The sequence below is a fragment of the Grampus griseus genome (genome assembly GCF_964374135.1).
Source record: "Grampus griseus genome assembly, chromosome: 18".
Taxonomy (NCBI): Eukaryota; Metazoa; Chordata; class Mammalia; order Artiodactyla; family Delphinidae; genus Grampus; species Grampus griseus.
Genome location: NC_139012.1, coordinates 4,305,306 through 4,377,394, shown reverse-complemented (window position 1 = coordinate 4,377,394; position 72,089 = coordinate 4,305,306). Strand labels below are relative to the sequence as shown.

General features: G+C 38.5%; 2 protein-coding genes across 2 annotated transcripts; one reads left to right on the top strand and one right to left on the bottom strand.

The window, feature by feature from the left end:
• Window positions 1-27,296: 27,296 nt before the first annotated feature.
• On the bottom strand, window positions 27,297-34,964 carry LIG4 (DNA ligase 4). The gene is made up of 2 exons (XM_082675971.1): window positions 34,827-34,964; window positions 27,297-31,123 (listed from the first exon to the last, which is right to left on the bottom strand). The coding sequence occupies exon 2, from the start codon at window positions 31,093-31,095 to the stop codon at window positions 28,360-28,362; it is 2,736 nt and encodes a 911-aa protein (XP_082532097.1). The 5' UTR covers window positions 31,096-31,123; window positions 34,827-34,964; the 3' UTR covers window positions 27,297-28,359.
• A 2,500-nt stretch (window positions 34,965-37,464) lies between these two features.
• ABHD13 (abhydrolase domain containing 13) lies at window positions 37,465-55,749 on the top strand. The gene is made up of 2 exons (XM_082675810.1): window positions 37,465-37,638; window positions 50,764-55,749. Exon 2 carries the CDS (start codon window positions 50,784-50,786, stop codon window positions 51,795-51,797), a length of 1,014 nt encoding a protein of 337 aa, XP_082531936.1. The 5' UTR covers window positions 37,465-37,638; window positions 50,764-50,783; the 3' UTR covers window positions 51,798-55,749.
• The last annotated feature ends 16,340 nt before the right edge of the window (window positions 55,750-72,089 follow it).

The following is a 72,089-nucleotide window of genomic DNA, read 5'->3' as shown; positions in this document are numbered from 1 at the left end:
GAAAAAAAGAAAGAAAGAAAGCAAGAAAAGAAGGGAGGGAGGGAGGAAAAGAATGATCCCATTGTCCATAATCAAACAAAACTGATAGGGCAGGGGCCGCTCTACCCCCCCACCACAGTGCCCCCTGCTGTTCCTTTCTGGGGACGGCAGCTCTGCCCATCCACCTCTGCCCGGCACCCTGGTCAGTCCAGCTCTACTGCACCCTCCTTCCTCACACACTCAGCTAGGGCTTCCCCTTTTTCCGAATCTATAATGAAATTCCTGACCCTCCTAACTTAATACTTCTAGATATGATCCTGAAGCAGGGAAAAGTGAATAAGCAGAGAGAAGGACTTAAGAAATGTCAACAAAAGAGAAGCAATAAACAAGACATTTAAGGAGTGTAAAGGAATCCAGAATTGCTTGGTGAGCAGAAAATCATTGTGGGTTCTCTACATACTTGTTAAAGGGGTAGGTGTGTGCTCACACCAAGAGTATGCATACAACACATGTATACTACATGTATACACAATAGTTTCTGCTGGGTAAATGCCCCACTAAAATGAGAAGTGTATGAACCTTTTGGAATAAGAGAATGATTTATAAATTCCCTTTGACCTCAGAAATTTAATAATCTGTCCAAAGATATCAATACTCCATTATATCAGAGGTTTTAAAGCTTCTTTAAGATGAACTCAGAAAGAACTAAGCAGTATTCAAATTGTCATTCTGACAATTTTTGCAGAATAAAGTATATTATGGGAAAAGTACACCAGTTATCAAAAGGAAATCCTGAGCTAATAGCATTTTTTTCAGAAGAACTGATTGCTGCCCAAAAAAGAACTAAGGTTCTTTTGTTTTCTTTTAGAATAATCTTACCTCATATATATTTTCCTAAATGTCTTTTTTTTTTCTTTTTTTTTTTTTTTTTTTTTTGGTACGCGGGCCTCTCACTGTCGTGGCCTCTCCCGTTGCGGAGCACAGGCTCCGGATGCGCAGGCTCAGCGGCCATGGCTCACGGGCCCAGCCGCTCCGCGGCATGTGGGATCTTCCCGGACCGGGGCACGAACCCGTGTCCCCTGCATCAGCAGGCGGACTCTCAACCACTGCGCCACCAGGGAAGCCCCCTAAATGTCTTTTTATTCCGAAGACATTAATATAATTTTATCTCAGAAAGCTTCCTTTAATACCTGGAGTTAGTTAAGAAATTAAAAATAATTATCACAGATTCCATCTTGAAAAGTGTGGAGAAGTTGCTGGTCAGAATTGTACTTGATTTTTCCAATGGTATGGGAAGAAATGAGTGCAAATAAGATAATTCAGTTATGAAAATAAGGCCTGGCCTATTTAACCAAAACCTAAAATAAAATAAATTGGATTGGGCTCACATGAGTGAGTACAGTGAAAATCATGCTGCAGACCTAGAGGACTTGTGGCCACAGGTGAAGGAGGGATACAGGAAGGAAGACCGTGAGATCTTAGAACAATTTTCCCCCCAAAAAAGGCTTCTTGGATCCTCACGTAAACATCATGCCAAAAGAGATCCCAGACAAATTCCAGTAAGACTCCACTAATCAAAACACTAAGTTATTAAGTAATCCATAGAATACTTTGAGGAAAATATAAGTAGGTCTTTAACAAACCTATTGGAGGAGGATCCCATTAACTTCCGCGTAACTCAAAAAGAAATCCCCCCAAATAGATCTATTTGGTGAAACTGGTTGAATCTAAGCTTGGATGTTTCCAATGGAACACACCAAGCCAACCACAAAGGTGGTTTACAGTGAGACTTGTTGGCTTCCTAGCACAGTTACCCATCCTTCTGGGACCACACCCCTGGGCCCATGTGCATGGGGCAGGACTGAGCCAAGCTCCGCTGTGGCGGTCAGGGGAGACTCCGATCGCCTTACACCAGGCAATGACGCCCCATTCCCTGGTCACAGCAGTTGGCTCAGGGAAAATCCAGAAGCCAAAGGAGAACAATGGGATGTGAGGAGACACTTGCTAAGGTCTTCTGGGAAGGGGCCAGTTCCTCTTCTCTCCACAGAAGCTATTAGGAGTGATCCTGTCTCCTCTTATGAAGTACATAATGTAAGGACTGAGGTCTGGAACTGTTGAGGCCCTTTTGCTGTTACATGAGGCGCGACTGCAGGGGAGAGTGGTGGGAGACGGCGCATCCCTTACAGGCTGAGGATAAAACCAGCACTGAGTGAGGCAGAGGGAAGAATCAGGATGAATCACGGCCCTGGGTATGTAGCTTGAGTTATTACATAAAGACTCTTTTCCTGATGCCAGATTTTTAGTTGCAAACCCAGTAAATTAACTTTGTCGTTTAAAACATTTTGAGTTGGGTTTTCTACAACGTGCCGCACAAAATATTCTAAATGATGCATATTTAAGTAGACATTTTCTCAAGGCATTTTTTGGAGTTTCAAGGAGGGTTTTTGAGTCATCCACAGAGAGCCTTAAACGTATGAAAAACAACAGGAATACAACAGGAAATAATTTCTCACTTTATAAAAAATTCATGATGGGTCTCTAATGAATGTAATCCACCCTAGTGCACTTAAGATAGAAACTGACTTATAAATATTTTATGTTCTTATTTTTTTTAGGTACAATATTATAATTTTTAATGTGCTTTAAAAAAAATTTTTAATAGATCTTTATTGGAGTATAATTGCTTCACAATACTGTGTTAGTTTCTGTTGCACAACAAAGTGAATCAGCCATATGCACACACATGTCCCCACATCCCCTCCCTCTTGAGCCTCCCTCCCAAAGTAAAAGCCTTCGTCTCTTAGGATTTTACAGTTTCTAAAGCTGTTTGGTGTGTATTATCTCACTGAATCTAGGAAACCCAAAGAAGCTTATGTTGGCCAAGATCCCAGGAGGGTACTTTTAGGAAGAGCTGATGTCCATCTCAACCCTTCTGACACTGATACTGACCCACTTCTCTGTTCTCCATCATCATGCAAGTACCATCCATCCATAATTACCACACCCTATCGTTCACCGGTCACCCATCTCTCACAAAGCAAACACACAGCATATTCTGTTTGATGGTCACTGGTTCAGTAGCCCTGTTGTCAAGTGGGAAGCTTCTGTGCTTATTGGGAGACACACTGCCCATGTGTACTAAGTGTACAACTAAGCTACAACATTTGGAAAAATCACTTAAACACTTTGAGCCTCTGCTTTATCACATGAAAGTGGAATAAGTGTCCACATCATAGACTTTTGAGTACTAAGCAAGATAATTCCTTCTATGTTCTTTTATTCTTCCTATGACCTGTCTTACCCTCTTCAATTCTCTGTTCATAAAAATTTGCATATTTCCCTGCTTTTAAAATTGATCATTTTATTCCCAAGCTTAAAATCTTTCAATGATTACTTGTTTCTAAAAAATGAAGCCTAAACTCCACATCAGGGCTTCCAGGATTACCCCTGACCTGGCTCTGGACCACCTTTTCACTTTCTGTCACTTGGTCACTCCAGGGTCTATGTGCTCCAGAGTCTAGATCCTGCCCTGGATGGCATGAATCCTGAATGTTCCCTTCCGTGTCAACAAACTTTAATCAGGCTTCTTCCTACTCTAGACCCTGACCTCCCTTTTCTTAGAGCATTTACTTTAGAAAACTTGTAAATTTTTTCTCTGCATCTTTGTGATGAATGCAAATCTTTTTTAGAGACTGTTGCAAGTTTTACAGCCCAGGACTGTTTTTGTCAAGGGCTTGGAGACATCTCTTTGAAGTATAAACGTCCAGGGAGATAGCACCCCATTTTCCAGTTTCTATCGGAGGTGTGGAATTAATTGGTGGGATTTGCTCCAAGTTGGAAAACTAACTCCTGTCACAAGGGTACAAGAAGGTTTGCTTTTTCTTTTGGTGAAGCTGATGAATCCTGACTTTGAAAATCCCCCTGCCCTGTTTCAGTGGGATTAAGGTCAGACTGAGTTCCGGCCTCTCTCTCCTATTACAATAGCCTGGAATGAAGTCGTGTTTGCCTGTCTACATTTGTCTGGTGCAATTTTTGCTTTGCCTATCCGCAGATGGAGCGTGTGGTATGTTCACGCCTACCTTAGCCCGTGTTCTCTCAACTTGGAACCACTTTCTCTCTCCTACCCACAGCTCTTCAGGCATTCCTGTGTCAAAGGATTTACCACACAGTTCACTGTGCTCGCTTCAGCACACTCCCCACTGGGCGAGGAGCCTCTTGGGGACAGAAAGTGTTTCATTCAAATTTTTGTTCTTACATGTTAACCCAGTGTTAAATGCTCAGCAGACCCTCTGCAAATGCTTGGTGCCTACCAAGAAGAATAAACAACTTCTCATCCCAGCAAACTGGCTTTCAGCCTCTTATTTTATGGAGGCTGAAAAAGTAAATTCAAGTGAAAAAGGAAGTTGGAATTCAAAAGGAAATCCCACAGATAAACCAGGAACAAAATACTTGTATTGCTGGTCAGCAAAGATGTTGAGAAAACTAAACCTGTATGGTCTTTTTGTGCAGGAAATTAACTACCCTGGTCACAGGAAGTGGTGGTAAAAACAAAGACAGTTACTTCTCACGCTTCAAAAGTGTAGTTCCTTCCAAATAAAATGGAAATATCTCTTTAATGTTTCCATATAGGTTAAGACTTCAACACTTTTCCTAAGTATATTTTAGACATTAATAAAGCAGGTGTTGAAACAAGATTTTGGGTTGTGTGTAGGCAAAATCCTATCTTAGTTTGGTGACCACACCTAGCCTGGGGAACATAGATGCTCAAAGAAAAAAAGAAGTGGAGTATACACACATTAAGCCAAAGTTATCAGCACTTCATTTACCTGTGCCCTAAAATATCTCAAAACTGAATAAATATGGATGAACATTAATTTTCTAGACAAACCACCTGTAATTTTTAGCAAAAGTGTTTTCAGATCAGCCACAACAGAATTTTTCTCCTCTAATTGAACATAAGTACATAGAATATTAACAGCAAAGAAAGTCATATTTTCCCAAGGAAAGGGCAATTCTACTCGTACAGACTTCATCCCAGTTTGAGAATGATGAGATCTGCAGAGGAAATAATTGCGTTCCTGTGGGGTGCTCTGACATCTCAGATTGCTCAGCACCTCGATATTAAATTACTCAGAGGTCCCACTGGTCACTGTTTGTTAATGCACATGGAGCCAGCAAGGGAACTGGCAACTGAAAAGTATTTTCCGAGGAAAAGCAAAGATACTCAATTAGAGTTTTAATAAGAAACCCAGGAAATCTCAACAAGAATATAGTTAAATTAACTTCAATTTTATTATGTTTAATCTTTTCCCAAGGTAGACAGGAAAGAAGCTTAGATGTAAAATAAATTAATTTTTACTGTTTTAGAGACTTCATGTAGATATTAGCCATGACCTTTAGGAGTCACATTGGTTTTATCTATTTTGGGATGACAGTAGCTAAAAGTTAAAAGCTAAAACTAATAGTGGGAAGGATAACTGAACTATATCCAATCACTTAAAATTTTTGATGTGAGGCAGGGACTACTGAGTCTAAGATCACATAACTAGCCTCTTTCATGTTACCTAATTGAGTAGAGAGTAGTCAGTTTACTTCTCAGTAAACTGTCCCCCACATGGAACACTTTGGGATAAATATTTTGAAATTTTTTCATGGTTATGTGTTCATATGTGTTTTAAAATAGTGTGAACTTTGGCAAGGACCATGTGCATCCCATTTATTGTGCTATGCATTTGCTAAATTGAATGGTTGATGTTTTGATCTTATATTATTGGACTTTTCTATAGAATTTGACACTTCAATGTTCTCCTAAAAAATGCTGTCTTCCAAATCCAAATATATATATATATATATATTTAAATGTGTACTCAATGAACCCAAATATCTGTTTCTCAATCAGCTCAACTTCCTCTACTACTGAACTACTGAATTTTCTTCCCTTGCTCTTTTTTCCTTGCCAGGTTGAGTTTGTGGTTCTACATTCCAAGTCTGGGACATTGTCCAACCTCCATCTCTTTTCTCTCCCATATCTAAGTTTTCTTGCAGATTTTTCATTGTACATCTCACAACTATTCTCATCCCTCCATCCCCGTTGTCAAGTGCTGCCTTGGGTCAGACTCTCATTATATGTTTTTCACAAGTCCCTCCCTGACATTATTACTTATCACCCATCCATCTACAATACTACTACCTGATTAAGCCTAAAATGTTGTTCTGATTGTGTTGCTATTCCATGTAAAACTCTTCAATAGCTTTCCATAACTTACACAATAAAATCTAACTTCCTTGCAAGATTTTTTTTCCATTTTCCTTTTCATTATGGTTTATTACAGGATATTGAATATAGTTCCCTGTACTATACAGTAGGACCTTGTTGTGAGACCTTTAAAGATAGAGTATTGCCCAATTTTTAATATGCATTTACTTTCTCTCTTCTCCACCTGCAATTTATGCAGCAGTAATGCTGAGCTACTTATTTTGCAAATTCACTGTTACAGACTTAATATTAGTATACATTTAAAATCAGTATGTTGAAGCCCTTATCCCCAACATGATGGTATTTGGCGTGGGGCCTTTGGAAGGTAATTAGGTTTATGTGAGGCCAGGAGCGCGGAGTCCCCATGATGCGATTAGTGCCCTTATAAGAAAAGGAAGAAGCACCAGAGCTTTCTCTCTCTCTGTGCACATGCACCAAGGAACCTCCATGTGAACACACAGGGAGAAGGCAGTTGATCAAGCCAGGAAGAAGGTCCTCACTCCGGTCTTGTCAGTTTTATGGACATTATCCACTCTTACAGGTATGTAGTGAGATCACATCATTTTTCATCAAGTGTGATTTTAGCTGTGGATTTGGGGTAACTGTTCTTTGTCATATTGAGGAAGCCCCATCCATTCCTAATTTGCTGAGAGTTTTTATCATGAATCAGTTTGGGTACTTTTCAAATATTTTTTTCCTGCCTGTTCACAGAAAAATGGATAGGATCATAGGATTTTTCTTCCTTAGTCTGCTGATGTGGTGGATTATATTAATTAAACTATAAATTACATTGATTAAACTGTATCTTTTCACTAATGACATTATCACATAGTCCAAGATTCTAGTATGAAACAACTAGAATTAATAAGCACTTGAGGAGGTAGCTATATACAATATAACAACAAAAAATCAATTGATTCTATATATTTCATTGATGAGAACCTAGAAAAGGACACAGCAGAAAAAATTGACAATATGGAAAAAATTATAAAAAGTCTTAGGAATAAATTTAATAAGAAAATTATTAGACCTATATGATAAATATTCTAAACTATTTTTGAAAAGCAAAGAATGTTATTTGTTTTAGCTCTTCTGTATATCTTGCTTTCTCAAAGAACTTTAGAATCAGCTTGTCCATTTCTGCAAAAAAGGCAGCTGGAATTTTGATAAGGATTAGATTGAATCTGTTAAGAAGCAGAGAAAAGGAGAAACAAACAATAGAAACAGAACTACAGGTGAGCCAGACACTGGACTTATTAGATAGAGTCCTTGCAATAACTTATTAAATAGAGTGCTTGTCAGGTTCAAGAAGAGAATGACAACACAGAGAATTTCACCAGAGAATTATAGATTTAATGTTGGATATTTAGTATAAATAATTGTAGAGCATCTGTGTGAACACTTAGCTTTCGACAAGCAGTTGGAATAGAGAAAGATCCTCCTAATCCAACCCGGAATTAAGTTTTGCAACATGTGCATCTGTGTCTCCCAACTGAATATGATTTCATTTTCTCTCCAGTTTACGGCTGCAAGGGTATACCTCCTGGTTTTGAGGCAGGTTTGGGGCTGCAGAGTTCAGAAGTCATGGGTGATTTCTGGTTTGCATTTTCCTGAGGATGCAGTCCTTCTGGTATTCCAGCATCCAAGCTAAGAGCATGTAATGTTTGATAGGGTGCCTTGTCCTTGCAGGCCTGAGACTCAGAGTCTTGTCTCTAGCTCGTGAAACCTACGAACCCCTGCTTACTCCTCAGCCCCTGAGGAACCGGCCTCCCCAGTCCTAGCTGGTTTGGTAGCCTGAATTTCTCCTGGTGCTGTGAGATAGCCAAGCTCTGCGCAGTCGCTGCTCTCTGCTTAGATTTCTCCTTGGTTTCTCAGTTCCTGTCCAACTTACATATCAGCAAACACCTCAGGGGAAATGCAGCAAGGAATGTCAGGCTCGACTCTCTTCCCTCTCTGAGCTTGGACCCTCAATTTTGGCTGCCTTGGCTCCTTTCTGATGTCTCTGAACAGATTTTCTTTTGGGGGGTGGGTGTGGGGAGGTAGGTGAGAAGTATTGTTTTGGGTGTTGCTTTTCTAATTTTGGAGGATACAGAAGGCTTACTTTGCTGGAATCTAGTCCCTCATTAGCTGGAAACACAAGGATCTGCTAGAATATTTTAAAGCAATTCCCAGTTACAGTATCATTTTGTCTGTAACTGCTTCAATATGTACTATTAGCAGATATGATATGTTTAAAGAGTTTAACACAAGTCTGTTATAAAAATAACAATAAATAATATAATCTAAATATCAAGTCTAGGTTCAAATGTTCAAAAAAAATTATCTCCTGAATCTGGAAGCAAATGAGGCCCAATCTTTGTATTTTGTTGATGTCTCTTTTTAGTCTATAACAATCCCCTGCTTTATCTCATGTTCATTTATAATAAAAAAGTAATCATTTTCATATAAAATTTCCCATATTCTGAATTTTGTTGATTGCATTCCTGTCATTGAACTTATCCTCCAATCCCTGTATAACTTGTAAATTGAAAGTTAGATATAGAGGTTTGATTATGATCAGGTTTTTAACAAAAATACTTCAGAGTACTTAGATAAGGTTTCACAAGCCTGCTCTTAATGATGTCTTCCATTGATCAGTATGCCCAGGTGTTACCAGCACAAAACATTTTTAGGTGAAAAAAGACATTGCCAAAGACTTACAGTATACGCCAGTTTTGTAACTCCCCTGTAATCACGGTGGCTCTCTTTAGGTGATATTATCAGTGGCTTCATTTTGCTTAGTGTGTTTTACTTTTAGTTATAATTGCACTTTTATTCAGTTTTAAGGGACATGTAAATTCACTTCAGAATATTCAAGCACTGTTAGAGAAACAGTACCTGCCTTAGAAGAACTCACATGAGTAGAAAGAAAAAAAATAAGACACTATTTAACAGGGTAGAGTAAAAGAAACACCCACCGGAAGTCTCACCCTGACATAAGAAGAGTAAAGCGATGGCTCTCCAAGGGGTGGGACTACCCTCGGTGAGCATTGTGGATGGAATGTCATGTACCCCCTGCATGCATATGCTGAGATCCCAGCCCCGAGCGCCATGGTACTAAGAGGTGGTCTTTAGTTAATATCTGGATTCTCCTGAGTCCTACTCAGCTTCTGACAGCCTTCCTCCAAGAGGACGATGTACCCACTCAGCCTCCTCTTCTAGCCTGGACACAGGCTGTGCTACACGTGGACAGATCCCTCACACCTGGGGGTGCTTTGATTTCCTTTCCAGCCTGGGAGTGAAAGAGTGTACCTCCTACAGAGCTTTCCTGAACATATTCATTTTGTCAACTGTGACTTAGACAACCTGGTTATTGTCTTTGTAGCCATATTTTATAGCTGTTTATTCTCTCTCCCAAATTAGAAAAAAGAATCTCTGCTTGATTTCAGCTCCCTGTTGGCCCAGGGCTGCTAAGACATCTGGGTAAGAGGTGCTTGGGTCCAGCCAAGATAAGACAGGCGCCATACTAGCTGGACTTGGCCCCACTCCACCCTCTACGACCAGCCACTGATTCCTACTGGATGCAAAGGACGGTGTGAGGTAGGTGTGAGGTATTAGCAGCTAAGTTTGGGAGGACCTTGAAGGTAAACAAAAGGTGGCTCCACCTCTGAAAGGAATTTACCACCCGGTTGGAGAAATCACGGTGACACCAGAGTTGACAATGCCAGGAGAAGGCTTCTCATCCCAGTGCTTTTGAAACACGAGCCACTATTTACCCCAGCCTCTCTGACAAGCCCCTGCCCTTATTTCTCCAACCTATCCATTCTGCCTCTCCTTTGGTCAATATTGACATTAGTCCAATAACCATTATTGACAGGGGCCTGGGAGATGGGGCTCCTCCAGGTTTGGGGAAACAAGATAAACCCACAGAAGTATAAAAGTGAGGGATGTATTCAGAGAATAGCCAGTACCCCACGGTGAGTAGGGTTTCAGGGAGAGAGACGTTAGTAGATAGGACAGTAATTAACTAAATAAAAACATTAAATCAAAGGTCATCTGTAAATCTCCTTACTCTTCCTAATCATCACACAAAGGAAAAATTATGGGTAAGTACAGATATTCTGTAAGCTCTGTCCTATTCCCCCACCGAGGGGTTATGTGCTCTGGCCACAGCACAGGTGGAGGTGATGGAGACCTCATCCTGGAATTAGATGGGCAGGGTGAAGCACAGGACACAGTAAAGACTGATTCCCTGGCTAATGCTCCATCCCGATCCAGAGCCTTCTCCACGGCCCCGTGTGCCCCTGTGACATTTTCTGTGCCCACACGAATTTCTCTTCTCTCTCCTGCCCTTACGTGTTACCTCTCTTTGCCCTACATCAGAGTGCTCTGATTCTTACCATTAAACTGCAGACCTCCTTGAAACCTCATTTTCTCTTCTAGTTTTATTCATTCATTTCTTTATTTCTTACTGAAACACTCTTTAATGACCTAGTAATTTCTCCACCTTTTAACAATTACCTTTAATACTCAGGTATCTTTTCTGAAAACTCATCGTATTTTTCCTAGTCCTTTGAATTCTCATCAGTTATTGCATTTCCCACAATTAGCAGCATGACAGTGGTTCAAAGACTGGCCATTAGAGCCAGATGGCCTGGTTTAAAATTCTACCACCTCCACTTAGCAGCTGTGGAAACTTGGGCCAAGTCCCTGCCTCGGTTTTGTGGCCTGTAAAATGGACACAGTAATAATACCAACGGAAAGGTTGGTGTGAGTAATACATAAATGCCGCGTATAAAGTGCTTAGAACGGTGGGAAGCGTAGATTTAGCTCTCGATATAGTTTAGCTATTTTTATTATGATTGTCTTCAGCATGGTATGTTATCTCCATACTGAAAAGTTACTTTCATTGTTAGCATGTACACGCATGTTACTTTCACGTTAAAGGTCGCGGGGCGGGCTCAGTCACGGTAAAAGGTGAAAGAACAGCGTGCTGGCGCTTAGATTGTTTGAGGCGATTCGGCCCTTTTGCGATATTCTATGCTGCCACCTGCTGGAACTCTCGGGAATTGTTCCCCTCAAGAGGAGGTGAACCTTGCCATGCTGTTTGAAATAATTTCACATTTACACAAAATAAAGGAAAATATATTACTCGAAGCATTCAGTCATCCAATATTCATCTGAGCAATCGGTCTCGCTGGGTGGCTCTGTGAATAACTAAATGTGATCTTAAAACGCTCAGAAAGGCATGTAGTCTGTGAAAAGAAGACACCAATGTGATTATGAGCATCTTCATAGTTATGATAACGACGGTAAATGCTCTCTTAGCTATAAGATCCACACTTCAGGGGACATTTTAATGAAAAGTGGAATGTGAGATAAATGTGACATTTAAAAGACTGTATTTTTTAAATTAAGTGAATTTAAATTATTGATATCATAAAACTGTTTTCCTCTTGTTGTTTAGAAATACTTTAGTATAAAGTGAGGAAAATGATTAAACAAACAGGAGATACTGAAATAAAACATCAATAATCTCTATTCAGAATGTTAAGGAGAATATAAAATATATTAAAAAAATTTTTCCATTAGTTCCAGTAGTTATCAGATTTTTGTTTCACAGAGTCCAGGGTTCTGTAATATTTTTGTTATGTGCTATGGCTAAGCTATGAGCCAAAGTGAGAGACAAATCCATATGCAAGCGCAGAAAATAATATCGGAGAATTTCATAAATAAAGCTTAGAAAGTATAAGATCTCATGATTTTAAATTTCTTAACACCAAACAGAATCTTAGAACATGTGACATCTCTCATAAGCGCATGAAGACAACGTGGTCCCTGTCCCTTGAAGCTCACAAATGCTAAGTAGTGGAGTGTTGGGACACATCTCTAAGACTTAGTAATATTAGCAAATTATCCTATATCCCCTAATAATCACTAAATCATTAAATACTGGATTCTGTCTAGAAGGAGCACAGGTGAGGGCCAAGAACACCAGGTGAGACGATGTGACAGCTCCTCTCCTAGCTTTTCTGCTGAAGAGGTGTGTGCATCTGGGCACACCTATGCCCCGCTCAGTACCCTAACCTATAGCCTGTGGGGTTTGTACCGCATGGTGGTTAATATGCTGGGTGTCAAGAATACAAGTGAAAGTCAGATGAAAGCTATGAAGCTCTTCCTGGAAAAATTCTCACGTCCATCCCTCACATACACACACACACACACACACACACACACACACCACACACACACACACACACACTCTTGCCAGATCCCTGAATAGATCTCTTTCTTAGATTGCTTAAGGGTAAAGAATCCATGACCGTATCATATGTAAGGAACTTTCCAGGACTAAAATCCAAATAGGAAGTGTAGGTATCGTGACGGCTAATGTTGTGTATCAAGTTGACTGGACCACAGGACACCCAGACATTTGGTTGCACGTGATTGGGGTGCGTCTGTGAGGGTGTCTCTGGATGATATTAACATTTGAGTCCGTAGACTAGGAGAAGCAGATGGCCCCTCCCTGAGGCGGGCGGTCCTCACTCAATCCATTGAAGCCCTGAATAGAACAAAGAGGATGAGTGAGAGGCAACTTCACCCGGACTGTCTTCCAGCTGCCACATGGCTCTCCACCTGCTTTAGGGCTCGACTAGGACTGGAATGTACACCATCAGCTCTCCTCGGTCTCCAGCTTCAGAAGTGACTTCAGGACTTAGGACTTCTCAGTCTCCGCGGTGGTCTATATAATCTTTATAATAAATCATATACACATATGTGTGTATTCTGGAGAATCCTGACCCATGCAGGTATGTAAGAGGAGAACCCACACTCCTGGAACTGGGAAACTGGAAGACGGAGACAACTTAAATGTTGTGTGTGTTTCCCTCTGAAGCCTCAGAACGTCTACCTGGGGCATAGCAGGAGCACCTGCACCCAGGCATAAATGTGGCAACACACACGTTTGTCGGGAAGTACGTCTGTCCCACTCACAATTCCAACTTTGTCTGAGTCATTAAGTATTAGTTGGTACTTCTTATCCTTCACAGCCTCATTGTAAAATACGTGACCCCATTTATTCCCAACTTCCTGTTAGTGGTCTGCTGTGAATCCCCAATGCACCCCTGTACGTATGGCCCTTTTGGGTGAATTTCTAGACCAAAGGTCTACAGAGGGAGAGCCTGACTCCCACATCCTATCATGTAAGAGCACTCTGCCTTCCTTGTGTTTGATGCCTCAAGTTCATAGCCATGTTTATTTGCAGGTGACCTGGATCGTCATGAGGACACATGGACTGAGAGTGAGGGGAACCCCAGGACGGGCAGGGCTGCTTCTTCTCAGCAGGCACTTATCCTGAGCGTCAGGAGGCGTAGCTGACAAATGAGTGCAAGGTGTGCTCAAACTTATTATTATTATTTTAGTTATTTCTGATATACATTTTAAAGTAATAACTAGAATTATGCCTTATAACATTATACCAGAACATATAAGATTTTTAGAAATTTCATGCAATGTCTGAACCATTTATATTAACATATTTCCATACAAATAACCCCAAGAAAGTTTAGTATTAGTTGTTTTTGTTTGTTTGTTTGTTTATACTGCAGGTTCTTATTACTCATCAATTTTATACACATCAGTGTATACATGTCAATCCCAATCGCCCAATTCAGCACACCATCATCCCCACCCCACCGCGGTTTTCCCCCCTTGGTGTCCATACATTTGTTCTCTACATCTGTGTCTCAACTTCTGCCCTGCAAACCAGTTCATCTGTACCATTTTTCTAGGTTCCACATACATGCGTTAATATACGATATTTGTTTTTCTCTTTCTGACTTACTTCACTCTGTATGACAGTCTCTAGATCCAACCACGTCTCAACAAATGACTCAATTTCATTCGTTTTTATGGCTGAGTAATATTCCATCATATATATGTACCACATCTTCTTTATCCATTCGTCTGTCAATGGCCACTTAGGTTGTTTCCATGTCCTGGCTATTGTAAATAGTGCTGCAATGAACATTGGGGTTCATGTGTCTTTTTGAATTATGGTTTTCTCTGGGTATATGCCCAGTAGTGGGACTGCTGGGTCATATGGTAATTCTATTTTTAGTTTTTTAAGGAACCTCCATACTGTTCTCCATAGTGGCTGTATCAGTTTACATTCCCTCATTGTCTTTTCTTTTTAAATAAATTTTGAAAAATTTATTTATTTATTTATTTTTGGCTGTGTTGGGTCTTCATTTCTGTGCGAGGGCTTTCTCTAGTTGCATTGAGCGGGGGCCACTCTTCATCGCAGTGCGTGGGCCTCTCACTATTGCGGCCTCTCTTGTTGTGGAGCACAGGCTCCAGACGCACAGGCTCAGTAGTTGTGGCTCACGGGCCTGATTGCTCCGCGGCATGTGGGATCCTCTCAGACCAGGGCTCGAACCCGTGTCCCCTGCTTCGGCAGGCGGACTCTCAACCACTGCGCCACCAGGGAAGCCCTCCCTCGTTGTCTTGATCACTGTTTAATCCTCAGCATACACACCATGCCTGGTACACAGTTGGTGCCTGATAAAAATTTGTTAAAGGATATAAATTACTCATCTTTAATTAACTCTTGTGAAGAAAAATCTCTTCTTTAAAAATCCTATCTGTGGTTCACACTGAAACCACCTCTTCTGTGTATTTTCTACAAACCATAATATGGCTTAATCAATAGATTCATACTTCAATTTTAACAATTTAATAAGTCATATAGATTTCAGTTATTTTTCCTCCCTGAGTTTCTTCTCAAACACATCACAGCCTTTCTGACACTAGGACCCCATATTTGAACCATTTCTTTGTACTTCTTTGTGAAAATTCTTCCCTGACCTCCAAGACAGGATTAGATGTCTCTCATGTGTTCCTTTGCACCCTTGTCTCTCCATATACCCCTTTGATGTCAAGGCCTCATTTTGTCTTTCTGTTGAACGAAACCATGAACTCTTTGAGACAAGGACAATGTCTTATTTTTGTAACAGTAGTGCCTATCATATAATAGGCCCATAATTTATATCTGCTGAATTATTTAAAGACAAACATATAAATCAATGAATGTCAAAACAGCAAGACCAACAGAATGCATTCTTGACCAGTAGGTGGCAACAGTAGAAAAATGTCAAAAGAATGACCCCTGGGAGGTGACCAGGAAGCCTTTGGTGTGGGGTCTGAGCTGGGCTACCAGTTTTGCCAGAGGAAGTCACCTTATATATTAAATTTATTAATATAACTTTAGTCGCTCTTGTCCAGATGCCTTCCAAATTTGCTGCACCTTTCTCCAGCTCCAGAAATCTGAACTGGTTTAATTATTCCATTTGTATAATATTTTTGTTGGACTTCTTTTCCCAGTAGCCTAACTTGTAAAATATTCATTTTCAAAGAACTGATAAAAGTGTTTATATATTTTTCTTATCTAATTAAGCTATAATTTGAATACATATATGATACATGTCCCGATTTGAAAGTATACTTTCCTATTCCTGAATATGTGTGGATTTGGAGAAATTCTGCCTTTAATAACAACCTGATACTGGAGGAAGATGAAGTTACCCAAAACAAGAAACCATTATTACTGAGCATGGAAGCAGAAATGAATGTGAACAATTTTCCCTTTAGGTTTAACCACGGTCCAAACATTCTAGAAGAAGGGGCACTCTGCAATAAAATTAAGAAAGAATGTTCCTCTCACATTTATTTACATAAATTCCCATCCTTCTAATAAAACTATTTAGACTAGTGCTTCTTTTACAGTGCAAATAAGTCACTCGGAGATTTTGTTAAAATGATGCAGGGAAGGGTAAGCTGGGATGAAGAGAGTGGCATGGACACATATACACTCCCAAATGTAAAATAGATAGCTAGTGGGAAGCAGCCGCATAGCACAGGGAGATCAGTTCAGTGCTCTGTGACCCTCTAGAGGGGTGGGATAGGGAGGGTGGGAGGGAGACACAAGAGGGAGGAGATATGGGGATATATGTATACATATGGCTGATTCACTTTGTTATACAGCAGAAACTAACACACCATTGTAAAGCAATTATACTCCAAGAAAGATGTTTAGAAAAAAACCCACAACAGCCTGGCCAGCCATATGACCAAGAAAAAAAATGATGCAGGGAGTCTGGGGTAGGGCCAGAGGTCCTGCATTTCTAAAAAGCTCCCAGGTCAGGCTGAAGGTCCTGGACCATGGACCACAATCTCAGCAGCCAGAACCTAGAGCACAAGTATTTCCAGCACTTCCGGGACAAGAATAACCTGTGCCTGTATGTTAAGGTATCTGATGGCCTCAGGCTGAATCTTAAGGGTATGAATATTTCTTAGTTATATTTGACTTAATACACTTAGCTATTATGTTGATTATTTTTTGCAAAGACAGTCATTCCCTGAAATTAATGTTAAATCTCTTCTGAAATTAATCCAACCTGCAATATTCTACTAATGCATAACAAACTCTCCCCAAACTCAGAGGCTTTAAACGACAGTAATCTCATTGTACCTCACAATTTTGTGCACCAGGAATTCAGGCAGGCATTGCCTGAACATTCAGTTAGTCTGGTCTCCAAGGTCCCAGCTGTCTTTATTTCCAAGTCTGGTGCCTTTAGAGCCATGGCTAGAAGGCTGAGCTCCTCTGCGCCCCTCTGCCGTCCCCCAGTTTCAGGACATCTCTCGATGGTCTGTTCAGCAGGGCGACTGGACATCTTACACGATGGTTCAGGCTTCAGGATCAAGGCGGAAAGTGCCAGTCCTCTTAAAAGCAAGTCGTGGCCTGTCAGGGCATCACTTCTACCGCGCTCTGTTAGTCAAGCATGACAGGCCAGTCCAGGCTCCAGGGAAGGAGCAATAGGCTTTCCTCTGGACAGGACGAGTGTCAAGGAACGTGCACCCATCTGGACTCTCCCACAGCTGCCTAATCTCAGAGAACAGATGGACACCATGGAACCAGTGCACATCTGTGTGTTTGTGTTAAGTGGTAGGAAGAACTGGAATATTTATACTGTTTTTTTCCTCCTTATAATTGGTCATATATTCAAATTGAATTTCTTTGCATCTCTCTTCATTTCACTTGACTGTCATAAGATGGAACACATTTACGTTTGCAAATACATTTGTTAGTGTTGAGGTATGTATCTCTCTCTTGGTCTCAATTTTCTTCTTGTTAAACTGGGTAAGAACTTATGTGACTGCTAAGCCTCCTTCGAACTCCATGATTCCAAGATATTTAATCTCTTTTGTCATCTCGTGTAATATACTTATAGTAGTTTTTAAAAATATTTAATATATTTAATGTCTCAAAATTATACCAATCCAAACAAAAAAGTATGTACTTATATAATTATATATAATAATATCAATAATATATTATAAATATTATATACAATTACCTATATATATAAATTATATGTATATGAAATATATATATAATTACCTATTTATATCCTAACTCTCTGCCTCATCTTTATTTCTGGCAAGTTCTTCAAGAGCTTCTGCATAATTTAAGTATTGCTTACTTAAAGATTTACCACTTTAATTATAGCATCCTCCCTCTTTGAAAATCCTTTAGATGTTTAGGGAAATCTTACAGCTCATTCAAGCCCATATAATTTATCTATATAACATAATTTTAAAGCTTAACTAAAACCTTCCTCAGTTCAAATTATGATTGACTGTTTTAAATCTTTCGACCTTTTTCTATTTCGTATTAAACATACTCTCGCAGCTATAATTTCCAAAAAAATGTTAGAGCATAAAAAAAAAATTGCACCCATTTACTACAACCTCTAGCTCCCTCTAAAACTGAGTGATAGTGAATCTTTGGATTGACATTCAAACCTAGAAAAAGGAAGAAAAAGAAGTTTACATTATCATAAAAGTATCACAGAATTTTCTAGATGTTTCTTTAAAACTGCTGGTATGTAGTGACTTTTCTAGAGAATGAAAAAACATGTTTGTAACTCACGCCAAAAAAAGAAAAGAGCTGGGATTAAGGAGAACCAAACATCTGCAGATGCGTTAGGTTCAGGCAAAGAGCGAGATGCCTGATGAGAATACAATACAAAATAAGAGATGAAAGGTCAAGACGGAGAAGCCAAGGTGCAGAGGGAAAGGAGGCAGTACAGGGTCTGAAGATTCAAGGCTGATGCCAGCCAGGGGCCCGCAGGCGCCCTTCAGGAAATGCAAATGCTCAGGAAAAGCAGGGACTTGCAGTTGATGTGCCCAGACTATTGTCCATCCCATTTTAGATGTAAAGTGGAAACACTTTAAAGATAGTTCTTAAATATACATGGTTTTATCTCCACATTTAGAAAGTAGCTGTTATGGGCTGAATTGTGTCCCCCCCCCATGCCAATTCATACGTTGAAGCTACCTTAGAATGTGACTATCGCTACTTAAAGAAGGGCCTTTAAGGAGGTGATTAAGTCAAACCGAGGCCCTAAGGGTGGGTCTAATCCAATCATACTGATTCTCATCTGGAGAGGATACACAGATAGGAAGACCCAGGAAAGACCAGATAGGCACCCAGGAAAGACCACCTGAGGACCTTGATTATCTGTCTGGCTGAGGTAGTGTCTCCCAGGCGTCTCCACCATAACATTACGCTTTTCCTTCTGTGTACACAGTAAGGAAACATTTCAACCACCCTGAACCTGTTTCTTACTGTTGTAAAATATGGACAAAACCCCCTCCCACTGTTTTGGAAGCAATTCTGTGGAATGATGTTTTCATTCTGCTGATGGACCCGAGCAGCATCTACTCTACACTTACCTTGAGCAGGACAGGGGAGCTGCCTGTGCGCACAGATTTCACACACACACACACACACCCCTGCCCCCCAACCCACGCCGGGTCCAAAGCCAACAAGTGTCATCTGAAGCTCTCTCTTCCAGCCCATTCCCCATGAGCTGCAGCCCCCAATTTCAGATTCCATCCCCTTTAACACCTCTCCTCGTTTTCTTAGTCAAAGAAATGTTGAGTCGTAACAGTCATCACTTAATACAGTCTTCAACGGTACAAAAGTCTACCATACTCTCCTCAGTAAATCTTGTGGCCACTTCTATTCAAAAGTCTGGAAAATAATAAATAGCACTTTTTTTTTTTATCATCCCTTGTCTTCCTCTTCCACTGGTATCAGTTCCATCAGTTACTCATCAGCAACCTTATGGAGTATTTACTTAGCACCTTTTGGACACTCTTACTGTTTTTCATTCTAACACTACTAAGATAAAAATACAAATTTAAGAGTATAATAGCACATAATATCTAAGTAACTAATGATAGGAGTTTACTATATAAATTATAACTGAAAATTCCCCCCAAAATAGGGGTAAAAGATTAAATTTCCCTGAAAGAACTATTAAGACTACTACAGCTCTAGATAAAACAGAGTGCTTAAGTAACTTTTTTTTTTTTTTTTTTTTTAGGCTAGAAATACAGTAAGAGTTCAGAGAAAAGGAAAGATTAGAGAAGGCTGTTGTGAATGAAAATCTCACCTGCTATATCAGTAAATAAAGTATGTTGCAGCCCTCGGGTCACTGCAGCGGCCCCTATGGTGAGCCCTGAGGGGATTCGGGATGAGAAAACACGGGATACTAACCCCAGAGAGCTAAGGTGCATATGAAAGGAATGATTTCAATGAGCCCAGACTCTTGCATTTTCTCATACACAGGAAAGCACTGAATTCCTTTACTTGAGATGTCTGGTTTTCTTTAATTAACAGCAATCTTTTGATGTTCCGACTACCTGGTCCGTGTTGCAAAACCCCCTATATATCCTGGTTCCTTCCTTACCTCTTTGGAGCCGTCCCTCAGAACTATCTAGGAGGATGCCTCCCGGGCTTAAGTCCTCAGAAAGTCTGCTGAATAAAACATAATTTGCAACTTTTAGGCTGTGTTTTGCTTCTTCAGCCGACAGTGTATGGAGCAGGTCAGAGTAGGAGTGAGCCACATAAAACACGATGGGTGTTTCCAGGCAGAGAGGGGGGTCAAGAGTGCTCTAACTCTGTGAACATAAGGAAGGGTGTATATAATAATGATACATAGATCTTTCCTGGTTTTTTACAGAAATGATTTATTATAGACTGACGGGCCACTGGGAAGCCTGTTGATTAGAACAAAGATTTCATGTTGAGAAATTGAAGCTTAATTTGAGCATTAAAGAGGAGGCTATGGTGAAGAGGTGATGGAGATTATTGATAAATAGAGAATGAAGGTTCCAGTGAAGATTCTTTCTTCCATAGAATGACAGGAAATGGCATTCTATGGTTTCTCAGTCCCGGGACATTATTTTTTCTAGTTGCCCTCTCCCTTCTAATTTTTATTTGTTGTCCTTAATAGGCACAATCTTCAAGCTAGATTTTTGATTAACACAGAAATGCTAAACTGTACTTGTCATTGAGCTCATAGTAGAAGTTCCTGAGAGAGGACTGAGGAAACCAAGAATCCTATGACTCTGGTACAATGCATTTGATACATGTTTCTAGCTTCATAATTGATACTTCCTATTATTTACACAAAGGACACCTGGTGAATTTTTACTTCTTATCTTACTTTATTCTGATATACTGTGCTACAAAATCAGTTCTTTGTTTAAAGAACGCAGAAAAATGTGTATGTAAGGTTCATTCTCATAATATTCTAGTAATTCTATTCTATTCAATTCTATTGTATTCAATTCTATTCTATTCTATAGTCTGGGCCCAGTCACTCTTTCCACATTAGCAGAAGGACTGGAGTGAGGGTCTGTGATACTACAGGCCCTATTTGGTATCAGCAACACCACCAATGAATTAGAACCAGATTATACCTAACAACTTACAATTAGAATAAAATATAACTCCTGCTTTCCCATTAGTAAAAAACTTGTGAAAGAATAAAGGAATCATTAGAAAGGAATCTGAAAAATTAAATCAGCCAAAATTTTTTTAAAAAAGGACATATCTTATGAATTCCACCAGGAGAGAAAAATAAGATTTCTGATTTCAGTGTTCAGTGTCTCATTTTTTTAAAGTTCATAACAATTTCATTTCCCTGGAACTTTTCCCTCAGTGCAAAAGTACTAAAAAATTTAGGAAAACACAAAGAAAGGGAAGTACTCACAATTTTTGCATTTACATATAATTGATGTTCATATTTTGATATATTATCCACAGGTTATATTTTTTTCTATGCAATTAAGTATTTTTAATTGCATACTGTTTATATCATTTTGTACACATTGCATGCTATGAAATCTTCCTCGATAATTTAATGTCTATCATATCATTATATGAAGTACTTCATTTTACTTACCCATTTAGATCGTTCCCCAATTTTCCTATTACCGATAGTATTGTGATAAGCATCCTTGCACATACGTCTCTCCATATATATGGAATTTCATATTGAAGAGTGATGTAACCAAGAATTAGATCATGAAAAATGTAACCTCCATTCTCACTATGTTCAAATAAATGAGTATGGTTAAAATTATGCATATCATGCCTACCTCTCCCATCAGGTATTGGATGGTAACTGATAATTAGCAACTGCTCCTACAGTGATCTCATTTACACTAATAACAAAATCAAATAAGGTTGAAACTTATTGTCCTGTTCAGTGAATCATGAGTCTGTCAGCTGCTCCCACCAAGGCTGGCGTTTGAGCCTGGCTGTTAACAGACTGTCTGAAAAAGTATTTTGCTGATTATCTTGTAATGAACTTATTCTTTGGAGACAATAGTATAAGAAATACATAACCAGATTTCTCTACTGAAAAAAGTGTAAGCTGATTTTACATGAGGATTTCCTACACAAAAGGAGAGACTCCTTCAATTAATAAGCTTACATTGAAGGAAAACCAGGAAACTCTGGGGAACAGCCATTTTGAGGTACCTTTTGGAGGAGAAAACTGTATCTTCTCCAGACATTTCCTCTGGTGATGTTGGCCAGAGAAAACAACACTGCTGAGTGGAGACTAAATCCATTTGGCGCCTACTGTGCCCTTTAGTTTTCCATCTCATCATCTGAAATTACAAAGTATCCATTTTGAACAAGTCAGATCTTATCTTTTTATCTGTATTTACAATACAAGGACCAATATCTAAGGGTGTTCATTGTCGGTGCAAAAAAACAAGGAAAGAAAACAGTGGGTCTCTGTTGTAATTAGACAAGTCTCTTAGAATTAGCACTTATTCTTGAAAAACAAACACAAAGTATAGTTTGAATTTAGCTTGGCTATCGTGCCAAACATAAATGCCAGGTAAAATTAACCTTTATAAAAATGTGTCAAGAAAATAGTCAAGGCTTCTTCATCTAGGCTGTTTCAATGAAATAACATCCTTAACTCCAGTAATGTTTCTCCATGATTAAACTGGTATCATTTCTGTGCATTTTTTCAATAAATGAACAAATCAAAACTACAATGAGGTATCACCTCACACCAGTCAGAATAGCCATCATCAAAAAATCTACAAACAATAAATGCTAGAGAGGGTGTATAGAAAAGGGAACCTTCTTGCACTGTTGGTGGGAATGTAAATTGATACAGCCACTATGGAGAACACTATGGAGGTTCCTTAAAAAACTAAAATTGGAACTACCATATGACCCAGCAATCCCACTACTGGGCATATACCCTGAGAAAACGATAATTCAAAAAGAGTCATGTACCACAATGTTCGTTGCAGCACTATGTACAATAGCCAGTACATGGAAGCAACCTAAGTGTCCATTGACAGATGAATGGATAAAGAAGATGTGGCACATACATACAATGGAATATTGCTCAGCCATAAAAAGAAATGAAATTGAGTTATTTGTAGTGAGGTGGATGGACCTAGAGTCTGTCATACAGAGTGAAGGAAGTCAGAAAGAGAAAAACAAATATCGTATGCTAACACATATATATGGAATCTAAAATAAATAAGTAAATAAATAAATGGTTCTGAAGAACCTAGGGGCAGGACAGGAATAAAGACGCAGACATAGAGAATGGACTTGAGGATGTGGGGAGGGGGAAGGGTAAGCTGGGACGAAGTGAGAGAGTGGCATGGACTTATACACACTCCCAAATGTAAAATAGATAGCTAGTGGGAAGCAGCCACATAGCACAGAGAGATCAGCTCGGTGCTTTGTGACCACCTAGAGAGGTGGGATAGGGAGGGTGGGAGGGAGACGCAAGAGGGAGGAGATATGGGGATATATGTATATGTATAGCTGATTCACTTTGTTATAAAGCGGAAACTAACACACCATTGTAAAGCAATTATACTCCAAGAAAGATGTTAAAAAAAAAAAGAATGGTAAAAGAATCTCCACCATGTCCTGCAGATTTCTTGTTTTATTCTGCTTAATGTATCTGAAAGATACTTCCCTACTGGTAAATACAGTAGGAAAGTATCTTTGCTTTTTTAAAAATAGTTTTATGTTATCATGGGCTGATATACCATCATTTATTTAACCAAACGTCTGTTACATTTAATTTAATCCCTCTCCTTCATTATAGTGTAATTTTGCAGTAACTATGCTATGCTTATAAATGTATGGTTTTGTATGTGTGTAACAACTTCTGAAAGATAAATCCCTGAAAATTCATTAAGTTGGCTAGAGTATAAATACATTTAAAATTTTGATAGATGTTGCCATTTCCCCCTACAGAAAATCAGTATATACACAATATAAATATTTGCATCAAAAAAGCATGAGGATAACTTTTTTTTCTCACATTCTTATGAGCACAACTTATTATCAAAGTTTTGGTTTGCAAATTTGATAGCAAAAAAAATACAACTTTAGATTGTCTTTGTAATGGATGGGGAGGATATCTTTTTATGAGTTCAAAAGCCTTGTGTTTTCTTTGACGTATCTTTGTATCTTTTTATATTTTTGAACAGTTTTACATGTAGTTTTATTTTTTATCTATTATCTAGTTGATAGCCTTTCTTATGGGAGCTCTTCATATAATAAAGAAAAAAGTCATTTTCCTGCTATTTTGGTACAAATATTTTTCCTGTGTCACCACCTTTGACTTATGGCAATCACTGTAGAGTATCTTTATCAATCATATAAATTAAATTTAGCAATCTTTTCTTCTCTGGCTTCTATTTTCATTTTTGTTTTCAATACTTAAAATACCCTTCTCCTAGATATGTATTATTTGTGTGGTTTTGTTTTCTTACTTTTAAATATCTGCTTTATCTGAGATGCATTTAAGCAATAAGAGAGGGTTTGTTTTCTAGATGATTACACAGTTGTCTCCAAACTACTTATTAAATAATCCATGTTTTCCCTCATTGACATGAAACGTCACCTTTATTAAACACTGAAGTTCACATGTGCGTCCATCAGAATTTGGCAAAGCCAAATCTCACAGCTCAGAATTATTTACCCCGGTATGTCACTACAGATACTTCATCCAGATTGAAGCTGAGTTAAAGATACATTGTTATTTAAATCTAGAGGTTAGATTCTACCTCCTAACAGGAAAATGGTCACATTAGGTAAAATCAAGAGCCATATTGAAATTTAAAGACATTTATTCTGTCAAAGGATAAACTTGTATTTATGGGACATGATTTACACTTCATACCTAGAGCAAAAAGCATACTGTATTATACTCAGTTTCTTGGTTTCTTCAGATTTTTGCAGTTCATTTTATTGTCTTCATTTTATCAGACTCAGCCCGAGTTACACAGTGACTCCCAGGCCAGAGAAAACCAGTTTATAAACATAAATAGTAGAATTTTTCTATAAATTAATTGTTTCTTTATAATAATTAAAATTGCATTATGGATTCTTGCTACTCCCCTCCCCCACCCCGCATACAGTGCTGTGAAATTGGAAGAAACTTACTCCTGTTTAGCAGACATATCCCAAAGCAAAACCTATAGTTTTCTTAGTCTTAATGAGCCAAGTTATATACAGTCACATCCCAGCCATTGAAAACTGGCTTAGGTCCTGATGCCCATCTTTCTCATTATAAATGTTCCAGCTTGTCAAAAATCACGCAGTGCCTCTTAGGCCTTTGAGGCTTGGCTGTGGTCATGAGCAAGGATCACAGCACGGTCTTCCAGAATGGTCATTAATAACACATAGCGTTTACATACGACTTTACATCTTCAAAGGACTTTGCAAACACTAATTAACCCACTTACGCTTTTAAAGGAAGAAGCGGGAATCAGCTTTCGTTTTATGAATGAAAAACTGGCTCGCAACAAAGCTGTGATTATGCACGGTCTTCTGGAGTTACTCATAAGTAATATAAGGTCTTCTTTCGTTACATTTCAGGTGACTCTGTCAGCCTCACCATTATTGACATTTTGGTCTGGATTGTAACTTGTCGGAGCTTTTCTGTTCGCAGTAGGATATCTAAGGGCATACCTGGCCTCTGCCCACTCGATGCCAGTCACACCTCCCCCCCGCCCCCCCCCCACCCCGTCTTGACAATCAAAAAGTCTCCAGATGTTGCCAAACCCCAGAAGGGCAAAAATCTTCCCCAGCTGTGAACCACTTCGTAGGAGAAAGGGCCAGAAAAAGTTTGGTAATGCCCATTACAGGGTTTTCCCTTACAAACACAGTTCTTTTCTCCAATTCACATTCTATTATTACCATGTATCACAGAACCTCTGCACGTATTATTTTTCCTTCTCACATTACGTACAAAAATAACTGATAAGATAGTGTTCTACACAGTCATAATATGTATGCACATGTGTGTGTGTGCACACACACACACACACAGGGTCCTTACAACCACCGGATAAACCAGTTACCACTATTACCCTATTTTATGCAAGAGGAAACTCAGATACATTTTCCTAAATGGGAAAAAATTTGAAAAAGAATAGTTACATCCATGTGTTTAACTGAATCACTTTGCTGTACACCTGAAACTAACACAACATTGTTAACCCACAGTATTCCAACAGAAAATAAAAATTTAAAAAAAAAAGATCATGTTTGTTTGAGAAGTCAGGAATTCTACTATAAAACATCTTTAGATGAAATCATGTGATGTAAGATGACTTCAAAATAATTCAGAGGTCTATAAATATGAAAAAAGATTAATCATTGATAATTGTTGAGAATGGGTGATGTGCATGCAGGTTCATTATGCTATCCTCCTGGTTGCATTTAAAATTATTTCTATGATTAAAAAAATAAGTTACGGTTGGACACATTATGTTTGAGAGGCCCATGCGACTTCACGTGGAGATGTTATGTAAATGGTTAGATATGTGAACTAGAGTTAAGCAAAGAAATCGGGGCTAAAAAATGTGGGTATTATTAGCATATTTAAAACCACTGGGCAGGATGAGAACGCCTATGAATTGAAAGGAGAGAGAACAGGTCTAGTACTAAGAAACTGGACTCTCCAAGAAAAACCAGAAAGGCATCATTGCCAGAATTTTACAATGTGTCTCAAGTCACTGGAAAATACGTAACTATGAATCAGTAATTCCATTTCTACAAATGTAAACAACTGATTACAAAGCTCAGTAAAGAAGTGAGGGTGACTTAGTGACATAACCTAAAAGCCAGACAATAAGGGCCAGCTGGATACATTACAAACCAATCAATGGAATACTGTGCAGCAATTAAAAATGATGTAGATATAGTTTAGTGACCTGTAAATATTCTCACAATTTATTAGGTGAGAAAAGCTAGTCACAGAAAGCATTATAGCTTATTTTATATTTATTTGTTACACTGCAAATATGCATTTTGTGCTTTCCTTACCATCGGTAACCTAAAATAGATGTTATCTTTGGTGGTAAAATTATGCACTTTTCTTCTCACTACACATACCTGTATTTTGTAATTTTTCTCAATAGACATTATATAAAAATATACAAGTTTAAAAATTTTAATGAAGCTCATTCAGTAATATGAAATTCAAAGGACCTGAAATAGGAACTGACTTGAATCAAAAATTATATTAATATCATAATGTCTATTTGACTGAAATAACTATTATGAATTGTTTGAAAATAAAGATAATAAATTATTTTAATAGTACATTAAATATTTTATTTAAATTAAGAAATATAACAAAATAACATACATTTGTTCCATGGGTTCGATAAAATTTTTAACTACTTACAAATAATCTACACACAGTTTCTCAGGTACCAAATTCCAAGTAGTTAACTGATGTCATAAAAACATATTTTTCAAAATGTACAGGCTGCGTTCCAAAATTTGGTATATTTTGGTATTTATATATTTGGTATATAAATCCAGACATAATATATATATATAAATACATACACATACTATACAAACTTTACATAACCTAAGGGTAAATAGAAGTCACTTTAAAAAGTCAAAGCAATGTACTTCTCTGTAAAGAAAGTTATAACACACATGCCATTCTGACACATTCAATGGGTTATACTTAAGAAAATCACTCTTTGTGGATACTATTTATACTGAAGTACAAATTCACATAAAAGTATTTTCTTTAAAACATGCTCTATTTTAGAAAAAACATTAAGTGTGGGCCAAGTACTTTTAAAATTGCAAGAGATTTTAAAACTCAAACTGATCCAACTTTAAGTTTTTAGACCATTAAATCTCATTCAACTTCCCCTGATTTAGCTAATGACATCATTAACAAGGTATGTATTCATGAGCTTGACTTAACCTTAAAAAATAAATTTGTTCACATTTCACATTTAAAAGAGGAATTTTAGCCTTCAACTTAAAAAGACATATATTTACAAGTCCAATTGTAACAATTCTGATTTTTTTCTTGCAATGCTTTTATTAGACAAAAAATATTATTAAAATTTTTATTTGACTTCAGAAAATCCTGTTAGGTCACTGTTTTTAATGACTCTAAAAGCTTCTAAATCTATTTTATTAATATCTGAGTCAAAATTCTAGATTTCTATAAGGAGACTGTTAACATTAAACATTTTGTTTCATCTTGGTTATAAAAATAATCAAACACTACACTGTTAGAAAATTTTCTTTCTTGACATTGGGCCATTGGGTGTCTTTTCTATATCAAAAGTTACGATTACTGTGTTTCTATATCTAATAATACTGTTTAAGCACAGGTTTTAAGAGATTAAAATAAAATGTGGTTTAATGAGTCAGCCAGATCAGAGGCCTTCCCTCACTAGGAAAGCTAGCTTCAAAGCAAATATTGATTTTCCTCCTGTAATTCCCTCTTGTCTATTGATTCAGTTACCCAACGTTCTTGTAGGATTTTAAACTTTCTCTTAAGAGTTCTTCGAAAAGCTTTAAAGTCTGCAACCCGACTCTGATCCTCCCCAATGATGACATGAGACACTCCCTCAGCTAAGCATGAAACTACTTTTGCTCCATGAAATTGAAGCTCCAGGGCTGTGACAGCTAATCTTGCCCCCTCGATTTTAGTGCTTAAGTCATTAATAACAGTATACAAGTCCAAAAAAACGGTGTGGTGTCGAAACATGCTAAGAGGAGTGTTGTCCCAGGAATACCGGTGTTCCAAATCGGCAATCACAGGATCCATTTCCCCAGGAGTCTGTTCACCAGCATTTTTAATTCCCGAGAACACTTCCTTCAGTTGGTTCCAATCTGTATCGACAAAGTAACTATCCCCGTAGCGGTCGTATTCCCGAGCAAAGTGCTGTTTTGTTGACGGGCACATGTGAATCATGAAGCGAGGCTGCCACGGCACACAGCTTTTGGTCTCTAAACACTCTAACAGCCACTCGGGCTTGACAACATCGTGTTTATCAGAAGAGATGATGTTTTTCACTCGAATGTTCTCACACCCTGCGATCACACAGTATGTGTCTGGGCCTGGATTTTGGACTACGTAACCACCAAATTCTGCGATTCTGTTCTCCAGATCGGGCTTTGGATGGCTGTTGGTTCCACTCATGACACAAAACTCCACATCTTCAAATATATTAGAGACTTTGTTTACGTTAGAAAGGTTGGGTGCTTTGAGGTGCTCAATAATCCCAATAACTTTCTTCGTCTTTGGGGCAGCCTTCCGCTTTTTTTCTTGTGGTTCATCATCGTCACCCACATAAAGGTGTTTAGACGCAAGCTTTCCGGAGGCTTTCCCTCGGAGTTGTTCTAAGTCCTCCAGAGACGTACATTCGTGCCATTCTTTGTTTTCTCTTATGTTCTCAATTCGTGGGAAACGCAACGTGCAGCCAGTTTTATACATGCCACTGGGGACAATCTCTGTGGCCTTAACCTGAACGATGACCGAGTTCCAAGGCTCGATGTAGACCTCTGGCTTCTCTGTTCCACACAAAATGCAACTGGGTGGGGCTTTCTTATGAAAAGGCTTCCAGTGTTGGGCCAACTTCAAACCCAGGTCATACAGTTCTTTCATGGTGTAACCTGAGCCAACGCGACAGAGAGTATGAAACACTGATGGTTTTTCACCAGGAGGGGGTTTCTCTGACACTGCACACAAAAAATGAGACATCATTCCACCCCGGGAACCTTTCCCCCAGTAGCCCCCCACGATTAAGATGTCCAGTTCATCCATCAGCCCGTTTACATACTCTGGTTTAATTTTCAACCATCCTTCACCTCTTTTATCTGGCTTGTAAATGGACAGAGGATGTTTTATCATGATCCCCTCTTCTCTTTTATCTATTGCTTCATTCAAAGCATCAATTACTTCTTTCTTAGTATGAGCTTGTGTTTTTTGCACTATTTCTATTCTACCTGGTATTGGTGTAAAAACACTATTAAGAATTTCATACCTCTTTCTCAGTGTCTCCTGTCCTAGCTTTTTATCATTAACCATCAATACATCAAAAACACAGTAACAAGTGTGCAGATCAGAATCTTCTACCATTCTTTTAATATCAAACTTACTCCCCTTTTGCATAAAAGTTTGTGTATCAGGGTTGTAGGCCATCATCTCACCATCGAGGATGCAGTTTTGAACATCTGTTTTGAATGCATTATGGATGAACGGTGTCAGGGAACCTTCCTGTGGGGAAGAGCCAAACTGATCCTCATAGTTATATCCATTGCGGGAGAAGTACCGATACACGTCCCCATCCTTGTGCATCTGCATACGCTCACCGTCTAGCTTGGTTTCGATGTAGAAACTCTGGTGTTTCATGTCCTTCTCAATTCGCTCGATATCTGCTATAGAGGCCAGCATGGGTTTAAATGCAGAGAATAAAGTGATAGAAATGTCGCTGAGTCCAACTGAAGGATCATGCAGTTGCCTACAGACCTTTTCCAGATCTGTGGTGACATTATGCAACTCAGCAGCATCATTATGAAAGACAGAAAACACAGTTTGCTGAGTAAAACCAAGCTTCAAGTCCTTTACAATCATCCGTATCAGCCACTTTTGTTCAAGTGCTGAACTCTGAGTTATAAGCTGAAGAAGACTCTTCTTTACTAGGTCCTTCCTTTGGGCAGAATTATTGTTGGCAATGGAGTCTAAAAGGTCATTTACTTGCTGTATGGTTAAACTTCCCTTCTGTAAACATCTGGGTTTCAACACAAAGTATGCAATCATCGCAAAGTCTCCAGCATCTCCACGAGTTCCAGTAGGTGTTCTGTAGTTTAGAAGTTTGAGGGCATCTTTTCCTCCTCGAGGTAAGTTAAGCAACTCAATATAAAGCTTAGCAAGCATCGTTTCTTTGATGCCATAGGCCATTCTCTCTCTTTCCAGCTGAGGAAGAATAAGTCTCATGGCTGGATAAAAAGAATCTGTGACATCTTTTTGGTTCTTATGAAGGGCATCATGAAACTTTCTCCAAGAATCTAAAAATTCTTTGAAGTGTCTGATTTTTTCTGCACGTCCTTTACTTCTCTGTATTCGTTCTAAAGTTGAACATAAATCTGCAAAAGGAACGTGAGATGCAACAGTCTGTGAAGTTTGCGAGGCAGCCATGGAAGCGACAGCGAATCTTCTGGTTTATCTGATAAAGCAAAAAGAGAATAACTGTGAAGGATAAAATTCAACTAAATTTTAATGTAAAGACCTTACAGAAAGTGCCTGGTTCATAACAAATGTTTAATAATGTTTGTTAAATGAAAACAGACCAATGTTACAAACGATGTCTCTTTTCAACCTCTACATTGAATGATAATCAACTATTTTGTTTCAAACCCATTTCACTTCTGGGCTCCTGAGGTCTTTTCTTATATTTCTCCTCTTTTTCTTTCAGACCACCACCACACAGCACCAGAAACAAATTTTTTTTTTCAATTTACAAACAATTTTCCCCATTTTATTGTTTTATTTTTTATTGAAGTATAGTTGATTTACAATATTGTGTTAATTTCTGCTGCAAAGTGATTCAGTTATACATATGTATACATTCTTTTTTATATTCTTTTCCATTACGGTTGATTACAGGATAGAGAAGATAGTTCTCTGTGCTATACAGTAGGACCTTGTTGTTTACCCATTGTATGTAAAAAAAAAAAAACTTCCTAAAATCATGCTTTTAACAAAGCGCTAGCTCACTGAATTGGAATTTGGCTGAACTGCACTTCTACGTAGATAGGGTCCTTTCCCCCAAATAAGTACCCTCTTCTTCCAGACAAAGCCTATGACTATGTTTACTGTCACTTCTTCACTGCTATGACAAATCACTCTAGCATTCAAAACCCAAATCAAAACATCCTCCCCATGAAATTCTCACTTTACCTATCTCTTTTTTTTTTTTTTTTGTGGTACGCGGGCCTCTCACTGTTGTGGCCTCTCCTGTTGCGGAGCACAGGCTCCGGACGCGCAGGCTCAGCGGCCATGGCTCACGGGCCCAGCCGCTCCACGGCATGTGGGATCTTCCCGGACCGGGGCACGAACCCGTGTCCCCTGCATCGGCAGGTGGACTCTCAACCACTGTGCCACCAGGGAAGCCCCCGCGTTACCTATCTCTTAACTCTATTATCATAGTTACTTACAGTTTTATAAATTTAAATTCATTAGTGCACTTTTTTGGCCGATAATCCCATGCCAGTAATCCCCAAACCACTTGCTGACTATGTATGGGACATGCATTGTGCTATGGGCAAATACAGTATGTTTCTGCCTCAGGAGTACATTTTGCAATGAAAAAGAGATGTAATGGGAACAACTATAAAATGATAAGGGCTTTAACAAAAATATAGCAAAAGTAAAATGTCATGAGACAGAGCTTTTCACTGAAATATCTCCTGAAAGTCAAAGAGGAAATAATGGGGGCCTTATTCTAGACCCTGGACTAGGGTCTAGAATATTTGCTAAAGTGGTCACCACAAGCATAAAATTTCTTTGAAGTTTTAAATAATCATGCAAGTTCTATTAGAATCTATAAGATATCAGAACTAATATGGTTTAAATGGAACACTAAAATATACTAACTTTTCCAAAAAAAGATTCAAGTAAAATGTGTACTCTAGGAATTTAAGCCATGTTTTATCTTGTGGTTTCAGATACCTCCTGGCATATCCCCATGTAGCCCAGAGGGCAGGAAGTCAGAGCAGCTTCTGGGGAGTGGGGAGGTCTCTTGTGGTGCAGAGTCCATGAAATTCCCGGCCCAGCAAACGAAAGAGAATCACACAGTATTATCAGCATGAGGCTACACTATCAAGCAGGAGAAATCACATGGTTAACTACAACACCACGTTAACTAAACTGTCAGTCTCTGGAGGTTAGAAATCATGTTGTAATCTGTGCCACTAGCTCCTGGCACATAGTAGGTTGGTTTGTTGAATGAATTACTGAAACCTACAGTTGAGTTCCTGGAAAAGCACACTAGGGAAGGCCAGGAGCTGATCACACACACACACACACACACACACACACACACACACACGAGCGATGGGGTAGTTTGGTTAAAAACACCCAGCAGCTATGACTACTCTGGGGAAGGTTAACAAAATTCATTTGGGGGCCTATGGGGCAAAAAACCTCACCTCTCAGTCTAATTCCTGACAAAGGAAATCCAATTTCTACAGAGTCCATTAGGCCGAGATAAACCCAGGAGAGACCACAATCCTGAGTCTTTTATCTCTGAATACAGGAACTGCTTCCCCTTGCTGTGTCTCATTTGAATAACTGACTGCACCACCTGGTTAGGTCTGTTCACTCTCTCATCTCTCAAAACATGCTCCCTCAACCCAGCGCATTACAGTATATAATGCCCTGCTTACGATTCATATATAATAGATACCAAACGAAGTATGTTAAGAAATACTTCTTCGAACGTTCAAGACTGGTATAGGGTTTCTGATTTATCTGTAGATTCTATTACAGTCTCAAAGTCCAAGTTTCCCTGAACAAGTCTCAGGCAAAGGCTCAAATTACTTTATACTAATGTTGAAATCCACGTAATGATGTAAATATATATGCATCGTAAAACTGCTCCATAGATAACAAGGATTCCAAAATTAGTATAAAATGAATAGACTTCAAATATTTTTACTTATTAAAATAGTACAAAAGAGTCGAATATTACCATTTCCACTGCTTTTTACATACTCTTTTCATTTTATTTTCTGGATTCTGAGGACTTTGGCTGAGGCTTTTGAATTGCGAAAAAGCAATACAAAGAAGTCTGTGGTGAGGGCTCAGGCTCTGGAGTCCAATAAATCTGAGTTTAAATGTGGAGTCTAACACTTCATAGCTGTGTGATATGGGGCAGCTGTTTAATTTCTCTACGTTTCAGTTTCCTTAAGTGTTAAGTGGGGTTGATAACTATGTAGAAATTAGGATGATGCCTGACAACTCACATAAGATGCTTAACACAGTACCTGGCATTTAATAAGCCCCTGATCGATTTTAGTACTATAATGCTTGTGAACCCAAAAGACACCGAACACATGAATATTACAAAATACTAAGCCGCTAAGAAGAGAGGGGGACGATTCATTTTGACAAGGATAAGCAAAGCTTTCAAGAGAATATATACAAATAATTGGTACAATAATGACTCATCATCTATTCAGCTGCTGCCTCTATACAACAAGACACACTAGCAAGGTTTTATTCGGTGACTATGGGAGATGATTCAATGCTCTTCTACTGGAGAGAAAGGAATGGCACAGGTGAAGTTTCCTTCGTGCAACCCTCGACAAGACAGAAGGGTTGACAGGAGCCCACCTTCCACAGCACTTTGTGATATTCTGGGAGAACCTCAGGAGAAAGAAATTAGTGGTGAGAAAAAGCCAGAAAAAGCTGTGGGAGGCAGGAAGTTAGTGAAAGACAAGGTGTAAGAAGAGAAACAAGCATACTCCCTCTCCGCAAAATCACTGGACGGTCCACACTACCCTCATCTGCGGATGCCGGGGGAGCCCTGGCCCTGGGCAAACCGTTACCTCTGAGTCCAGGGGTCTCCAGCTGGCGGGGCGGGCGCCGGAATCAGGCCATTCAAGCAGCCAACACGGCTCCTGAGCGTCAAAGGCGGGGGACACTACAGTCCCCTCGTCCCACGTCCCAGGAGGGGGGGTCCAGAGCAAGAGCCCAAACCGGGGACCGGGCTTCTAACGCGGCGGGTCGTCAGGGCGTCGGTGCCCCTCACCCGGGGACCCGATGAGGATGAACCGAAGGACGAAGAAGAAACCTGAACTCTTAAGACTAGCATTCCCTGCACTAAGAAGACGCTACGCGGCCCCCTCCTGTTCGGCCACACCTACCCAGCCTCCGCCTGCCCAGACTCCACCTCTGGATCCTCCGTGGAATCCGAGGCCCCTCCTGGGCCGTCACACAAACCGCCAACCGGGCCCGAAGCCGCTACCGCCGCCGCCGCCAAACCGGAAGCGGGAGCACCGAGGGCCGGTTCCGCCAGCTGCTCCCTGCGCAGGCGCAATCGCTTCCTGCGGACGGAGCGGCCCTGACTTCACGCTGCCAATGTACGCGAGCGCCGTCGCCACCTGCGGGCCCAGAGGCTGTGACGTCAGGGAGATGATGTGCGCAGGCGCCGTACCTTTCCGGAGGCACTGGGAGGACCGCCCACCTTGGTGGGCTGCAGAGGCCCAGAGGGAACCGGGGTTACAGTGTGGTTACCAACACATCTCCGGTTGGCCTCAGCAGCAGGTGCTCTTTGCAAACGGTTGGCCCACGAGAGTGGATTTCGTCGCTGAGGGAGACCCCCAAATACTTTGTCCACTGGCTCCTTACTGGGACTTTGAGCCTGAGCCTCTCTGCTTAGGCTACTCTTAGCAAGTGACAACCTCTCAGAGTTCTGCTCCCTATGTGTAAAGAGTGGTACCATCACTCATTTCCGTGGTTGTGAAAGCACCCAGGGGAGAGGAGGGCATCTTCCCTCCCAAATCGTCTGCTGTTTCATTTAGGTGGAAAAATATGCTTTTGCAAAATTGTCTAAGGCAGTTCTTTCCTATTTGTTTTTCATGATGGTGCAACTGTGATGTCAGCTCTTGTCTCCTAACACAAATAATACATAATTCACAATAATACATAATTCATGATACAAACAGTTGCATACTCAGAAATCAACAATGGACTCCTAATTTCTATTCAAGGATTCAAAATAAAACTGTTCCACAAATCTCTCCTGAGCACCTACTATGATATTGTAAATTGTGCTACATACAGAGGATTGAGAAATGAAAACAACCCGAATCCTTTTGTGTGGCTTTCCAGGAGCTGTGGCTTTCTACCAGTATCTTGCTATGGCTTGTCCTCTTCCACCATGGAGAATTGAGAAATTATTCATAAACTGTAGGAAGAGACAACTTTTAGAATTACTTCATTTTAGCATAAAATATTATTGCTTTAAAATGAAAGTGAAATTTTGCTACAACAGGCTCTGAGAATATATTTTGGAGCTTTTAAGTGCCCTTAGGAGTTGTCTAATGTACAAAAGCCTCTTTTTACAAACTGACACACATTTAATCCACGGTACTAATTTGTAGTAAAGCTACACTTAGGGGTCCTTCTAGCTCAACAACAACTATATGTCACATCAGCTATGTTATCTGACTACTTTTCTAAAATAACTTGAGTCGTAAAGTCACATGGTACTGTTTTGTGGGTAATTTTTCCACCTACTAGTCAACTTAATTATCAATTCACTTTGGAGGAGCACCCAACAGTGTTAAGTTAGAGGACCCTCCACGTGCCCATCTTTTGCGAAGGCAGTTGTGTACATTTTTGTACCCTGTTCAACATCTACTGAGCTTGTATAATGTCGGAGATTGCACTTTGTATTAGTGATATAAGAGGGGAACAAGGAAACCAGACAAACTCCAAGTTGTTTCAAATCCCCATCTCCAAGTTACCATGTTATTTTAGCCTTCTGATGCTTGGTTCACAGAGAATCGAGTTTTTCATTGAGTATCGTCTAGAGTTGCTTTATTAGTTTATTTGTGTAAGTGGTCGGTCTACCATGGTGGGTGGTGCTTATCAGATGATGCACCACCTGATAACAATTTCTGATAAAAATAGGAATTATTATCAAGAGCCTCTCTGACCTGGAGCTCTCAATTTGGCAGCAGATTCCAAGCTTTAAAAAACATTGTTACATATCCTCTGTATATAATACAGGGTACAGAGACTAGGGAATGACGGGGGTGGGGTTAGACATCGATAAACAAACAATTGAGTACAATTTGCTGCGCAAGGCGGTTGTCAGTGAAGGTAATGACACTCCAGCTTCAGGGGCCCATTTGTATGGTCACTTCCAAGGCCCTGGGAGGGGCCCTAGCAATGTCTTCACGGTCTTGTGCTTCTGTAAAATTTGCAAAAGTAAGGTAATGTTCCATTCTTTTTCTTTACAAGGGCCGTCTAAATGGTACAAGTTTCGGGCCTCATAAACCATGCATCCGCCCGTGACGGTCCACTCTGATAAAGGTAGGAGCGGTCTGGGTTGGGAGAAGACAAAAAGAGAAACAAAGTTAAGGAAGCGATTTAAGTGCCGGAACTCACTCCTATATCCTTAACAACCGACTGGGGCACACACCGCTTCTTCGGGAAGACATGCGTCCTACAGGCAGATCCGGCAGGCTCCGAGCTCTCACGCCGGAGGCCTCGGAGGCGGGGCGAGAGGCCTCCCAGTGATCGGAGGGAAGAGAGGCTACCGGACAACCCGCCGCTGGGTATCCGGCCCATCGCGAGCATGCGCGTGCCGGCGGCCCGTTCCCGCGGTATCTTGTCCGTCCGGGCCGCCGTCGCGGGTGGGGAAACTCCTCCGGCCGCGGTCTCTGCGCATGCCCGGGAGGGCGGGCCCGCTTCCCACTCCCGGGAGGAAGGCGAGAGCAGGTGATGTGGGAGCCGGCGGGAGTATTTGCCGGCTACACAGAGCGTGGGCCGGAAGTGGAGGAGCCGAGAGCGGCGCCGCAGGAGCTCCGGGCTACACCGTGGCGACGGCGGCGGCCCCTCGGCTGGAGGAGGACGATGAGGAGCGACGGAAGCGGCGCGGGGGGACGCTTCTCCGCGGCGCCGGGTTCCGAGTCCGCGGCCGACTGCGCAGCCTGCGAGCAGGTCTAAGTAAGTGCGGTGCGGGCCGCGGGGCCGCCGTGTCCCGGGGCCGCGGGGGGCGGCCGGCGAGGGCCTCCCGGGAGCGCGGGGCTGCGCGCCCAGGGCCGTGCGGGACCGGACGGAGCCCTCTCCGCAGCCTCGCCGGCCGAGGGGGGAGAAGCCCAAACAGACGCCGCTGTGGGAACCGAGGCGCGCCGATTCCCGACCGCCCTCCGGTGCGGCGCCGGGACGCTGTCCTAGAAGGTGTCTTAGAATTCGCTGTCAGTGGTGTTTCCAGTAACGTGTACAAACCAGCGCGTGGACACCATCCATCCCCAGCCTAGCCCTCCCCCGCACACAGGAAAAGTGCAGCGAAAATCCCAGCTGCCAGGTGTGAGACATGGAGTAGTCCTGGCCCACTCAGGTCAAGAACAGGTTTAGACCCTGCGAATTCCATGGCAGGAACTTTGGGGTGTTTATGAAACGGGGCGGGAGCACCCCATAGAATTAAGTCAGTTTTGCTGTAGAGTCTTGTCAACATGTGTTTTCTGCAAAATGCATTACGAGAGTTATTGCCCAAGGTATCAGAACCCCAAACAAAGTCTTTTATTCGATAGCTCTTTGGTTTAGGTTCACCATGTTACAGTTACTGCATAGAAAGGCACAAGAAGATGTGGGCTTTAAGTTTTGATGCTTGGCTTTTCATGGATCCTCTCCTGGTATCTTTCGGCACGCGTTAAGAACTTGTGCGCAAGCGTGGGTTAATCTCGTATCTTTTGCTGAGAGGTTAAGTTTTATTCCACGAGCTAAGAACTCGTGGTTGACCATCTAGTGGTATGTCACAATTGTCCTGCTTACGTCCTAGACTGCTCAATTCAGTAGTTGTTAATAGAGACTTACTGTGTGCCATGCATTGCTCTGTCGACTGAAAATACGGATTTGCATAAAATGATGTCACTGTCATCAAGGAACTCGCAGTCGCTGTAAAGCAGATGAATTACACTACGGCAGTGAGTGCCACCACATGAATTTGTACAAACTATAGGATGTGAAATGGTTGGCAGTAGGGAGTAGAGGACCAGGGAAGGCTTTCTGAAGGAGCTGCTACCTGAGCTGGGTTTTGACAGGAAAAAATAAGGCAGCGCCCTAATTCCTTCCTGTGTGCACCTACTCAGATAATCTCCAGTGAGTCCTACCATTATTTCATCCAGGTCTAGCAGACCTTCTAGTTGTACTTATTCTGCTCTAGTAGATAATAAAATGCTTTAACTTTTGTCTCGTACAAGTAGCTGCATGTATTAACATACTGTGTTACAGTTGATCGCAGCCGTGTTTCAATTACGTGTTTGACCCCCTTTTTACACACCAGGAGACATATATTTAGAAAGCTTAAGTGAGTTGGCAAAAGCCACCCAGCTGTCAACGTACGGAGCCTGAAAACACCCTCGTTCCCACAGCACGACGCTGCTTGCCATTGATAGGTCCTTTGGAATGATGAAAGTGAGCCAGCTTATGAATATCTGTACATACGGACCTTGGCGAGCCTCCTGGCTTCCCAGCCACACCTCAGGCCTGAACGAGAGCATTTACTAACCAAGCTGTCCTGGGTCAACATTGTGACTTTAGAAGTGGGTACAGGAAACAATCCAACCTAACCTTTTTCTGGGATCTCTTCTCTCCGGTCGCTTACCTCAGGAAAATCTACTCCTGTTTCTCTGTTTTTCTTTAATTTAGAACTTGGTTGTTACTCAGAGATTCTAAAATCTTTCTAATTATCGGTTAGTCACCTCAGGAATGTTTGAGGCCCTTATATACTCTTTTGAGAACAGACCTAAAAAAAAAAAAAAGGGTTCTAGTTTTTCTATTTAAGATTTTTTCCCCCTCAAGTGATAGACTGCATAATAAATGATTACATTTTACGTTGCTGTTTCGTATAAGTCTCAACTCCTACAGCCGTATAGTGTACTGGAATTGCAAAGCTGTAGTGTATCCAGGGCGTGAACTGTGTGCATTTGTGAGCGGGCCTGAGAATCTTACTTCTCCTGTAACACTGATTGTATAAGCAAATAAATTCCAAGTTTCACCCGTTTAGTTAATAGTATTTAGAACACTATCCCGTCGTAAGTTGGAAAGGTCCTGAATTTCATTATCAGTTTTAATTCTTACATCAGTGTTTGCATTTTTAGCCTTGTGGATCTATTTTTTTAACCCTTTTCTTTCTTTGATATTTATAATCTCAGAATAAATTGTGATTGACTTCCACAGTGACAAGAATCTGTTATCTTTGTTCTCTCAGAGTTGACTAGATTTGCGAAGTCTTCTGTGCTTCAGGCGAAAGGGAAAGCACAAAAATGCTACTAAGTTGCTGCCTGGTATAATGTTCCAGATGTCTGCTCGAGCCAATTTAAATTCCAGTTTAAATCCAGCATCTCCATAGGCAGTTACTGTTGATTTGTCCCATAGGACTATTAATACACACTTTTTCATTATTGATGACACGTGGGTAACCATTAGGGAAATAGATAATTCATCCTGTGGTGTCTCCAGCACACGGATAGTGGCTGTTTGTGTTTTCATTTCAGCTGTGCAGCTGGCATGGTTTCTTAACTTTCCAGTGCTTAGCAGAAAAGGAGATCCATTGATGCAGGAGGGCTGAATCTGCTTTCTCTGTTACTTGAAATGTGATTGGAAGCTGTGAATTCCCCCAGAGGATACCATTCTCCCCCTGTAATGCAGACGTTAGGTGTGACGCATGAATTTGCTTTCCACTTTTTAGTCTTCCCTTGAACCTACACATGGTTTTGTCACTTGTCGGTATGTTTCTTTAATGTACGAGCAGTTTTTATTTTTAAACAAGATGTTCCTAAAATTATCAATCGAGATGGATATAAAGGCCTTTAAAATAATAGTACGTTTATGACTTCTTAAAATTGTATTTATAATTGGTTACTCTTCAGTCGGATTGTTTTTGGGGGAAGTCATATTTAATTCATGTATAGGTAAAACATCTTTTGTAGTTTTCAAAGACCTTTTACTGTTGGCAGAATCAGTAAATGAATATACACCGTGCAATACGATATAAACTTCCGCATTTAAAAAATAATGAGAATAATTAGCATTTACTTTTTTTTTTGCGAGACAGTTCCAGCCTTCATTAAAGTATAATTTTATCTGCGATTGAAAGAGTAACATATTTGTTCAGTTTACTCTGCTAGTATTATTGGGGCAGTCATAATTAAATGTATCCATTCCCATAGTTTGAGCTTTAGTTCTTGATATATCTAAGTTGTTAATCTTTATTTATTTTAAATTTTTGGATAAAATATTGCTAAATGAATAAATAAGTGGCATAGACAGCTGTTTGATGGAAAGTAAGAGAAATTCTTAACCCTAGAGTTGTACTTTGTCCTGTTTTTTAAAAATTGGCAAAAATTTCCCCATGGTTTCTTTAAGTATTCAAGCATAATGAAATCCAGAGATTACTAAAATTATGTCGTGAAGGACACATAGTTAAGGTTTTCTTTTTCTTTTGCTCTATGTAAGGACAGTGTGATCTTTCTCTAATTTTCCTTGGCCCCTCTATAATTCAATTTATGTTAGACATATACAGTTACATATGCCCATGATCCCTGAGTAGACCGAGGGCTACTGAGTAGATCATGAGCTACTTAGGAATAGGACTGCATACTTACACGTTTTAAATAGTCTGTAGTGTCTGAGCACTGTGACTCAGAGAGCAGGTGTCTGCAAGTATTGGTGGCGCTGTCTTTAATCTTGAAATACTATGATAAGATGCAATGGAATCTGATGAGGCTGGGAAACCAACCCTGGGACCATTTTGTGGTCTGGGCTGGGTTTGAGAACTCCCTTGGGGGACGTGTAGTTGTGTTCTGAGGACTCATATGATTGAAGGTGGGCATACGTTTGGTATTGATCTCTCTTTTTTTTTAAGCCTCAGCTTATTGAACAGTTATTTAAATATTTTTCCTTAGATCTGGAACCATTTGCGATCCTCCAAGTACATATATGAGGGAGCACATAAGGTGATTAAAGGAGGTCAGATGCACATGTTCATCACTCACTCAGTTGACTGGTCACTCAGCTCACACTGTAACCAACATGGTGGTTCTGACAGCTTCACAGCTATAAATTGTTTATATTTTTAGCCTTAAATGGGTTATTGTATACTTATATGGGCTGATATTTAAAGATAGGAAGCATATGGAGCAATAAAGGTGAACAAAACAAGTTAATGACTATAAAATTCTCAAGATGAGCATCATCAGATTTCTACTTTTCATTCATTTGCTCAAAGTACTTATAGAGTATAAAAAGATACTACTAATATTTCAGAACCATTCTTTTAAAGAGAAAACAATCATAATTAGATTTACTTTGTCTATACATTACAATAAAAATTAGTCTTTTTTTTTTTTTTTTTGCGGTACGCGGGCCTCTCACTGCTGTGTCCTCTCCCGTTGCGGAGCACAGGCTCCGGACCCGCAGGTTCAGCGGCCATGGCTCACCGGCCCAGCCGCTCCGCGGCACATGGGATCCTCCTGGACCGGGGCACGAACCCGCGTCCCCTGCATCGGCAGGCGGACTCTCAACCACTGCGCCACCAGGGAAGCCCCTAGTCATGTTTTTAATAGATTATTTCTTGAGAAGTGCTCACTAATATCAGGTGGCACCTCTAACCACTTCATCTAAATAAAAAGCACAAAAATTGTTTTTAAGGTTGATATTTTTTCATTCGGATATAAGATCTGTGCATGTTATAATAATGTACCTATTATTGATATTGTAACATAGTTAAATTTACTTTGCATGTTATTTTATATGTAGCCCTAGAATCAATTGTTTTTTAAAAAATATATTTGTTTACACATCATGCTTTTTTGTTCATAATTAACATAAAGCATGTAAAACATTAGATGAGGAGGATTTGTTTAGTTTTGGGTAAGTCTGTGTTGTTAACGAAGCATCAGGTACTCAAGGAACAGATAAATTGAGATTATCGATGGAGTAGACATGGAGAATGGGAATAATTCATAAACAAGTATGATGGTTGGAGCCATGAGAAAGAATGAAATCCCTGAGGAAAAGAAAGGTAAATACACAGGGCCTTGGAAAATGCCAACATTTAGGGGTGGGTCAGAGCGAGAAACACAGGGATTTGATTATACTGGAAGCTGAGGAAGGTTCCAGGTTTGGTGCTACTTAGGGGTACAGTGTTGCAGTGTGGATTGAGAAAAGTCCATTGGATTTATTAGTAAGTGAGGTTTGCTTTTTATGAGAGATCATCACAAGAGCTCATGCATCAGATCCTCTACTAGCGAGTAGTTAGCAGTTACTGGGGTGGTCGAAGCCATAGATAGATGGCTTTAGAGACATTTGATATGTGAGAGCTGGTGTGGTAACTTGGCAAAGGTAGAATTGAGAAATGAGAATAAGTGAGGTACTTACTTAAGACGTAGGCATAAGATTAGAAACAGTAATAATGTAGAAGAAGAAGGGCAGATGGAGGATGCTGGTTGACCGAGCTTCTTTGCTCTACAGGCCTGATGTTCTTTCCCTCTAAACAGCCTTTTTAATTAGTATAAACATTGATTTCACTTGGAGTACATTAAACTCAAATTTCTCTTTATTGTTTATGATGCTAAGATGTTATCAGCAGTTGCATTGCAGCATGCAAAAGAACCTGGCAAATAACCCATCTCTTCTGGCAACACATTTCATAAATTTTCCTCATAGGATGTACTTTTTTTTTTTTTTTTTGCGGTACGCGGGCCTCTCACCGTTGTGGCCTCTCCCGTTGCGGAGCACAGGCTCCGGACACGCAGGCTCAGCGGCCGTGGCTCACGGGCCCAGCCGCTCCGCGCCATGTGGGATCTTCCCAGACCAGGGCTCGAACCCATGTCCCCTGCAGTGGCAGGTGGATTCTTAACCACTGCGCCACCAGGGAAGTCCGAGAAAAGGTTTTGTTAACCCTTTATTCAAACTAATTTTTTGACAAAATAAGTGGAAAACTTACTGTTAGCTCTAGGATCTGTGCAGTGGACTGTACCGGCGGCAATGTTCATTTTTATTGATCATCATAGCATCTGGGTATATGTGAAGTTGTTTTTACATCTCAGCAGATGGCTTTAGTAATTGTACTTTGTTGATAGTTTCAGCAAATTTATCAAAAAAAATCCTTCCTATATTGTTTGATAGATCCAGTTCCATTAAGAGCATGGAGGTGTGATACAGAAGGAGGAGCAGAAATTATTGGCTAATTGGGTTATAGGAAAAATAAGGCAGTTCGTGCATGGAGGTCTCTTTCTAAACCGCCAGTATGCCGTAATGTATTATAGAGAAGAGACACACACTCTAGAACAGTTTTTATTAACCTGTCCTTAAAATTGACATCCATTTGATATTCCTCAAAATGAATTGATTTTATTGACTTCCACAGTTTAACAATCCATTGCAAGATTACCTTTGTTTATCACAAAGTCATTTAATTAAGGCAGCTTTTCAGGAATGCTTTGTGGAAAACTGCAAGGTTAAATCCCTACTGTTCCTAACCAATAATGGACTCAGATATGCCATTTTTCTGGTGTCCAGTCTTAAATATATATGTCTGATGCTCAGAATGCAGTTGTGTTTTCTTAGAAATCTAATAATTCAGATACATTACTGGATTGTTCATTTAAAAAAACATTTTAGTTTTAAATATATATAAAGTGCTGTACTACCCATGGGAATACAGTAGTGTAAAAGAAAAACACAGTTCCTGGCCTTACAAATTTAAATTCAATATTGTATGTTGAAAAGATTCTGAAGACGAAGCAGCTGTTATAGGAAATTACCAGTGATTTAAGAAGCATCCATACCATGAACATAATGAGATTCTAAGAGACTCAGAAATAGTTAGATGCTTTGAAGTCAGAGATTAAGAGCTTTGGGTCAAAAAGGCTTGATTTCTCGTCTTGTCTCTAGCATTAATCAGCCTTGTAAACGTTAGCAAGTTGCTTCACCTCTCTACCTGTTTTTTTTTTTTTTTCATCTGTAAAAGGGAAATAACATTACATGCTTCCTTAAGTTGTGAGGATTAAATGACTTAAATTGGAAAAATGAGTCAGCTGAAAATTAATGAAAATTGCTCAGACATTGTTACGCCCTCAGAGATGCCACCAGAGCATGAGGTATGCTGGGGACTGTGGTTCCTGACAGAGGAGCCCAGGAAGACGGCTGCTGTTATTCACTAACCATGATCACAGGGAGACCACACTTCTGTCCCAGCCTCACTTCACTTCGAAATATGTCATCTCAGCCAGTGAGCAGGTCTCTGGATATTGAGAGCTAGCGCATCAACAATTCCCTATTCCGGGGTTAAAATGCCCTTAAATATTTCTGTAGTTACAAATGGGAGAGCTGGTTGGATCAACAGTGAGATGCTTGAGCAGAACTTATTTCAGAAGCTCTCACTGATCATGGATCCTGTCCTGTTCCCATCCTCTGGAAGAAAGAGGAGAAGGAAGAGCCCAGTGCGAGAGACCAAAAGGCTGATCTCTGTACAGAGCTTGTGATTTCTGGGGAAGAGCTCAGAAACTTGTTTTCAGGAAATTTCTCAACAAAAGATTTGACTGTCATGTGATGCTGGCATTTCTCATGTTCTCAGGCATTTCTCATTATATGAGGTTAGATTTACTGTGTACATTATAGAAAGACCTTTAAAAAATAGATGTTTTGCCATAATTTCCTATGAATGATTATAAATATATGCGAGCAACTGTGTGTTTAAAAAAGCAAATTTATCTTTAAACATCTAGTTGCAGTTCCCAAGAAGGACAGAATGAAATAAGATGATGTAAAAACAAAGATGATGGTAATGATGACAGTCATGGTAATGACGATAATAGCTGTTTACTGAGCCTTTTCTGTGAGTGAAGTCTTGTTTTGGAGGCAGAAAAAAAAAAAAAAGAGCCTACTTTTTTAAAAAAGATATTTTTTCAAAGTTTGAAAATCGAAAACTTTATATAGTTTAATCTATATAGGTGGTTTGAATTTCAAAATATGCCCTGTCCATGTATTATGAGGTTTATGTTTTATTTAGTGTTGTATTAGTTTTTTATAAGAACTTTGATGTGAAAACTTGAGTCAATTCACTCCTGATTATCCAGGTTGTAGGAGTGCTTTGCCATGCCCTTATCAAATTCCTATATATTTTTTTCTTATAGGTGCTTGGTAAGTTCTAATTTTGATGTTAATTCAAGCAGAACATGGTTAAGAATGTAGTAGTACAGCCAGAAATACTAGTCACAAAAGCAAATGAAGTTAATATATCTGTAGCATTTGTAAATGCTTTTTTATTAATTAATTATTAATTATTTGATAATGCTGACCAGCTTTATAAATAGGCATTTTTAGAATTCTCATTCTACTGAAAAGGAAATTCAAACTGGAAATAACTGATAAACCCAAGATTATTAACAAATATATGGTAGAGCAGACTTTAAGGGTGATGGAATTTTAGTGTTTTTTTCCTACTATATCACCAAATAAGTGATATTTGAGTTACTCATCTCTCTGATACTTCTGCCATAAACGATTGGCTTGACTATGAAAAAAAGTACATTTTTTCCCTAAAGAAATATCTTAAATGGTATCTTATTTTCCAAATGACACAGTGCCTTAGTATATTTGTATGTTATATCCCAAACCTTGTTAATCCTAATCATTATACAAAAATTATTTTATTTTGATGTATAAAGTAAATGCCAGTCTGTTTTCAAATTTTCCTAATATAACTTCCGGGTACAAATGAAAATCATTCTCTTAAAGAAATAAAATTAAGTAAGCATTAGATGAAAAATTTAAGTGCTCAGATGTGTTGTTCAGACTTATCCACTACAGTGAAGGATTATAGAGTAGCCCTGTATAATTTAAGCTGTTGATGAATAGCGGCCAGAGATTGTAAACAGCATTGATTATTGACCTGGAACAGTTATTCAGTATTCAGTGTAATTGGCTTATTTGGCTGCTGTAGTGTAGCCTCTTTCAATCTGGTTCTTATCCAGGTCTGACACCTAATGCTCAGGTATTGCTTCTCTAGTTGTTAAGCTTGGATTTTTGTTTTACCTCACATACCTGCTTTTCTCTGGCTTAACATAGTGCTTATTGTAATAAAACTTGCTGCAACTGGGTGGCAGTGTTGATTTTAGAGAAACTTCAGAAAAATGCTACACTGTTGGTTTATGTTCAAAGAGAGTTATTTCAACGCAAATTCAGATTCGAAGGTCCATGTTTAGCGGAATAGTAAAATATTTTTGATGAGATTATAATGAAAAATCGAATCTATTAAATTGTCTAGCTCATCTTTGTAGCCAGTATAATTTAACTTGGTTTTCAGTGTTTAAATCTAATTTGATGAACTAAAATGCCACATTTATTAGCTTATGACATACAGTAAAATTTTATAAAGATAAGTCATTAACAATTATTTATTAAATTTAAGAATAACTTCTTTATGGTAGTTTTGTTAGTGAGTAAAAGAGAATGTAATTTTTAAAAATGGTAAATATATAAGTAAATGAGTACTACATAAGCAAAATTGTAACATCTCACCTCTTGTGCCTTTTTAAGACAACGCACATAAACTTTATTTGGTAACAAAAACAATGACTTCTGAAAGCTTTTCTTTTGTATTTTCTTTACATCAGTTATAGTTTTTAGCAAACTTTAAAAAGATTTTTCTCCAGTAAGTCGTTTTCTTCATTTATCTCTGGTTCTGAAATAGAATTTCTGTGTCTTTGTTTCACACTTGTCCCCCAAGTGTTCACGGCCTTATCAGTATACTGTAGCAATCTTTGTTGACCCGCTGGTACGAAATTGCAGTGAGGGCTCTATAAAAGATTGAGCATATTTCACAGTATTAACTATCTAAAGTTTCTTTTTAATCAGATATGAAAGACAAATTATTAGACTTTTTCTTAAAAATAATACAATATTAGAAACTAGTGTTCCATTTAAATTATTTTTTAAATTTAGCTGTGAGAACCTCCAAATAGAAGGGAACATATTTTATATTTTTTATTTTAGTTGAATTATAATTTTTTTCTATAATGTGAAAAAGAAAATTGACAATAAATTCTATTGGATTGGTCTTGATAGGTTAGAATCTGTTAACTACCTCTTTAATAAAATTTGCCCTCAACCTACCTAGCTCAGTAAAGTTGTTTTGGGTCCATCTCCTAGAGAAATGGAAACAAAAGCAAAAATAGACAAATGGGACTTAATTAAACTTAAAAGCTTTTGCACAACAAAGTAAATCATAAACAAAACGAAAAGACGGCCTATGGACTGGGAGAAAATATTTGCAAACGATGAGACCAACAAGGCCTTAATTTCCAAAATATACAAACAGTTTATACTGCTCAATATCAAAAAAAAACCCCAAAACCCTCAACCCAATCCAAAAATGGGCAGAAGACCTAAATAGACATTTCTCCAAAGAAGACATACAGGTGGCCAGTGGCACATGAAAAGATGCTCAGCATCACTAATTATTAGAGAAATGCAAATCAAAACTACAATGAGATACCGCCTCACACTGATCAATCAAAATGGCCATCATCAAAAAGTCTACAAATAATAAATACTGAAGAGGTTGTGGAGAAAAGGAAGCTCTCCTAAACTGTTGGTGAGAATGTAAATTGGTGCAGCCATTATGGAGAACAGGATGGAGGTTCCTTAAAAACTAAATATAGAATTACTCTATGATCGAGCAGTCTCATTCCTGGGCATATATCCAGAAAAGACGAAAACTGTAATTCAAAAAGATGGATGCACCCCAGTGTTCATAGCAGCACTATTTACAATAGCCAAGACATGGAAGCAGCCTAAATATACATCAGCAGATGAATGGATAAAGAAGATGTGGCGAGCACACACACACACACACACACACACACACACACACACACACACACACACACACACACAGTGGAATATTACTCAGCCCCCAGAATGAATGACATAATGCCATTTGTAGCAACATGAATGGACCTAGAGATTATGATGTTAATTGAAGTAAGTCAGACAGAGAAAGACACCGTACGGTGTCACTTATATGTGGAATATAAAAAAATTATACAAATGAGTTTATTTACAAAACAGAAATAGACTCACAGATATAGAAGGCAAACTTACGGTTACCAAAGGGGAAAGAGGGGGAGATAAATTGGGAATTTGGGATTAACAGGTATACACTGTTAGATAAACAAGGACCTACTATGTAGCCCAAGATACATTCAATATCGTGTAATAATATTATGGAAAAGAATGGAAAAGAATCTGAAAAAATTATATATGTGTGTGTGTGTGTGTATGTATGTATCTATATATAACTGAATCACTTTGCTGTACACCTAAAACATTGTAAGTCAACTATATTTCAATTTAAAGAAAGAATAAAATACCAAGGAATAAATTTAACCAAGGAGGTAAAAGAATTGAACACTGAACACTATAAGACCTTAATGAAAGAAATTGAAGGATACACAAGAAAGTGGAAAGGTATTTGGTACTCATGGATTGGAAGAATTAATATTGTTCATACTGCCCAAAGCAGTCTACAGATTCAGTACAATCCCTATCAAAATTCCAGTGGCATTTATCTCAGAAATAAAACAAATAATCCTAAAATTTGTATGGAACTACAAAAGACCCTGAATAGTCAAAGTATTCTTGAGAAAGGAAAACAAAGGTGGAGACATCATGCTTCCTGATTTCAAACTATATTACAAAGCTATAGTAATCAGAACAGTATGGTATTGGCATAAAAACAAACACATAGATCAGTGGAACAGGATAGAGAACCCAGAAATAAACCCACACATAATATGTTAATTTATGACAAAGAATATACAATGAGGAATGGACAGTTTCTTCAATAAATGATATTGGGTAAACTGGGTAGCCACATGTGGAAGAATGAAACTGGACTACTGTTTTACACCATACAGAAAAATTAACTCAAAATGGATTAAAGTCATGAAATTTAGCACTAACTCAAAAAGATATATGCACCACCATGTTTACTATAGCATTATTTACTATAGCCAGGATACAGAGACAACCTAGGTGTTCATTGATGGATTAATGAATAAAGAAAATGTAGGATGTGTCTGTGCGTACACACACACACAATGAAGTATTATTCATCCATTAAAAAGGAGGACATTTTGCCATATATAACAGCATGGATAGATCTTGAGGGCATTATACTAAGTAAAGTAAGTCAGAGAAGGACAAATACTGTATGATCTCACTTATGTGTAGATTCTGAAAACAAACAAAACAACCCCATACTCATAGATAGAGAGAACATATTGGTTGTTGCCAGAAGCTGGGGGTAGTGAGCAAAATAAAAGAAGTGGGTCAAAAGGTATAAACTTAACAGTTGTAAAATAAGTCATGGGGATGTTATGTACAGCATGGTGACAAGTTAATACTGTATTGCATGTTTGAAAGTTGCTAAGCGTAGATCTTAAAAGTTCTCATCACAAGAAAAAGATTTTGTAACTATGTCTAGAGATGGATGTTAACTAGATTTATTGTGATCATTTTGCAGTATATACAGATATTGAATCATTATGTTGTGCACCTGAAATTAATATGGTATATGTCAGTTTTACCTCAAATTAAAAAGTTGCCCTCACCTTACCTAGCTGACCAGTGGGTGCACCAGGAGCATTAGAAGCATGCTGCTTGGTCTCCAGGCTCTTCTGTCTGCAAAGCTGGGACACGGCCAATCCACTTATGCTCCAGAGCGTTTGTTCCCTCATATAAAAAATTGGGAACATGGCATCAACTTATTCTTCTGTCAAATCAAGGAGAATACATGAATGAAAGTACCTGCATTTTTTTTTAAGAAAATGAATATAGTTTGATGAATATTTGTGTTTCATATATACAGCAGTGGAGGGAGAAAGGAGACCTTGAGAACTGAAGGGATGAAGAAAATTAGAACAATCGATTTTGTGGATGGATTGATGTAGGTTTCCAAGGATTCACCTAGTACCATGATTTATTACATCATGGATCTAACTTTTAAAATAATAGATGTATGTTGAATTACTGATTCTCCCTATCTCTGTCTCTCTTCAGGACGCTTACGGAGAGCCACAATGGAAAAGTCCTGGATGCTGTGGAACTTTGTTGAAAGATGGCTAATAGCTTTGGCTTCATGGTCTTGGGCTCTCTGCCGTATTTCTCTTTTACCTTTAATAGTGACTTTCCATCTGTATGGAGGCATTATCTTACTTTTGTTAATATTCATATCAATAGCAGGTATTCTCTATAAATTCCAGGATGTATTGCTTTATTTCCCAGAACAGCCATCTTCTTCACGCCTTTATGTTCCCATGCCGACTGGTATTCCACATGAAAACATTTTCATCAGAACCAAAGATGGAGTGCGTCTAAATCTTATTTTGATAAGATACACTGGAGACAATTCGCCCTATTCCCCAACTATAATTTATTTTCATGGGAATGCAGGCAACATAGGTCACAGGTTACCGAATGCATTGCTTATGTTGGTTAACCTCAAAGTTAATCTTTTGCTTGTTGATTATCGAGGATATGGAAAAAGTGAAGGAGAAGCAAGTGAAGAAGGACTCTACCTAGACTCTGAGGCTGTGCTAGACTACGTGATGACCAGACCTGACCTTGACAAAACAAAAATTTTTCTTTTCGGCCGTTCCTTGGGAGGGGCAGTAGCTATTCATTTGGCCTCTGAAAATTCACATAGGATTTCAGCCATTATGGTGGAGAACACATTTTTAAGCATACCGCATATGGCCAGCACTTTATTTTCATTCTTTCCAATGCGTTACCTTCCTTTATGGTGCTACAAAAATAAATTTTTGTCCTACAGAAAAATCTCTCAGTGCAGAATGCCTTCTCTTTTCATCTCTGGACTCTCTGACCAATTAATCCCACCAGTAATGATGAAGCAACTTTATGAACTTTCCCCATCTCGGACTAAGAGATTAGCCATTTTTCCTGATGGAACTCATAATGATACATGGCAATGCCAGGGTTACTTCACTGCCCTTGAACAGTTCATCAAAGAAGTAATAAAGAGTCATTCTCCTGAAGAAATGGCAAAAACTTCATCTAATGTAACAATTATATAATTTTTTTTTGATTAATGCACTGTATTTTAATTTGTGCAGAATGATAAAGAATGTTCCTTTCTAGAAGTGTGTTATATCTGTACTTGTCTGAAGAGTGACATTAAACTTTGAAAGGACTTCAGTGCTCCTTTAAAATGATCCAAATAGTTTTTTACATTTGAAGGACTATAATCATTGGGATTTCATACATTTTCATCGAACCTTTCAATATGGTTATGTATCCATATCTTTAGTTTAGTATGCTACCATAATAGCATATTCAGAAGTTTCTTGTTGCTGAAGTTGTGTAATCTACGTGACACTTAGATTAATGACTAAGTGTGGAAGGAGACATGTAAACAAGAAACCTTTGGGTATTATTCCTTTAGTAAATATTGGGACAATCATGGTAAGCAAACTTAGTTCTGTAATTGCATTTTTCACCTTAAAAATGAAATGCATGATGGTATTTTATTCCTTGACTTATGCAATGCAATGTTTTTAATGTAAATACTGGTCATATACCAATGTATATGGTAACCTGGGTTATATCTATTTTTATGTAAACTCTATTTTGTTTTTAGCAAGAAATGAAATTGAGGCCTATGTGCAGGTTGCCATTGAATTTTGCTCTGGTGAATGCTGAGATCCAGCTTTTTCTTACAAATAAATGGGACCCCATTTTCCAATATAAACGTACCGTGTTTTGTTAGGTACAGTCTGGATCATGGCATGTAAAAATAGAAATTGAGAATTTTACTGCAGCTTTGATGTGCATATTTGAACTTTTTAACATTTGTAATTTTGGTGGCAAAGAGAATTTTAGCTTCTGTCGATTTTGTAAGTCTACAGCTGAACCACTAATAGCAGTCATAATGAAGATTAGAATCTGTTTAAGAATTAGGAAGTCTTATCATTACATTATTGTACATACTATTTTACAAGAATTCCCACATTTCATTTTTAAGTCCCAAGTATCTAGGTATATCTGTCCCACTAAAGCCAGGATATCATTTATTGGACTTTCTGAAAATAAAAGTTACAAAAACAAAAGTAAATGAAAACTATATTCTTTGGTCTGATGTTTCAGTTATGAAATAGAAGAACTGCATCAAAAGACAGCTTTAGGAAGTCTTATTTATTTTCTACATGTGAGAATGTGCGGATAAAGGAACTCTAGAGCTTTTGATCACAGAACCTGTGACCACATTTAACAATTAAATGGCTGTAAGTGGGAAGTAGTATTTCGACATATAGAAGGTAAGAAAAATCTTATTTAAGAAAAGAGCCCCTTAATCCTTACAGGATTTACCTTAAGATATATAAGCTAAGTTGTTTCAAGCAGTCCTCAAAAATTAGATGTAATTGAGCTCTGTACGTTATGTCAGCTTTAACATATGATATTCTGAGTATTTTAGCTATATTTATTGGCTTTGTGCAAGCAGCTAGGGCAGAGAAATAATGGGTCAGTAATCTTGACCTTAATTGAAACTCTTTCCATAGAGATAGGGCTAGAAATACTTTTGCCAAATAACATTCTTATCATTCACTTTATGTCAGTATTTAGAAAAAAAATAAATTACAGCAAGTATGATTTCTAAAGGATAATGTTTTCTATAAATTGTAAAAACATCATGCGTTTTTAAAAAAAGTTGGAAACGCGTATCATGGAAGGTGTATTTTATATTTATAAATTCACTACAATTAAAGGCTACTTTTCATCTTGTCAATCATAGCTATATAGAATGACTATCCTAAATAGTAATGTATTAACAAGAACGTTAATACAACAAAATGTAGTGTATTTAGACATGAGTTTACATGGCACACCTTAGACTTGTATCATTCTTCAGAGTTTACAAAGTACCTTATGTTTTCATGTGATGGTTTAGTCTAGTACACTGTGGAGGAATTTATCAACTTTAGTTATAAATATTATGCTGATGAAGTATAAAACGCTTTTTCTTCATCAGTGTTTTGTTTTATGCTGCTTTTTTTTTTTTTTTTTTTTTAGTACTCCAGGTTTATTAACAATCCCCCCCTCTTCTTTTTGACCCAGGACTTCAGAAGTTGTGGAGTACATGTGTCCCATCCCTACCTTCATTCTCCTCTTTGGGTTGAGGAGCCTTTCTTTCTGCAACAAAAGGAAAAGGTGTCTAGGGTTGTAGCACATCTTTCCTTCCTAGTTTCCTTCTGTATTTGAGACTGGTTCCTTAGATGGGAAGAGAGTAGAAGACAAACTCCTATTATCAGGGGTCCATGAAGCCTGTGGCATCATTTTTTTAAAGCATGTCTAATATTGTGGCCAAAGCAATTGGTCTTAATAAAACACGAATTCTTCATGAGTCATACCTTCATTTTGGACTCATCTCTTAGTGGGAATAGGTGTGTGTCCATCTTGTTTATTAATTTCTGGCTCATTGATGTAAGAGCAGCTGTAGGAGTTTCTGAATGAGTTTTTAAGTTATTAAGCTACTGGAATTTGGAAACCCTAGAGTGATTTTAAATATGGCAAGAAAAAATCCGTTGAGATCAAAATCCATTATTTTAAAAGGGATTATTGGGGGTAAAATGGCAAAAAAGATCCTAAAAAAAGATATTACAAAATACAGGAAAAAAATCATTTGTAACAGATAAAAGAATACTAATAGGATAGAAACAACTGGAAAGGGAAATGTGACATCGTTCTTAAATGTAGATCTAGGAAATAATTAGCTGGTGAGGTTGGTGAAAAGGAAGCATAACATGTAAAACAGATCATTTGAACTCAAGGTGTTTCTAACGGAGAAGGCAACTGGAGCACCTGATACTGCATCTACCCTATGTCTTTGCAAACACTTTGACTGTAAAATTGGTGGTTTCGTTAAAATGGTGTTCTGAAATTTGTTATGGGGCAGCTTAAATTTATCTTTTCATGACTGTAGACAGTTGAGAATAACCCAAATTCTACCTTTGGTAATGCGTCACCAGATTAATGATACCGTAATATTTATTGAGAATCATACGACCTGATGCTTTCATACTCATTTCTTTTGTTTATAAGATTTGGTTTGAGGTGGGTATGGGCTTGTTTGGTGGAATTAAAGAATGAAGGCCATACTCAGTTTTATATAAACTAAAGCCCAGCCAAAGTGTAGTTTTTGACTGAGTCCTGTCCTTGAGGTTAGGAATAAATAAGATAAACCTTAAAAGAGGGTGTCGCAGAAGTCACTTTTTAAATTAGACTATGATTGAGATATACTGAAAACCTCCACTGACCTCTCCCCTCTCTGTTTTTCTTATTATGTTTGACAGCAATTATGGAGAAGGAAATGTGAAAAGAATTAGTCATGATGCTTTTGGATTATCCTTAAATTTATGTATTTTCATATCACTCAGGTAAAGTTGGGAAATGACAGAGCACAGACATATTTTTAAAATCGGAGTAGAAAATAAAAAGCACTTCTGTTGACTTATATTGCCATATGCGCACATCATCTCAGCTAATCAGAAATAGTATATTCATTTGTATGACAAAATAAATGCATTCATCCTAATAGTAGTCAACACATTTTGCCAGATGGTGCAAATATACCTCCATTTATATTTTGTATCTTAAAAATGTAGTTTAACAATAGGACTGTGTGTAAGAGACACTTTTTTTACGAAAAGTGTCATATATACATATGTAACAGGGATGAGTGTGTGTTGTTTAACATCATTTATAACAGAATTTCTGTCAGTACTCCATATACTGAAAATTCAAGTTGTTTTCAACTTCTTCAAATGCGTTCAGGATAAAATAAGTTAACCCAATTTCATAATGTAAATCATATTTTTGTTATTTGCCATATTTTATTTGAAGCAGTGATAAAATTTTATAACTCAAATCTGAATGTTATAGTACATTATGTGCTAATCATGGCAAAAGCGAACATTTACATTTGTGTTTTTACAATAAATTTCTTTTAAAATACACTTTCTATTTTTCTGTACTGACATATGCAATAAATTGATACATTAAAAGTTTGATTAATGTCTTAAGATAGTTTGTATTCAGTCTTTTCTATTAATCTAGATTATATGGTAGGACATTAAAGCTTCCTTAATGATCAAATAAACTCCTGAATTTGTTCAGAAATTAATTTTTATTGTACTAATGGTGTGAATAAAAAGTAGAAGTTAGATTTATTTTCCCTTTCCTCGTATTTTTCTCTCACATACATTTCATTTAGGCTAATATTAAATATTTTCTATATGTGAACTGCTGGTGAATGAATAGACCCAAAGCATTTGATTAGTTACATTAATCTAGGAATAAATAGATTTTAACTGTTCATGGTCATGTTGTCTTGAGATTTCATAAAGTGCCCTTTTATGAAATTATGCTTTTTTTTCTCTTATTATACTGTGTTAATGATTTGGGATGATTACAGAAATGGCCTAATATTCATTCGACCTTTAGGGGGCTGTAGCTTGCTTTCCTTAACCAGAAATTTGCATGCTTAAATAGTGTCACAACCAGCTGGATGATAGGAAATGTATGACAAACCTTAAATGGCCCCCTGTAAGTGCAGATGAAGAATTCACCTAGTGGAGACCATTTTTCCATGGGTAGATCTGGTGGGAAGAAGCATCCCTCATGTACTTCCCTGAGAGATCACCAACCTGAATCCTTTAGATAACTAGTTCTTATTTTCAAGTGATAATTTTTTCACATTCCTATTTCACTCTTCAACTCCTGCTTTACATCCTAAAGATGATGAGCAGTTGGATCTGGTTAGAGACTGTAACTCCTGTCTTATTAAGGGGAAGGGAGGGAAAAGATACCTTTTGAATACCCACAAGTGTAGAATGTGTTAATGTCATTGAACCCTCACAGCAAACTGTCTAGTAATTTACATATAAAACTCCCATTTCATAATAAACGAGCTCAGAGTGATTCAGTGCTCAAGATTACCCAGAATGGAGCTGGGGTCTGAATGTATCTCCAGGTCTAAGTCTAGGACAGTTGCACATTCCCGCATTTACTCAGTGAAACAATTTGTTTCTATCCATGTTGGAGTTGATTTAAGACATTGAAATGAAATTAAAAGTGGCTATGTATAGAAAATTAGGAATATACAAGAAACTACACTTTTTTCAAAGTAGTTAAATATATGTTCCTGCAGGAACATGTAGAAGTTAATTAACCTCATAAGACTTCTCATCCTCTTTCCTCAGCCTTTTATAGAAAAATTTAGGAGTCATCTTCCTCGTGAAGTGAAACTGATATATCTGATCTTGCTGTTTCTTTTTCCAATAAGATTTATTTTCCCAGCCTTTCCTCTATTACCATACCACCATACCAGTCCCTGGAATTATTTTATAATAGCTGACATTTTAATTGAATGCTTGTTATGTACCAGGTATTGTTCTGACTCCTTTTTGTCATTTATTCTTTTTTAAAAAAATTTTTGGCTGCCCTATGTGGCTTGTGGATTCTAGTTCCCTGACCAGGGATTGAACCCAGGTCCACGGCAGTGAGAGTGTGGAGTCCCAACCACTGGACCACCAGGGAATTCCCTGTCATTTATTCTTGATAACTGAATAGTCTATGATCTGGTGTCCAAATCCACTGACCCCACTCCTCCATGTTTGTCCTGTTCTAATTTGTCAGAAAAATCTGCATGCCTTTCCCTAAGAGCATTTAATGACTTCATTTCTCATTAAAGTCAAGACTTCTTGGTCTATAAGGTCCTTCACCAACTACACAATCTCGTTGTGAAAGAAGTTTTCTCTTTCTGTTTCATAAGCCAAATTCATTCCTCCTCTATGTGTTTACCCGTGTCCGGTGCTTTAACTGCTAGGTGGAATGTCCTCTCACCTTGCTAGGCTCCCAAGCTCATCACCCGAATTCAACATTGTACTGGAGGTTCCATGCAGGACAATTAGGCAGGAAATAAAAGGCATCTAGATCAGAAAGGGAGAAGTAATATTTACAGATGATGTGAGCTTGTGTATAGGAAATCCTAAGGAATCCACTAAAAATATGAGAACTAATAAATGAACTCAGCAAGATTGCGGGATTCAAGATCCATATACAAAAATCAGTTTCATTTGTAGACACCATCAATAAACCCCCAAATGAGAGTTCTGTAGCTTGGATTATGTACCCCAAAAAGATATGTTGAAGTCCCAACACCTGGTACCTATGAATGTGACGTTACTGGAAATAGGGTTTTTGCAAATGTCATTAAGATGTAATTCAAATGAGATCCTTCTGGAGTAGGGTGTACCATTAATATAGTATGACTGGTATCCTTATCATAAAAAGAGAAAAGACATAGAAACAGACATACATGGAGAGGAGAATAACATGTGAAGACACAGCCAGAGGAAAGATGGTCATGTGGCAATGAAGACAGGTTGGATTTATGCAGCAGCACCAAGGAATGGCAAGGATTTCTGTCAGCCGTTAGAAGTTAGGAGAGAGAGTATGGTCCTGCTGACACTTTGATTTCGGATATCTCTCATTCAGAGCTGTGAGAGAATGAACTTTTGTTGTTTACGTCACTTAGTTTGTGGCTCTATGTTAATGGCAGCCCTAATATATTTTTTAAACTTCCATTTACAATAGCACCAAAAATAATGAAATACTTAGGAATGTACTTAGCAATAAAGGCAAAATGTCTTCTCTGCAAACTACATAACATTTTTTAAAGAAAAAGAAGTCAAATAAATGGAAACTAATCACATATTTGTAGATTGAAAGATTTATTATTGTTAAGATGGCAATCAAGGGATCAATCCACGAAGAAGATATAACAATTGTAAATATTTATGCACCCAACAGAGGAGCACCTCAATATATAAGGCAAATGCTAACAGCCATAAAAGAGGAAATCGACAGTAACTAAAGTGGGACTTTAACACCCCACTTTCACCAATGGACAGATCATCCAGAATGAAAATGAGTAAGGAAACACAAGCTTTAAATGATACATTAAACAAGATGGACTTAATTGATATTTATAGGACATTCCATCCAAAAACAACAGAATACACTTTCTTCTCAAGTGTTCATGGAACATTCTCCAGGATAGATTATATCTTGGGTCACAAATCAAGCCTTGGTAAATTTAAGAAAATTGAGATCGTATCAAGTATCTTTTCTGACCACAACGCTATGAGACTAGATATCAATTACAGGAAAAAAAATCTGTAAAAAATACAGACACAAGGAGGCTAAGCAATACACTACTAAATAACCAAGAGATCACTGAAGAAATCAAAAAATACCTAGAAAAAACCCTATGGGATGCAGCAAAAGAAGTTCTAAGAGGGAAGTTTAGAGCAATCCAACCCTACCTCGAGAAACAAGAAACATCTCAAATAAACAACTTAAATTTACACCTAAAGCAATAAGATAAAGAACAAAAAGAACCCAAAGTTAGCAGAAGGAAAGAAATCATAAAGATCAGATCAGAAATAAATGAAAAAGAAATGAAGAAAACAATAGCAAAGATCAATAAAACTAAAAGCTGGTTCTTTAAGAAGATAAACAAAATTGATAAACCATTAGCCAGACTCATCAAGAAAAAAAGGGAGAAGACTCCAATCAACAGAATTAGAAATGAAAAAGGAGAGGTAACAACTGACATTGCAGAAATACAAAGGATCATGAGAGATTACTACAAGCAACTCTATGCCAATAAAATGGACAACCTGGAAGAAATGGACAAGTTCTTAGAAAAGCACAACCTTCTGAGACTGAACCAGGAAGAAACAGAAAATATAAACAGACCAATCACCAATTACAAGCACTGAAATTGAGACTGTGATTAAAAATCTTCCAACAAACAAAAGCCCAGGACCAGATGGCTTCACAGGCAAATTCTATCAAACATTTAGAGAAGAGCTAACATCTATCCTTCTCAAACTCTTCCAAAGTATAGCAGAGGGAGGAACACTCCCAAACTCATTCTACGAGGCCAACATCACCCTGATACCAAAACCAGACAAAGATGTCGCAAAGAAAACTATAGGCCAATATCACTGATGAACATAGATGCAAAAATCCTCAACAAAATATTAGAAAATAGAATCCAACAGCACATTAAAAGGATCATACACCATGGTCAAGTGGGGTTTTTCCCAGGAATGCAAGGATTCTTCGGTACACGCAAATCAATCAATGTGATACACCATATTAACAAATTGAAGGATAAAAACCATATGATCATCTCAATAGATGCAGGAAAATCTTTTGACAAAATTCAACATACATTTATGATAAAAACCCTCCAGAAAGGAGGCATGGAGGGAACTTACCTCAACATAATAAAGGCCATATATGACAAACTCAAAGCCAACATCATTCTCAATGGTGAAAATCTGAAACCATTTCCTTTAAGATCAGGAACAAGACAAGGTTGTCCACTCTCACCACTATTATTCAACATAGTTTTGGAAGTTTTAGCCACAGCAATCAGAGAAGAAAAATAAATAAAAGGAATCCAAATCGGAAAAGAAGAAATAAAGCTGTCACTGTTTGCAGATGACATGATACTATACATAGAGAATCCTAAAGATGCTACCAGAAAACTACTAGAGCTAATCAATGAATTTGGTAAAGTAGCAGGATACAAAATTAATGCACAGAAATCTCTTACATTCCTATACACTAACGATGCAAAATCTGAAAGAGAAATTAAGGAAACACTCCTGTTTACCATTGCAACAAAAAGAATAAAATACCTAGGAATAAACCTACCTAAGGAGACAAAAGACCTATATGCAGAAAACTATAAGACACTGATGAAAGAAATTAAATATGATAAAAAACAGATGGAGAGATATACCATGTTCTTGGATTGGAAAAATCAACACTGTGAAAATGACTATACTACCCAAAGCAATCTACAGATTCAATGCAATCCCTATCAAACTACCACTGGCATTTTTCACAGAACTAGAACAAAAAATGTCACAAGTTGTATGGAAACACAAAAGACCCCAAATAGCCAAAGAAATCTTGCGAAAGAAAAACAGAGCTGGAGGAATCAGGCTCCCGGACTTCAGACTACACTACAAAGCTGCAGTAATCAAGACAATATGGTAGTGGCACAAAAACAGAATTATAGATCAATGGAACAGGATAGAAAGCCCAGAGATAAACCCATGCACATATGGTCACCTTATTTTTCATAAAGGAGGCAAGAATATACAATGGAGAAATGACAGCCTCTTTAATAAGTGGTGCGGGGGAAACTGGACAGGTACATGTAAAAGAATGAAATTAGAACACTCCCTAACACCATACACAAAAATAAACTCAAAATGGATGAAAGACCTAAATGTAAGGCCAGACACTACAAAACTCTTAGAGGAAAATATAGGCAGAACGCTCTATGACACCTAAATGTAAGGCCAGACACTACAAAACTCTTAGAGGAAAACATAGGCAGAACGCTCTATGATATAAAGCAAGATCCTTTTTGACCCACCTTCTAGAGAAATGGAAATAAAAACAAAAATAAACAAATGGGACCTAATGAAACTTAAAAGCTTTTGAACAGCAAAGGAAAGCATAAACAAGACGAAAAGACAACCCTCAGAATGGGAGAAAATATTTGCAAATGAGGCAACTGACAAAGGATTAATCTCCAAAATTTACAAGCAGCTCATGCAGCTCAATATCAAAAAAACAAACCACCCAACCCAAAAATGGGCAGAAGACATAGACATATCTCCAAAGAAGATACACAGATTGCCAACAAACACATGAAAGAATGCTCAACATCCTTAATCATTAGAGAAATGCAAATCAAAACTACAATGAGGTATCACCTCACACCTGTCAGAATGGCCATCATCAAAAAATCTACAAACAATGGATGCTGGAGAGGGTGTGGAGAAAAGGGAACCCTCTTGCACTGATGGCGGGAATGTAAATTGATACAGCCACTATGGAGAACAGTATGGAGGTTCCTTAAAAAACTAAAAATAGAACTACCATACGACCCAGCAATCCCACTACTGGGCATATACCCTGAGAAAACCATAATTCAAAAAGAGTCATGTACCACAGTGTTCATTGCAGCTCTGTTTATAATAGCCAGGACATGGAAGCAACCTAAGTGTCCACCGACAGATGAATGGATAAAGAAGATGTGGCACATTTATACAATGGAATATTACTCAGCCATAAAAAGAAATGAAACTGAGTTATTTCTAGTGAGGTGGATCGACCTAGAGTCTGTCATACAGAGTGAAGTAAGTCAGAAAGAGAAAAACAAATACACACACACACACACACACACACACACACATATATATATTCCATATATATATATGGAATCTAGAAAAAAAAATAGTTCTGAAGAACCTAGGGGCAGGACAGGAATAAAGATGCAGATGTAGAGAATGGACTTGAGGACACGGAGAGGGGGAAGCGTAAGCTGGGATGAAGTGAGAGAGTGGCATGGACATATATACACTCCCAAATGTAAAGTAGATAGCTCGTGGGAAGCAGCCACATAGCACAGGGAGGTCAGCTCGGTGCTTTGTGTCCACCTAGAGAGGTGGGATAGGGAGGGTGGGAGGAGACACAAGAGGGAGGAGATATGGTAATATGTGTATATGTATAGCTGATTCACTTTGTTATACAGCAGAAACTAACACATTATTGTAAAGCAATTATACTCCAAGAAAGATGTAAAAAAAAAAAAAATGATGGCCATACTCCCCAGTTTGATCAATGGATCAAAACACTCCCTATTAAGCCTGTCTCTTTTTTTTGCAGAAGTTAACAAGCTGATCTTAAAATTCATGCATAAATGCAAGGATCTAGAATAGCTAGAACGATCTTTTAAAGAAGAACATGGTCAGGGGTCTCATATATCCTGATTTTAAAACTTGCTAGAAAGGTATAATGGTCAAGACATACAGGCATGAGGATAGACGTATAAATCAATGGCCTACAGTTGAAAATCCATAAATAAATATATATTTACAGTTAACTGATATTTGACAAAAGTGCCAAGATAATTCATTGTTGAAAGGACAGTCTTTTAGCAAATGGTGTTGTGTCAACTGGATATTCACATGCATATGAATGAATTTGGACTCCTACATCTTACCATATAAAAAATTAATTAAAAAGGAAGTAAAGACTCATGTGTAAGAGCTACAGCTGTAAAACTCTTGGTAGAAAACGTAGTCACATCTTTGCGACCTTAGATTAGACAGTGGTTTCTTGGTATGACACAAAAAGCACAAAGGACAAAAGAAAAAAAATAGATTAATAGGGCTTAATTTAAAAAAATATTCCTCAAAGGACATTATACATTATCAAGAGAGTGAAGGACAACTTATAAAAAAGGGGGAAAATATTTGCAAATCGTATATCTGATAAGGAACTTGTTTCCAGAATATGAAGAACACTTACAACTCAATGATATAAAGACAAACAACCCAATTTAAAAATGGGCAAAGGCACATTCTCCAAGGAAGACATACAGGTGGCCAATAAGCACATAAAGAGATGTTCACTGTCATTAATAATAAGGGAAGTGCAAATCAAAACTACAATGAGACACTTCTTCATATCCAGTAAGACGGGTATAATCAAAGAGACAGAAAACAATGTGTCAGCGAGTGTCAGCGAGGATGTGGAGAAATTTTGAACACTCACATTGCTGGTGGGAATGAAAAATGGAGTAGCCACTTCGGAAAACATCTAGCAGTTTTTAAAATGTTGAAAATGGAGTAGCATATGTCCAGGATCTGCATGACTGGGTATGTATCTAAGAGAATTGAAAATATATGTTCATACAAAAACTAGTACATGAATGTTCATAGCAGCATCCTTCGTAACAGCAAAAGAGTGGAAACAATCCAATAACTAATGATTGAATAAATAACATGTGATGAATCCTACAATGTAATGTTGTTCAGCAATGAAAAGAAATGAAATTCTGATAGATGCTACACATAGACAAACCTTGAAAACATGCAAAGTGAAAGAAGCCAGTCACAAAGGACTATTCGTTTGCAAAGTCCAAAATAGGCAACTCCATTGATATAGAAGGTAGATTAGTGGCTGTCTGAGTGTAGGGGTATTGGGTGAGGGGGAATGGGGAGTGACTGTTCATGGATATAGAGTTTCTTTTGGGGAAGATGATAATGTTCTAAAATTGTTGTGATCAATCTGTATCACAACTCTGTGAAAATACTGAAAATCATTGAATTGTACCTTTAAATGCATGAATAGTGTTGCATGTAAATTATATTCAGTAAAGCTGTTATAATAAGTGAGACTAGGAATATTCTAAGTAGAAACTCTTGGATTTAAATGATGGTAGTGGATCTCGAGAGAAGTGGATGGATTCAAGATACACTTGGGGTGTAAGCGATTGTCAGAGGTGCAGAAGACTATAGAATGAATACATCTATATCTCTGCCTTTCATACCTGGTTGATTAAAAGAACCCAAGAATGTTCTGGGAGAAATATCAGGAGTTCAAGTTAAATTCGTAATGAGTTTGAGGTGTCTCCTGAAGAAGGTGTGAGCAGTCTTCATCCTTTTCAGCTGCCTAGCACCTGCCCTTTGCTTTGGCAAATGTTCCATCCGATGGGTCAGAGCTGGATGCTCCTCTTGTAGCTGTGATGACCCAGACTTTGTCAACCAGGTAGAGGCTGGTGGTGTGGAAAAGGAAGGCCATTATCAAATCCATGCTGATGTGGCAGCAGCAGTGGAGCGCCAGCAACCAGATGCAGATTTCAGAGCCTCCAGCACCTATGCTTCTAGCAGTAGTACCCAGAGCTATGACCGCAAGTGGTGGTCTGTGCCCAGCTGTAACAGCAGTGGTATTTTTAGGGGTTCACTTCTGTATCGTGATTGCGAGAGGTATATATATTCAATCCCCCAAACATGCTTAAGCATGATTCTCTAATTCTTTCCATAGATTCTGCAAGTTACTTTAAATCCTTTCAATGGAATCCTTTCTATCTGATTAGCTAGAGATGGTTTATGTTGCTTGCACCTAAGAGAAACCTGACTGGAATAACATCCAAAAGAAGATGCTGAAAAGGCCGTTAGCTTTGGGGAAAGAGATCGGAGATAAAGATACGAGTTTGAATAGCCATCAGTGATACTGTTGATATAAGAATTGGTGGTGCACAGCAGTGTGATTGTACCTAATGCACTGAACTGTTTATCAAAGGATGGATGAAATGGTACATTTTGTGTTATATGTCCACAATAAAAAAAAAAAAGAAGGAATGGATGAGAATGTTTAGGGCAAGAGTCTAAAAGGAAAGGAGAACGAAGGACCTAGGCTGAGGCATTTGAACCTTTAAAGGATAGGAGAAAGAGATATGTCCCTAGAGGAGAAAGAGAATGAGGTGTTTTATTCAGCTCTGCGGAGTAGCTGGCACTGGGTAGTCTGGAACAAGGTTTGTAGCCTTGTTCCAAATCTGAACGAATGAATGAGTTTACTCCTCAACTGGGGAGCTCCTGAGCTTGTTGAGTGTTAATTGCATCTTTAATTACACATGGGTTATAAAATTTGGTATATAGCATCATGGTGAAAAAGATTAGCAGTTGGGGTCATGGCATAGAACAGCTCCTTTTATTATAGTGCAGAGTCCACAGGAATCCAGGGTCCAGGACGGGGACTGGAAGACGCAGTACTGTTTACTCTGCACGTAATCAGAAGCAAGGCGCCATTGCCTGAAAACACTTTTATTCAGTCTTCACATACAGTCATATTCCCGACATACACTCTAATTCAGTTTATTGTTTCTCTGACAAGTGAGATTTCTTCATGAATGTGGGCCACGTTCTGCAGCTGTTATCAACAACCTTCACTACGATCGATTGCCACACCTTTCTTTACTTAGTAACATCCACTCCGCTAAGGTGGCAATAAAAATAATGACAAAGTTAAGTCTTATATTTTCTTTTTTCCCTTAGCTGGATACTTAGAGGTGGCAGAAGTGAACATATATGTGTTTAGGATAAAGAGCAAGAAAGAGAGATGACGGCATTTAGGTTTAGATTTTCTGTTACTGTGAAATTTTAAGATTTGGAATTATAACCACTCATTGGCCAAGAGCAGATGAACAAGGCCGTTTTTGATAGTATTGACTCTGCTGCCTTTGTAGCAGCTGAGATACAGAGACAGACCAACACAGAGTTTCTGGCCTTTTGACTCTGTCCCATTGACTTCTCTACCTTTATTTCAGTACCACTCGCTTACCTATTAAAGCTTTCTAGAACGTTTTGAAATCGTTTCGTGTAAATCCTCAACATTTATTCTTTTTCAAGATTTTTTCACTATTCTAAATCATTTTCATTTCCATACGAATATTGAAATGTTATTTTCTTTAAAAAAAACCTTCAAATTGATGAACTGTTTGTTTGGGTCAAATAAATATCTTAAAAATATTCATCTTGAGGCGTTCTTTAAGTCTCTCAGCATTCTTTTTAAATTCACAGTTTATCTTCAGATAATTTTAGACCTCTTCACATGAAATTTGAGAACCTAAAAATGGTATGCTTATGTTCCTCCCCTTATTGCCTTTGTGCTATTTTGGTCATATATTTTGCTTCTGTATATGTTATAAATTTCACAACTGTAATTATTTTGTCATTAGTTATCTTTTTTTCTTGTGGTAAAAGTCACAAACATGAAATTTACCATCTTAATCATTATTGAGTATATGGTACGTTAGTGTTAACTATATGCTCTGTGCAATGGATCTCTAGATTCTTTTTCATCTTACAAAACTGAAACTCTCTACCTTTTGAACAACTTCCATTTCGCCGTTCCCCAAGCCCCTGGCAACTATAATTCTACTTTCTGTTTCTTTGAATTTGACTACTTTACATACTCCATGTAAATGGAATCATGCAACATTTGTCTCCTTGTGACTACTTCACTTAGCATAATGTCCTCAAGGTTCATCTGTGTTATAGCATAAAACAGGCTTTCCTTCTGTTTTAAGGCTGAATAGTATTCCATTGTATGTATACATCACATTTTCTTTATCCAGTCATCAGCCAGGTTGCTTCCACCTCTTGGCTATTGTGAATAATGCTGCAATGAAAATAGGTGTGCACATACCTCTTTGAAATCTTGTTTTCAATCCTTTGGGATATATACTAGGAAATAAGATGTGCTGGATGACATAGCAATTCTATTTTTAATTTTTCGAGGAACTTTCATACTGTTTTCCATACTACCTGCACCATTTTACATTCCCACCAACAGAGCACAAGGGTACCAATTTCTCTGTATCCTTGCCAACACTTTACTTTCTTTTTTCTTAATAGTGACCATTGTAACGGATGTGAGGTGGTACCTCATTGTGGTTTTGATTTGCATTTCCCTGATGATTAGTGATGTTGAGCATCTTTTCATGTGCTTGTTGACCATTTACAAATTATCTTCTTTGGAGACAGGTCTATTCAAGTCCTCTGCTGATTATTAAAGCAGGTTATGGGGGGATTTTTGTTGTTGAGTTGTAGATTTTTACGTATCCTGGATACTAATTCCTTATCAGATCTGTGGTTTGCAATATTTTCTTCCATCCTGTAGATTGCTTTTTCGTTTTGTTCGTTGTTTCCTTTGCTATGCAGACGTTTTTAAGTTTGACGTGGTTCCATTTGCTTTTGCTTTTTATGCCTGTTCTTTGGGTGCCGTATCTAAGAAATCATTGCCAAATCCAGTGTCGTGAAGTTTTTCCTGTATGATTTCTTCTAGGAGTTTATAGTTTCAGGTCTTACATTTAGGTATCTAATCAACTTTGAGTTGATTTTTGTATATGGTGTAATAGAAGGGCCCCATTTTATTGTTTTTCTTGTGGATATTCAGTTTTCCTAGCACCATTTGTTGAAGAGACTATCCCTTCCCCATTGTGTAGCCCCGAAAACTTTGTCAAAGATCGTTTGACCATAGAAGTGAACGTTTATTTCTGTGCTGTCTCTTAAATGCTGTTCCACTGGTCCATGTGTCTGTTTTCATGCCAGTACCATACTGTAAATTTGTACTGTGTTTTAAAATCAGCAATTGTAAAGACTCTATAGTTTTTTGTTCATTTTCCTGTGAAGACTCTAGTTTTATTTTTTGTCTTTCTTAAGATTGTTTTAGCTACTTGGAGTCCTTTGAGATTCCGTCTGAATTTTAAGATGGTTATTTCTATTTCTGTGAAAAATGCCATTGATAGTTCGGCATGGACTGCATTGAATCTGTAGATCGCTTTGAGTATTACGAATATTTTAACAATATTAACTCCTTTAACCCATGAACGTGGAATGTTTTTCTACTTATTTGTGTCTTGTTTGATTACTTTCAGCAGTGTTTTATAGTTTTCAGTGTACATGCCATTTACCTGCTTGGTTAAGTTTATTCCTAATTATTTTATTCTTTTTAATGCTATTGTAGATGGGAGTGTATTCTTAATTTCCTTTACAGACGGTTCATTGTTAGTGTATAAAAACACAACTGATTTTATATTCTGCAACTTTACTGAATTTATTTATTTTAACAATATTTTTGTGGAATCTTAGGGTTTTGTCCATATAAGATCATGTCATCTGTAAACAGACAATTTTACTTCTTCCCTTCCAATTGGGAAGCCTTTTATTTCTTCTGTTTGCCTAATTGCTCTAGTTAGGACTCCCAGTACGGTTTTGAACAGAAGCATCAAAAATGGGCATTCTGGCCTTGTTACTAAGAGGGAAAGTTTTCAGTTTTTCACCATTGAGTATGATGTTAGCTGTGGGCTTTTTAAAAAAATTTATTGAAGCATAGCTGATTTACAATGTTGTGTTCAGTTTTGCTGTACAGCAAAGTGATTCAGTTATATCAATACATATATGTATATTCTTTTTCATATTATTTTCCATTATGATTTATCACAGGGTATTGAACAGAGTTCCCTGTGAGGTACAGTAGGACCTTGTTGTTTATCCATCCTATATATAATAGTTTGCACCTGCTAATCCCACACTCCCAATCCTTCCCTCCCCCACCCCTGTCCCCGTCAGCAACCACAAGTCTGTTCTCTGTCTATAGGTCTATTTCTGTTTTGTATATAAGTTCATTTGTATCATTTTCTTTTAGATTCCACATATAAGTGATATCATGTGATATTTGTCTTTCTCTAAGTGACTTACTTCACTTAGTATGACAATCTCTAGGTCCTTATGTAACAACCTAAATGGGAAAAGAATCTGAAAAAAGAAAAAATACATGTATATGTATAAACTGAATCACTTTGCTGTACACCTGAAACTGTCACAACACAGTTAATCAACTATACTCCAGTATAAAACAAAAAGTTAAAAAAAATCTCTAGGTCCATCCATGTTCCTGCAAATGGCATTATTTCATTCTTTTCTATGGTGGAGTAATATTCCATTGTATATATGTATACAACATTTTTATCCATTCACCTGTTGATGGACATTTGTTTCCATGTCTTGGCTATTGTAAATAGTGCTGCTGTTTACACTGGGGTGTAAACAGACACTGGGGTGCAGATGCCTTTTTGAATTAGAGTTTTCTCTGGATATATGTCCAGGAGAGGGATTGCTGGATCATACGGCAACTCTATTTTTATTTTCTTGAGGAAACTCCATACTCTTCTCCATAGTGGCTGCACCAGTTTACATTCCCACCAACAGTGTACGAGGGCTCCCTTTTCTCTACACCCTCACCAGCATTTATTATTTATAGACATTTTTTTTTGGCTGTGCCATGTGGCTTGTGGGATTTTAGTTCCCCAACCAGGGATCGAATCCAGGTCCTCAGCAGTGAGAGCACAGAGTCCTAACCATTGGACTGCCTGTTTGTAGACTTTTTAATGATGGCCATTCTGAGCAGTGTGAGGTGGTACCTCATTATAGTTTTGATTTGCATTTCTCTAAAGATTAGCTGTGGGCTTTTCATATATGGCTTTCATTATGTTGAGGTAATTTCCTTCTATTTCTAGTTTGTTGAATGTTTTCAGTCATGAAAGAGTGTTGAATTTTGTAAGATGCCAACAGAAGCAGACCCTGCCATGACCATTTGATCAAAGAATCAATGAATGAAGCTTCTCTTTGGCTGTTCTAGAGTCACATGGTCTCATATCTCTGCTTCCTCTTAGCAGATCGACTTCTGCTCTGCTTGGACTTAGCCCATAATTGGTGTCACCAAAGACGCCTGCAACTCCCAGCCCCATTATTGGGCTATGCATGGGGCAGATGGTCCAAGAAGGGGATGTGAAAAAGGGAGGAGGGCCAATTAGCATCTTTAGTACTAGTTTATTTCTTTGGAATGTATGAGTTCTGGGAGGATTTGTTGGTTATTATATTTTAAAATCACAAGAATTTAATTTTTAGTGAAATTAGTATAGAATTAGGACTTTCTACTCCAGAGGTAGCTGGAATAACAGTTTAATTTGGTGTCAGTGTATAAACAATACACTGTTTTGTTTTTCAAGTTTAACAGGAACAAGATTTAAATAATTGATAAAATCTCATGCTGGCAAGAGCACAAGGAAGTGTTGCCAGCAGGATTGTGAATTGCTACACTTTGGAGACCAGATTGCATACATCTATGAAACATTAAGCTTTGTTTCATCACTTTTTTAAAAATTTTATTTATTTGTTTATGGCTGCGTTGGGTCTTCGTTGCTGTGCGCGGGCTTTCTCTAGTTGCAGTGAGCAGGGGCTACTCTTCGTTGTGGTGCACGGGCTTCTCACTGCGGTGGCTTCTCTTGTTGCAGAGCATGGGCTCTAGGTGCCTGGGCTTCAGGAATTGTGGCTCACGGGCTCTGGAGCTCAGGCTTAGTAGTAGTGGTGCACGGGCTTAGTTGCTCCGCGGCATGTGGGATCTTCCTGGACCAGGGCTCGAACCCGTGTCCCCTGCATTGGCAGGCGGATTCCTTTTTTTTTTTTTTGCGGTACGCGGGCCTCTCACTGCTGTGGCCTCTCCCGCTGCGGAGCACAGGCTCTGGACGCGCAGGCCCAGCGGCCACGGCTCACGGGCCCAGCCACTCCGCGGCATAGTGGGATCCTCCCGGACCGGGGCACGAACCCGCATCCCCTGCATCGGCAGGCGGGCTCTCAACCACTGCGCCACCAGGAAAGCCCCGGCAGGCGGATTCTTAACCACTGCGCCACTAGGGAAGCCCCTGTTTTATCACTTTTAATCCAGTTTTCACTTTGGGAAATCTATCCTAAAAATATAATTAGATGAGACCATGTGTAAAATTATATACCAAATGCATTTATTTGGTAGTAGCCAAAACAAAGAAGCAAACAAACAAAAACCCTGAAAAATAGCTTGAAATTCCATCAGTGAGAAATAATAAAATAAGTTATAAAAGGAATTAAAATCTATATTTTTGATCTGGAAAAATACCTTTGATATATTTTATTGAAGAAAATCTGTTGCAGTGTAATGTGAACAGTATTAGTCCATTAGAAAGCATATATATAGATATAATAATATGTATGTGTTTGTGTATATATGTATACATATAAAGAGAGTGGTGTTGGTATAAAAGTTGTTTGTATATGCTATCTGACTGTTTATATATTATACACAGTACATGCATTAAACTGTTGGTATTAATTACATATCAGGGAAAGATTGCTACAGAGGGGAGAAGGCAGGAAGAGATCATTAGTTGGTATAGAACTCAAAATTGTTTGACTTATACTTAGCATGCATTATATTGACAAAGTATAAGTGAAATAATTCTTAATAAAAAGGAACCTTTGGGGACTTCCCTGGTGGTGCAGTGGTTAAGAATCCGCCCACCAATGCAGGGGACAGGGGTTCGAGTCACAACTACTGAGCCTGTGCTCTGGAGCCCGCGAAGCCCCAACTACTGATCCCGAGTGCCACAACTACTGAAGCCCGCGTGCCTAGAGCCCATGCTCTGCAACAAGGGAAGCCACCGCAATGAGAAGCCTGCGCAGTGCAACGAAGAGTAGCCCCCGCTCACCGCAACTAGAGAAAGCCCTGCGTGCAGCAATGGAGACCCAACGCACCTTGGACAAAAGTGTGGGTTGTCATGTACTTAACACTGAAAAGATAAAGGAGAGTTTGTATATGATAGCTTTAATAATTTCCCCCTCCTCCTAGATCGTCAGCTGTAGCAAATATGCTTATACTTGTGAATCTCTAGATTCTCTGCATGTTAGAGGCACCTATCACCCAGGTAGATGTTACTACGAGAGCAGGTCTCAGACTGAATTCCTGTTCGTGCACAGACTCTAATTCACAGCCAGCGTGACACATTGGATAGAGGGGAAGAGGTTCTTTTCTCTGTCCTCTGCTCCTTCTAACAC

What these genes read in the sequence shown, in the direction of transcription:
- LIG4 (XM_082675971.1), bottom strand. Translation starts at nt 31,095, where the DNA reads ATGGCTGCCTCGCAAACTTCACAGACTGTTGCATCTCACGTTCCTTTT.
- ABHD13 (XM_082675810.1), top strand. Translation starts at nt 50,784, where the DNA reads ATGGAAAAGTCCTGGATGCTGTGGAACTTTGTTGAAAGATGGCTAATA.